This window comes from Phyllobates terribilis, unplaced genomic scaffold (assembly GCF_046119375.1).
Source record: "Phyllobates terribilis strain yellow unplaced genomic scaffold, ASM4611937v1 Scaffold_2__4_contigs__length_985480577, whole genome shotgun sequence".
In the NCBI taxonomy this organism is placed as follows: domain Eukaryota; kingdom Metazoa; phylum Chordata; class Amphibia; order Anura; family Dendrobatidae; genus Phyllobates; species Phyllobates terribilis.
In genome coordinates this window covers 217984892-218056980 of record NW_027362762.1, presented here as the reverse complement: position 1 = coordinate 218056980, position 72089 = coordinate 217984892, and the positions used below count along the sequence as shown (strand labels likewise).

The window sequence follows — 72089 nt, the reverse complement described above, 5'->3', positions numbered from 1 at the left end:
TGATTGCTCATATCTTGCCTGGACCCACTCTGACAAACCCAGGGGACAATCAACAGTATCCACTGAGGGATTATATCAACTGTAGAACATCGAATGTAATTTATGCTTTGAGATGTTCCTGTCCCAAGATATATGTGGAGCAAACTTCCCAACAGCTACGGAAAAGGGTACAACAACATATTGATAATATTAATCTGGTGGAGCAGGATCTAAGAAAAGGTCGGGTAATCACGTCTGTAGCATAACATTTTTTGCACTTTCATTCGGCTAATCCTAAACATCTTCATGTAATAGGTCTGCAGAAAATCCAGCCCAACTTCCGTAAAATGGATTATACTAATGATCTGTTGAGATTTGAGTCCAGGTGGATTTTCTCGCTTGATTCCGTTGCCCCTAAGGGAATCAATGAGGACCTGTCATTCACTGGGTATCTCAATTAGATGTTCTCTGGTTTCCTTCTTGGGCTACTTGACCATTTATCCTTTTTTCATGTATTCTATATACATTACTTGTTTGCTAAATGGTAACTTTTCAAAAGGAAAGGAAAGGGGAGGGAGAGGGGAAAGAAGGAGCAAAGAAAAAGAGAAAAAAGGGAAAGGAAAAGAAAGAGAAAAAAAAAAAGGGAAAAGAGGGGAATTTTTTTCAAAAACTTTTTTAAAAAAATTTTTTCCAGAGTTTTTTTTTTGCTTAATATATATATTTTTCTTGACAGTTTAACCCCCTACTGTTGCATCTGATTTATCAAATCAGTTGATTTTTATTCCTTATTTTTGCAAGGAAGTTTTTTTTTTTTTTTTTTTCTACTTTATAAATGCCGTGTATACACATTCCTTGCTTATCTGGCGGACGCGCCATCCCCCTCTCTTTTCCTTTTCTTTTTCTTCTCCATTATACTGAACCGCGGTGCTACTTATCATGCCGCTTGGCTTGCATTCTGCTGTGGCTAGCATGTGGAATGCAGCCACTCCAGACACAAGGAGACTAGAAGTGACGTTAGCGCACCACTTCCGTTTGCGTTCCACCACGATACACGGCGGAACGCATGGCACTTCCGGCTGCTATTTCTATGGCGGTTGATTCACACCGCTGCTGCCTCTATGGCGGTTTATCTATACTGCGCGGTTTGTGTCCTGGTACGTATACCTGTACCAGGAGTGCAAATGCCTGCCTTTTCCCTTTCATTCATTACACCTGACAATGGTCACATGACAATGGTCACTACCTCATTACCCCTGACGAAGCTACTGGTGAGCAGCGATATGCGTTGGGTTCACTCACTTTGTAGGTAACTATATGCATTGATCCTATATATAATGCTTTCATCTGCCAAGGTCACGTTTTTTACCGCAAATATTGATTGTTTATTAATATATTGATAAACCTACAAAGTTTAGAGGTTTTTTGCATTGCTGGGTTATTTTCCCATACCTCTTGTATCTGAATATTTTCTACACAGGTTGTGTTTTAAGTGTTCTTAAAAAAACTTGGTTGTTTGTGTGTTGTTGATGTATTATTAATAAAAACTTTTTGATATTTTGCATTACATTTGGGAGTGCATGGTCTTTGTTTGCCCTATGCCCTTTTCTCTTCTGTATACCGAGGATTCTGCTCTTGTAACACGTAGGAGATCTGTAGATGGAGTTCGCAAACTAATCTAGGAAAATCTGCGCTCCAGGAGGCAAAAAGCGCCGTATGGCTAAGCAGTACTGTACAGCCACATATGGGGTATTTCTACATTCAGCAGAAAATGTGGGACAAATTTTGGTGCCATTTTCACCCATTTCCCAATGTGAAAAGGTAAAATCTGGGGCTAAAACAAAATTTTGGTGGTAAAAATTATAATTATTTTTTCTTCACTGCCCAATGTTATAAAATGTTGTGAGCACCTGTGGTGTCAATATGATCACTGCACCCCCAATTCATTGAGAGGTGTAGTTTGTAAAATGGGGTCACAGATTCGGCTGATCTGGCACCTCAGGGTCTCTACCAATGTGACATGGCACTCTCAAACCAGTCCAGCAAAATCTGAACTCCAATATAGTGCTTCTTCCCTTCTGAGCTTTGCACTATGCCTCAAAAGTAGTTTTTGACCACATATGGGGTATCCGCGTACTCAGGAGAAATTGCACATCAAATTTTGGGGTCAATTTTCACCTGTTACCCATGTGAAAATGCAAAGAAAGGCTTTTTGTGGGAAACATTATTTTTTTGGGATTTTCACGGCTCAATGTTATAAACTTCTGTGAAGCACCTGGAGGTTCAAGGTGCTCACCACACATCTAGATAAGTTCCCTAGGGGGTCTAGTTTCCAAAATGGTGTCACTTGTGAGAGATTTCCACTGTTGAGGCACATCAGGCGCTCTCCAAATGTGACATGTTGTCCACTAATTATTCCAGCAAATTTTGCATTCAAAAAGTCAAATGGCGCTCATTCCCTTCCGAGACCTGCCGTGCGCCCAAACAGTGGTTTTCCCCAACATATTGGGTATCAGTGTGCTCAGGAGAATTTGCACAATAAATATTGGGGTCCATTTTCTCCTGTTACCCTTGTGAAAGTAAAAAAAAATTTAGTCTAAAGTACATTTCTTGTGAAAAACGTTAAATGTTTATTTTTTCCTACCATATTCCAATAATCCCTGTGAAGCACCTGAAGGGTTAATAAACTAATTGAATGTGGTTTTGAGTACCTTGAGGGGTGCAGTTTTTAGAATGGTGTCACTTTGGGGTATTTTCTGTCATATAGACTCCTCGAAGTCACTTCAAATGTGATGTGGTCCCTAAAAATTGTAAAATTGTAAATTTTGTTGCAAAAATTAGAAATCGCTGGTCAACTTTTAACCTTTTAACTTCCTACCCAAAAAAATATGTTTCCAAAATTGTGCTGATGTAATGTAGACATGTGGGAAATGCTATTTATTAACTATTCTGTGTGACATGACTCTCTGATTAAAGGGCATAAAAATTAAAATTTTGAAAATTGCAAAATTTTCATAATTATCGCCCAATTTCCGATTTTTTTCACAAATAAACATAAGTCATATCAAAGAAATTTTATGGCTATCATGAAGTACAATATGTCACAAAAAACAATCACAGAATCACCCGGATCCGTTGAAGTGTTCCAGAGTTATTACCTCATAAATTGACACTGGTCAGAATTCAAAAACTTGGTCTGGTCAGGAAGGTGAAAACAGGCTTTGGGTGAAGGAGTTAAAGCACCACTCCAACATTTTTTGTTTTTTTTCAGTGCTGTAGTGGTGCTACTAATCTAGGGACCTTGCACCTAGTCTTAGCCTTACCTGCTACTGTCTTCACCTTTTTTCTTCAGGAAGTCAGAATTATAGGTCACTAGCTCTCAGTTTAAGGCTATGAGAGCCGCAACGAGGTTCTTTTAGACTTGCACTGAAAAGTGACCTTCAGCAAACACTGGAGCGACCCAGCAAGTCACAAACTGCAGGAGACTGTGTGAAGCAGAGCTGATAGAAGATGAAGACGGCAGCGGTTAAGTATAAAACTATGGGCAGAGACCTTACATTAGTAGCTCCACTCCAGCTCTGCAATAAAAAATAATGTTGGAGTCAGGCCAGGCGTCAGCACCTTGCGCACCCGGGCAAGTGCTGGGGCCCTGAGCGGGCGGGGGGCCCACTCGTCGTCGGGCACCCCGGCGTGCTATGGGGCCTATGAGCGGAGGAGTCCAATGCCAGCGCCCATGAGTGGGCCCCCTCCCTCGCTTGCTCAGGGCCCCGGCTGGCACATTACTTACCTCTCCCCGTGCCTCCGCAGTTCCAGTGTCTTCCGTGTCTCCTGACTATGACGTCTCAGGTCAGAGAGTGCGATGATGTCTTTCCACTGTGCCCTCTGCTGAGCAGTCACAGTGCAGCAGAGAGTGGGAAGACAGCAACGCTGAGGAGTCCGGAGCAGAGAAGAGTAGCGATAAGAGCAGCGGCAGCAGGTGAGTTGAGCATTTTATTTTTTTTTTTAATGTATGGATCCATGGGGCCCAGGAGGCATGGGGCATTATATGGGGCCCAGCCTGTATGGGGCATTATATGGGGCCCAACCTGTATGGGGGATTATATGGGGCCCAGCCTGTATGGGGCATTATATGGGGCCCAGCCTGTATGGGGGATTATATGGGGCCCAGCCTGTATGGGGCATTATATGGGGCCCAGCCTGCATGGGGCATTATATGGGGCCAAGCCTGAATGGGTATTATATGGGGCCCAGCCTACATGGGGCATTATATGGGGCCCAGCCTACATGGGGCATAATATGGGTCCAGCCTACATGGAGCATTATATGGGGCCCAGCCTGTATGGACAATATATGGCTGCCAGTATTATGTATGGAGCATTATATGGGGGCGAGTATTATGTATGGAGCATTATATGGGGGCCAGTATTATGTATGGAGCATTATATGGGGGCCAGTATTATGTATGGAGCATTATATGGAGTCCATTACTCTGTATGGAGAATTATATGGGGTCCATTATTTTGTATGGAACATTATATGGGGCTCATAATACTGTATGGAGGACTTAGTGGTGCCATAATACTTTATGGAGGACTATACTGTCCGGTCTGCACTGTGCGCTGCAAGGATTTGCTGGTTTCTGAGCTATTGTAGAATTTACAATAGATATCACTCATGTAATATAAGAAGTGAAATCTTTGGCCTTGTACTATATCTATATTTCTCTGCCTTATCCTTGCATCATGAATCGTGGTATGTGTTAAAGGGGCCCACTGAGACTCTTTCGCCCGGGGCCTACGAAAACCTGGAGCCAGACCTCGCTGGAGTGGTGCTTTAAATTTCTTATGACCATCAAACAAGTATATTTAATGCTTATATTGATTTAGCCTATGATTACCTCACCCAAAAGAAAATAGATTTAGTACCAAAGAAACAATATCCATAAATATATCCAAATTGTATTAGTTGAGAATTAATTTTAATGTCTGGTGGCATCAGTTTTGACAAGGCATCTTCCTTAGCTGGGCACAGAAAGTTTGAATACCACGTTTCTCAGTCTAGTTTTTAATCATAAGTTCAGTTGCCCCCCCCAAAAAACTGGCAAAACAGAACTGTTATTTTAGAACCAGCTTTTCAGAAAAGGATCTTTATTGAGTGACTGCTTTATCAACCAATCTAAAGTTATTTCTATATAGCATAGTCTTTGTCAGCTTTTTAAGCTCTTGAAAAAGTAACACTGAAGATAAAGATGATGGATCGGCTCTCGGGAGAGGAACCCAGCAAAGGCATGTGTGGTTATCATTACAGTACATGTATCATAGGCCATAATGAACTGAGAAGGCATATCAGTATAGCCACATTCTGCATTTGGGTTACACATATATTATAAGATTATGTAGTAAATCAGAACTAGAATAAAGTCTAAAGCCAGGTTTTCAGTGCAGATAGGGAACTTCTCAGCTTCATTTCTATTTGATCTCAATCTCACATTTTCTGAATGTCTAAGATCCAGCCGAGACCCAAATGTAACTGCCTACTCTCCATTATTTAATCCGCACCCTCTCTATATTTAATATCAGACAAATTATATTATTTACATTTGTAAAAACTTTAATATAATTTTATCACATAATTAAAAAAATGTATCCTAGATACTTCATTAACACATTATGGAAGCCATACAAGGAAATAAAGGCACCAGCCTAGTGGATGGCATCGTTTTTATATCTGGCTTTCTTGGGAATTGAACATAAGTTTCATTAGATTTTCAGAAAAAAAAATGTAATTAGGTTGGGATATTAGGGATGTTAACATGTGTCTGGGGACTGCTAGTACAGTTTCAAGCAAACAGCGGCATACTACTCATGCAAACTGTATTTCGTGATCCTGCTCTCGCTTAGGTTTAGTGTGTCTTCTGCACGCTTCACATTAAAACGTAACTCAGCTTAAAGGAAGAGTAGTGCAGATTTAATAATATTTGCCCCTAGACCTAACCCTAACCCTAAATGCCCCAAAATTTGGCACATAGTGGGCTAAAATGGATCAACAATAAGACCTATTCATTATTTGTTGTAAATACTTATTGATGCTCATTCTGAGTGTGGGTGAGTGAAAGTAGTTGTGGATTGGTGGAGAAAGACAATGGCTTAATAAGCAATAAGTGCCAAATTGCATCAAAATTTAAGTGCCGAAAATAGCCTCAAAGCCAGCCATTCCTGTTACACGCTGGAGGAAAAAATGAAGCCAGAACTAATCCCATGGTTTCTATGGTATCATTTGTCCATATCATTTGTCCAGTGCATCAGTTGTTGCAATGGATTACCTTTAGAGCTGGTACAGATTCAGGATTTTCTGACATGGTTATGGATACCAGACCCAACTTTGCATTAGTTGTGTCTGGTTCAGGCATAAAGAAAAACTTACTGACCCATCTGATCATGGCTACCATCAGCAGTTTCAGGGCCCCATACTGGCAAAATTTTCGGGCCCTCTTGAGACTCCACCCAGGCTCCACCCCAGGTCCGCCTCCACCCCTCAAACCTTTCACAGTTCCACCGTCCACTCTTGGAAAAACTCCACTTCTGCACCATATCCTCACCAATCACACATTAACAATTCCCATCAAACCATATCACATACATACTGTAGCCATCAGGTTTTGTTTTGGCCAAAAGATTTTTTAAGCCGCCACCACAACAAGGTAGACTCTTCTGGTAGGACTCTACTCTACTCTAACCTATTAGACATTTCTTAAAATATCCAGTACTCTTTTTAGGTATATTTTTATTTATTTGTCTTTAAGGGAATGTGTCATACAGTAATTTTTTTAAAACGACCAATAATATCACATACAAGGGACAAATACCGTCACACCATGGCAGGACCACATATTACCACCACATAGTGACCGAATAATACCACATACAAGGAACAAATACTGCCACACCATGAATGGAGTACATACTACCACCACATAGTGACCGAATAATACCACATACAAGGAACAAATACCTCCACATTGTGACCATACCATATATTGCCACCACATAGTGACCGAATACTACAATACTGATCATTAATAAAAAAACACAATACTAATATTACCGTAAGTGCCTTTATACATAGGAGCTCTGTACATAGTATACAGTGTATAGTGTACAGGTAATACAGTGATCACCAGTGACATTATAAACAGGAAAGTAATACAGAGATCACCAGTTACAGTATGCACAGGAGCTTTGCGCATAGTGTCAGTGTACAGGTAATACAGTGATCACCAGTGACTTTATACACAGGAGCTCTCTATATAGTATCAGTGAACAGGTAATAGAGGGATCATCAGTGACATTATACACAGGAGTTCTGTATGTTATGCACAGGTAATATAGGGATCACCAGTAACATTATACACAGGAGCTCTGTATATAGTGTCAGCATACAGGTAATACAGTGATCACCAGTGACATTATACACAGGAGCTCTGCATATAGTGTACAGGTAATACAGTGATCGCCAGTAACATTATACACAGTAGCTCTGTACATAGTATATAGTGTATAGTGTCAGTGTACCGATAACACACTGACTCACCAGTGACGTTTCTAGTTGAAGTCCTTCATCTTTGCTTTTCTCCTTCATCCAGTGCAGACCGCCATCACTTCTTCCAGCCAGGACTCTCTCTGCATAAAATAACACAGTTATCTAGAGCATATTCACCAGCTTCTACACTACGCAGCTGAATACAGACGTGCACCCACCATTAATATATAATTAGTTACTATGCAACCCACCATTCCAAATATAAAATGTAATCCAATCATTACATCTCCACTAACTGTAAATAGCTATTTTCCCCACCTAATAAATATATAAATTAATTAGCACCTGTACTCTTTCCCCAATTCATTACCAGGCACTCTCTGTCATCCTCAATGCCCCCCTCTCCCAATTCATTATATTTACATGCCCCCTCTGCCCGATTAATTTTGTCATGTCCTTTCTCTCTCCCATCCCCACTTCATCATTTACTTTCCCCCACCCCCAATTCATCATCATTTCCTGTCCCCCACCCTCAGTTCATTATCATTTGCTCTCCCCACCCCTAATTCATCATTAATTGCGCTATCCCACCCTCAATTCATTATTTGCTCTCCTCATCCCCCACTCCCAATTCATTTGCTCTCCCTACCCCCCATTCCCAATTCATCATTTGCTCTCCCCCTCCACTCCTAATTCATCATTAGCTCTCTCCACCCCCACTCCCAGTTCATTATTTGCTCTCCCCATCCACCACTCCCAAGTTCATCATATGCTCTCCCCACTCACATTTCATGTACTCTCCCCACTCCCAGTTCATCATATGCTCTCCCCACCCCCACTTCATCATGTGCTCTCCCAGTTCATCATATGCTCTCTCCACCCCCCACTCCCAGTTCATCATGTGCTTTCCCCCACCCCCAGTTCATCATGTGCTCTCCCCACCCCCCACTCCATGTTCATCATGAGCTCTCCCCACTCCCAGTTCATCATATGCTCTCCCCACCTCCCACTCCCAGTTTATCATGTGCTCTCCCCACCCCCCAATCCCAGTTCATCATATGCTCTCCCCACTTCCCAATCCCAGTTCATCTTGTGCTCTCTCCACCCCCCAATCCCAGTTCATCATCATATGCTCTCCCCACCCCCCACTCCCAGTTCATCATGTGCTCTCCCAGTTCATCATATGCTCTCCCCACCCCACACTACCAGTTCATCATGTGCTCTCCCCACTCCCAGTGCATCATGTGCTCTCCCCACCCCCCAGTTCATCATGTGCTCTCCACCCCCCTCCCCCACTCAAGAACATTTAGTTAATTCTATTAAAAAAAAAGAAGTTTTTCATACTTCAGACTTGCATCGTCGCACTCGATGCCGGCGATAACGTCATCGTGTATGCTCCATCTCCAGCGCGTCACAGAAGAGACGGAGGGACTCCCTTGGAGCTGCACAGCCATTCTGCCTTGAGAGCTCCAAGGCTGAGCTCCCTACGCTGAGAAATACGCCGCCGGTGGTGGTGGCACGCCAGCATGCGATACTCCGGGGGCCCTTGAGCAGAAGCACAAGAGGGAGGGCCCTGGACCGGGCCCCCGCTCTTTACTGCTGTTCACCAGGCCCCATACAGCAGTAAGGGCAGTAATGCCCTGATGGCGGACCTACATGTGAAGTATGGAAACAAGGCTTTAAACAAACTGTCTAAACATGCACTAAATGTATCATCCATGGCGAGTCATGGTTTACTAATCCTCTAGTGATAATCTCCTGCTAATAAAACAGATTTTTATCAAAACTACAGCAAGCAGCCCAGTAAGTAACATATTGCTGTAATCAGGATCTCTGCCCTTAAATTACACTGCTTTCAGATTAGGTGGCAAAAGCCTGGTGACAGATGTCCTTTACGAGATCCTGCAACATTGGTTTTAAAAGCAGTGATTGAATTAAGGGAAAATAAGGTAACATAAAAAAATCACTATCACATTGATGGCACAGTAAGGTGTGTGTGTGGGGTGGGTGAATAAGGCTTGAACCCTCCAGGTCAGGGATGGCAATACTGCACCCTGAAAGAGCATGAGAAGGTGGACATTGACTGCACGCTTGTAATAGTACCCACTTTCTTATTTTCACAGCCTACATGGGTAATTTTAAAGGAAAATAAAGTATTTTTTCTGAATGCAGAGACATCTCCACTGTCATAGAGGTACTGTCTAATGCAGAAGCATCAACTAGACTCAGGATAGTCATATGGGCAGCAGTGAGTTAATGCATTTCAGAAATTTTTGATCAAATGTCTGTCTGGTAAGTCAGTTTTCAGATTTTTTTTTTCTGAACTTGTAATATGAAAATTCTCAAAAAATAAAGAGATAAAAGACCAGACAAAAATCAGTGATGTTATCCTGGTCCGCAACCATATTAAATAATGTACGACAGTCTATCTTAATTCAATGTGCTGTTTAGGACTAGAGACAATAGGGAATGGGATTCTCTCAGATCCTCCAGGGGTTTCTGCTTTACATTGCAGTCATGTAAACCATGAGATGAGACTAGAGACAAGAGGTATCAGCTGCTCCATGACATCCTGGGGAAAATTCTACATTTTTTTTACTGCGACTACATTTTTCTATGCAATTGGTAAGAATACATTTAGGAGACATTTATCTTTATCAGCATGTAACCACAATGGTTATTCCGGCGAATGTAAATTTCTTCTGTCATGCATAACTGACAGTTATCCAGTCTTCTTAAAACTGTGGCCTATCAATACAAGATCAGTGGGGGTCTGACACTTGGTGGCCCTGCTGATCATATATTTAAAAGAGACCAGGGGCCCAATTCATTATTTTTTTGGTCACTTTTCTTTAGTGACTTGTGCTTTTCGCTGATGTTTTTTGCACCAAATTCATCTAAATGGCATAAGCGATTCATACATTTTGCACAAAGATAAAAATTTTCTTTTTTTCTGTCTTTGTTTTTGTGACTTTTCAGTGTGAAAAGTCGCATGTTTTGCAAAATGTAAAAAAAAAATGCAGCAAAGTGACTAACATACAAAAAAATCTTTCCAAAGGGGAGTACTGGGGGTAGAATTGCTCAAAATTTTCATGAAACTGTTTTTAACATCTGTAAAAACCACATTAACGTAAAAATCAGAAAACTAACTAAACCAAAGACATTTATTTATTATCATATTCCACAGCACTTTACATACATTATCAACGCTGTCCCCAAAGGGGCTCACAATCTAGATTCCCTATTAGTCTGTCTTTGGAGTGTGGGAGGAAACCAGAGAACCCGGAGGAAACCCACGCAAACACGGGGAGAACATACAAACTCCTTGCAGATGTTGTCCTTGATGGAATTTGAACTCAAGGGCTCCAGTGCTGCAAGGCTGCAGTGCTAACAACTGAGCCACCGTGTTTGAAAAAAAGTATTGTGACGAATGACACTAGAGAGATCATGCAGAATCCCACCGCTGCCACCACATGTGACGATCCCCACCGCGTCCCCGCCTGATGTCGTTATTACGTCAGATGGATTGCGTGATACGGATCCGCACTTTGCACCAATGTGACATTCCGCATACACATAAGGTCAGATTGGTACAGTTCTACACAGACACCCCCTTCACTCACGGATTCAGGAAGGCACTGGCAGTGAGAAGAGGTGGCCCACTCAGTCACTGATGTGGCACCATACTTGCTCACACCCCTGACAGGCTGAGAGGCCCCTCTCACTGACCCCAGTGAAACAGAACCTTATCAGCCCGGTAGCGCTGCCACCAGTTCCTATTAGACATAAGTCTCAGTCCGTAACGGGAATTATATCTAGCCAGAAACCAGCCCCGATAGCATGTGAGTTGAAACTAACAACGGACGGGTGGATTTGTGGATCGAGATAAAAGAACAGCCCAAGGTTAAAATTATGTATTTAATTGCCTTAAGGGCACACTAAACAATACACTATATACATAAGGGTTATACATACATAATGGTCAGAGATGCAAACACAATAGTAGTGGTACTAAAGATATAAGCAGATATTAAGAGTCAATTACCAGTCAGATGAAAGGCCTGGCTTGTGGAGGAGGGGCTGCCACATGGGAGGCTTGTGGTTCCCTCTGTTGGGTAACTTCTCTCACACGAGGTGTTGTCGCAACCTCCCAGAGAAAAAGCAAAAGGGCCAAGAGCTGCAAGAGCTTTTTAACCCTTCTGTCCCCTGGGCTGGACCCAAATCTCCACCCCTGGCCTCTATCAGCTATAAACTCCAGAAACTAAGATAGGTAATAACTCCTGAATGGACAGTCCTAGGGAACCGGTTTTGGTGTCATCGGATCCAGCGGGGCACCTGCTACGAGTGGAGACTAAACACAGTGGCTTTAGGGGTTTATGAACGTCTGTGCCGTGTATCTCCCTATGTGCTAAAACTTGCTTTTGCCACGATTTTGATGGGTTTTTTTGGAAGCGTTTTGGACATCAATGAATGCTTTTTGGAGCTAAATAAAGATATTTGAAAAAAGAAACATGGGACATTGCTTCAACCCTTGGATTACTGTGAGCACATAGCCTAAAAAAAAAATTGACATGGGTTCCCGCGTCATTTTTATAACCAACAGAGGGAAAGCCGACCGCTGGGAGCTGATATTAGTAACCGGGGAAGGGGCCATTAGCCAAAAAATGTTCCCTGTCTTTTAATAACAGCCCACAGATGTTTGCTTAGACTTTACTGCCTAGATTACAGGGGGACACCAGAAAAAATTAACGTATGGTCCCCCTATAAAATCTAACCAGAAAAGGCTAAACAGACAGCTGGGGGCTGATATTAATAGCCAAGGAAGGGGCCATGGATACTAGCCCCCCCCGCGGCTTATAATATCACCCCTCAGCAGTCCCAGAATTGGCGCATCCATAAGATGCGCCAAATCTCGCGCTTAGCCTCCGCTCTTCCCACTGATGTGTAGCGGTGGCGAGTGGGGTAATGGGGTTGGGGTTCATGTCAGCCTCGTATTGGCGGCTGACATGAAGCCCAGGTCAGTAATGGAGAGGCGTCTATAAGACACCCCCATTACTAACCCGTTAGTAAAGTTTTCGATGCTTTTTCAATAAAGACACGGCAAGAATAAAGTGTTTTTATTGAAATAAAATGACACGGTTTTAATAATTTTTTTATTGTGCTCTCAATCCCTGATGCCCTCGTCTCCTGAAAAAAAAAATAAAAACAACCATATCCCTCACATGTCCGCCGTCATGACGTAATCCAGATTGTCCCATGGCGATCCGTCTACAGCAGCCACATCAATCACTGATGTGACTGCTGTAGAAGACAGCACTGTACACTGGAAGGAGAGTAAAATCACTACTGTCAGTGTACATGGCTGTGCTGCAGGCTGAAGATCAGCTGATCAGCTCTGGTGACCTCATACTGCATCAGTGGTACGTGGGAACATTCTTGAGAAAGTTCCCACGCAGCACCGGAGCCGCAAACTATGGTCCCGGAGCTCTCAGCTGATCTTCAGCTGATGAACTCGTGTGACCTCAGCTGACATTGCAGTGATGTACACTGCAGGGAGCGAGAGCGTTCCCGTCAATGTACCGCCAGCAGTCAAGATGATTGCGTCGCCGGGGGACATTAGGAGGATGGCGGGACACCAGGTGAGGATAGAAGGTGTTTTTTATTTTAATAGTAATTTTTACTTTTTTTTTATTTTTTACACCGCGCACAGCCCCGGCTCGGCTGAGGAGACTACTTCTACCCTCAGCCGCGCTGCTCTTGCTGTTATCAGCGGGAGCGGCGGTCGGATGATGGGAAAAGTAGTCTTCTTCCCCGGCCTGGGTAACATTCTTTGAGCACTTTTGTGCTGCAGAAACGCTACAAAGAAAGGACATGCTGCGTATTTTAACGCAATGACAACCCTGAGCGGAAAATTCCACATCATGTGCACAGCACAGCAGGATGTTCATTGCATTAGCTGGCAGACGGATTACCTAGCATTTTTGGAGCATTTCCGTGTGGAAAAAACGCTGTGAAAACGCATCAAAAACGCTCAGTGTGCACTTAACCTTATAATCCTCTGCCAAATAGGATACAATGATTGACCTGTAATTATATCTCCAATATTCTTCACAGGCATAAATAATTTCATTAATTTGCCGCAATTCAAAAAGCCACTAATTGAGAGGTAATCACGCCAAAAAATCTGGGGGGGAAATGCAATGATGCATAGGGCCTATAGTGTTCATGTCATCGCTGCAGCCTCTTCAATGTTTGCATCAGAATGTAAGCTGTTTGTACTAGTGAACACTGTGGGCTGATTCATCAAAGCTTTGACGGCAGAATTCTGGCATAAAAGGTTTGAAAAATTGCAAAATTTAAGAGCAACTCAGAGTTGCCCCAAAGTTTTGAGACTTTTGCCATTTCCATGCCAGTTGCTTCCAGCTCCGCTGAAATGGGTGGAGCTGGAGCAGGTCGGGGGCATGACGCCACGCTCATCTAATTTATGACCAGTAACTGACTGGAGTAAGATTTCTCTCATGGTGCATGGAGGCACAAGCGGCTTGTCAGATGCTCCAGATTCATGATGAGCAGTTCATTTTTTCATGAATCAGTAGCGTCTACGTCTCGTATCTCCAGCATGCCCCTCATCAAGACAGGCATGAACAACGCTGTTCTTGATTAATCGTGCAGTGCATGTATTGCTGCAGTGTCTCTTTCACTGAAGTGTACCTGGGACAATTCACCCACACATGGCCATCCAGGCACTTTTAGGTACAATTACACCAAAGTGATGATGCAGTGTCAACTGCGCCAAGATCACTGTATTGTATGCATCTCCCTAAACGATTACAAAAAGTATATTTGCCATCTCATGAAGCCTGTCCAGGAAAAATTAAAAGGGAGAATTTTTGAAACATGTTAGATACTGTTGATGGGGATGCAAACTACGGCTGACACTGTTAATAAGGAAATTGTCTGGCAAGCTGTATTAGCCCTACTTGTACTGCAAAGTAATTGTATGGTGCTGGGATCTTGAGCCTAAGGCCTTATTCAGACATACATGTTGCACTGACGTGTTCTATCCAGCAGCATGTACCCATTATAGCCTATGGTGCTATTCACATGCCAATACAAATCAATGGGTCCGTGAAAAACATGTACAGCACACGGATGGTGTCCGTATTTAACACTGCAAAAGATAGAAGCTTTGTAATTTATTTATCCATACGTGAAAAACACTGGTGACACACTGATGGTAAAAACAGACACACGGACCATACACTGGTGACATACTGATGGTAAAAACAGACACACGGACCATACACTGGTGACACACTGATGGTAAAAACAGACACACGGACCATACACTGGTGACACACTGATGGTAAAAACAGACACACGGACCATACACTGGTGACACACTGATGGTAAAAACAGACACACGGACCATACACTGGTGACACACTGATGGTAAAAACAGACACACGGACCATACACTGGTGACACACTGATGGTAAAAACAGACACACGGACCATACACTGGTGACACACTGATGGTAAAAGACACACGGATCATACACTGATGACACACTGATGGTAAAATCAGACACGCGGACCATACAATGGTGATACACTGATGGTAAAATCAGACACGCGGACCATACACTGGTGACACACTGATGGTAAAACAGACACACGGACCATACACTGGTGACACACTGATGGTAAAAACAGACACACGGACCATACACTGGTGACACACTGATGGTAAAAACAGACACACGGACCATACACTGGTGACACACTGATGGTAAAAACAGACACACGGACCATACACTGGTGACACACTGATGGTAAAAACAGACACACGGACCATACACTGGTGACACATTGATGGTAAAAACAGACACACGGACCATACACTGGTGACACACTGATGGTAAAAACAGACACACGGACTATACGCTGGTGACACACTGATGGTAAAATCAGACACGCAGACCATACAATGGTGATACACTGATGGTAAAATCAGACACGCGGACCATACACTGGTGACACACTGATGGTAAAACAGACACACGGACCATACAATGGTGACACACTGATGGTAAAAACAGACACACGGACCATACACTGGTGACACACTGATGGTAAAAACAGACACACGGACCATACACTGGTGACACACTGATGGTAAAAACAGACACACGGACCATACACTGGTGACACAATGATGGTAAAAACAGACACACGGACCATACACTGGTGACACACTGATGGTAAAAACAGACACACGGACCATACACTGGTGACACATTGATGGTAAAAACAGACACACGGACCATACACTGGTGACACACTGATGGTAAAAACAGACACACGGACCATACACTGGTGACACACTGATGGTAAAAACAGACACATGGACCATACACTGGTGACACACTGATGGTAAAAACAGACACATGGACCATACACTGGTGACACACTGATCCAAAACAGACACTGGACCATACCCTGGTGACACACTAGTGGTAAAAACAGACACATGGACCATACACTGATGACAAAAACAGACACACGGACCATACACTGGTGACACTGATGGTAAAAAAAGACACACAAACCATACACTGGCGACACTGATGGTAAAAACGGACACACGAACCATACACTGGAGACACCGGTACCATTTTTTCATATGTGTTCAAACACGGACGTGTGAATGAGGCCCAAATGAGTTTTCCACTTTAGGAAAGTGGACTGCAAATGCTCATAGATGCCTAAAAAACAAACACAGTAGGTAGTCACCCTCCCCGGCTCCTGCTCGGGTCTCGGCAGCAGTGGTGACGTCATGTTGACAGGGCACATCTCTGCTAGCTCGTCACTGAGCTTGGCACATTCTATCATCTATCTTGGGACAACCATTGAGCTCAGTGATTAAGCTACAGCGGTGATGTGCGCCGTCCCAAGACTCATGGTTGGGGAGCCGGCGCTGGACCTGGAGAGGGCAAATACCTGTTCTGTTTGTTATTTTAGGTATTTCACAGTTTTGGGGACCACGTTCCTAAAAGTAGAAAACTAATTTAACAACTTCATGCTCTATGACTTATATACCCTTCTTGTGCGGGGTTAATTACAGCTCCATCACAAATGACTAAGTCATGGAAGATTAGCAGCCTGTCTGATACTCAAGGCCCTGCTCCTGTAGAGACTGCAGGTATTTGAGAAACTGCCAATCCAGTTTAACCCTTGCTGCTGTCAATAGTGACCTTGGCATCTAAGTGGTAAAATAGACTCCTTTTTCATCTCATCGCCCCACACATTGCGATTGTGGGGTGCCGATGCGGTGTCTTGGCAGCCAGTAACCTAACAACGGCCTCCATGGCTGCCATCTTAACTCTCCTGCTTGACCCTACAAATCTTAGTACATTTCCCTATATCCTTCTATTGTTTATGGCTGTTTCTGATGTCCGTGATAATCGGTCCAATGTCGGCTCCTGCATTGCAATCCATCATCGGACCGCTTATCTCAGACATCTGAAACAGCCCTTACTAAAATATTTTGCTTGAAAAACATAACAAATTTACCTATCAGTGATAAACACTATAGAAAATGCACGGCAATCATCGATATCCGGAATTATATGTGTCTGGAGAACTACATAGAAGAAATCTGTGTTGACATTGAAGGTTTCATTTTTTAATGTCTAACAATGTAAAATGATATCAGAAATACAAAACCTAAAAAGCGCTCAGGCACCTATAATGAAGGCACTCTGGCCCTGCAATCAGCTGGCACATGTTACAAGCTTTCAGGAACTCATTTTTTGGAAATGGTAAAAAAAAAAGAAAACTTGGTAACTAATTCCAGCAGACTCCCCTCTGCAGCTGCCCCCGCAGTTACAGAACCGCCACTTCCGGATGTTTTGCAATGTTCTTGTTTTGACCTCTGTGGCCACCGTCCTCCTGAGTCTGTCATGGCGACCTCCAGCAGCGGCATGGTTTTCTCCGATGCTCTGCGATATGCAGAATATAGGACCAAGAGCCCTGCAACCCCGGGCGCGGAGTTGGACCGGAGGCTGGTGAGAATCCGCAATGTTGTGATCAGTGGGGGTTGGGGAAGTGAAGCCGGCTCCGTGCCCTGGTTATGACCTACAGTCACAGTGATAAGCGGCGGTGACAGGTGGCAGCTGCTGATCTCTCATCGTGTAGTGATGTATGTGCTTATTATATTCTTCTATGTCTGGTGCGTCCCCAGTCGCCAGGATCTGACATTGCGCTGCTCTTGCATCAGCTGTGCCGGGCTGTGTGCATAATGGTGTGCTGTATGTGCCCGGGGCTCTGTGTGCCATGATGCCGACACTATATGCCAGGCTGTGTGGCATGATGCCAGGCTCTATGTGGCATGATGCCAGACACTACATGCCACGCTCTGTGTGCCATGATGCCAGACACTACATGCCAGACACTATATTCCAGGGTTTGTGTGCCATTATGCCCGACACTATATGCCAGGGTTTGTGTGCCAGTATGCCAGGCTCTGTGTGCCCAGCTGTTTTCCAGTATGCCAGGCTGCATGTGCCAGGGGCTCTCTGTGCCAGTATGCCAGGCTCTGTGTGCCACTATGCCAGACACTATATGCCAGGCTCTGTGTGCCATGATGCCAGACACTATATGCCAGGCTCTGTGTGCCATGATGCCAGACTCAATATGCCAGGCTCTGTGTGCCACGATGCCAGGCTCTGTGTGCCACAATGCCAAACGCTCTATGCCAGGCTCTGTGTGCCACGACGCCAAACACTCTATGCCAGGCTCTGTGTGCCACAACGCCAGACACTCTATGCCAGGCTCTGTGTGCCACAATGCCCGACACTATATGCCAAGCTCTGTGTGCCACGACGCCAGACACTATATGCCAGGCTCTGTGTGCCACGACGCCAGACACTATATGCCAGGCTCTGTGTGCCACGACGCCAGACACTATATGCCAGGCTCTGTGTGCCACGATTCCAGACATTATATGCCAGGCTCTGTGTGGCATGATGCCAGACACTATATGCCTGGCTCTGTGTGCCATCATGCCAGGCTCTGTGTGCCATTATACCAGACACTACATGCCAGGCTCTGTGTGCCATTATGCCAGACTCTATATGCCAGGCTCTGTGCCATTATGCCAGACACTATATGCCAGGCTCTGTGCCATTATGCCAGACACTATATGCCAGGATTTTTGTGCCAGTATGCCAGGCTCTGTGTGCCCAGCTGTTTTCCAGTATGCCAGGCTGCATGTGCCAGGGGCTCTCTGAGCCAGTATGCCAGGCTCTGTGTGCCACTATGCCAGACACTATATGCCAGGCTTTGTGTGCCACGATGCCAGACGCTATATGCCAGGCTCTGTGTGCCACGATGCCAGAGTCTGTGTGCCATTATACCAGACACTACATGCCAGGCTCTGTGCCATTATGCCAGACACTATATGCCAGGGTTTGTGTGCCAGTATGGCAGGCTCTGTGTGCCAGAGGCTCTCTGTGCCAGTATGCCAGGCTCTTTGTGCCCAACTTTGACAGTATGCCAGCCTGCATATGCCTGAGGCTGTGTGCCAGTATGCCAGGCTATTTGTGCCAGGGGCTTGCTGTGCCAGTATGTCAGACTGTGTTAGTATGCCAGGCTCTGTATGCCAGAGCCCAGCTAAATTTTCCAGTATGCCAGGCTCTGTGTGCCCGGATGCATGTGCCAGTATGTCAGGCTCTGTGTGCCCAGCTCTATTTTCCAGTATTCCAGGCTGCATGTGCCAGTATGCCAGGCTGTGTGCCCAGGTGCATGTGCCAGGGGCTCTTTGTGCTAATATGCCAGAATCTCTGTGCCCAGCTGTTTTCCAGTATGCCAGGCTCTGTGTGCCACGATGCCAGACACTATATGCCAGGCTCTGTGTGCCACGATGCCAGACACTATATGCCAGGCTCTGTGTGCCATTATGCCAGACGCTATATGCCAGGGTTTGTGTGCCAGAGGCTTTCTGTGCCAGTATGCCAGGCTCTGTGTGCCCAGCTCTGTTTTACAGTATGCCAGCCTGCATGTGCCTGAGGCTCTGTGTGCCATTATGCCAGGCTATTTGTGCAAGGGGCTCGCTGTGCCAGTATGCCAGACTGTGTGTTATTATGCCAGTCTCTGTATGCCAGGGGCTCTGTGAGCCCAGCTAAATTTTCCGGTATGCCAGGCTCTATGTGCCAGTATGCCAGGCTCTGTGTGCCCAGCTCTGTTTTCCAGTATGCCAGGCTGCATGTGCCAGGAGCTGTGTGTGCCAGTATGCCAGGCTGTGTGCCTAGGTGCATGTGCCAGGGGCTCTTTGTGCTAATATGCCAGAATCTCTGTGCTCAGCTCTGTTTTCCAGTATGCCAGGCTGCATGTGCCTGGGGCTCTCTGTACCAGTATGCCAGGCTCTGCCTGCCTGGCTTTGCCTTCCAGTATGGCAGGCTCTGTGTGCCCAGCTGCATGTGCCACAGGAGCTGCATGTGCCAGGGGGCCGGTCTGTGTGCCTGGCTGCGTGTGCCAGGGGTTCTGAGGTGTTCATCCTTATGAGATTCATGACCTACCCATAGGACAGGTGATGAATATCACCCTTGCGGGGGGACTTCTGTGTATTGTGCCACTTTTTGGGGGGAAAATTATAATGTATTTAAATGTCTTTAAATACTATATCATTCTGTTTGCCATATCATTTGTATTTTTGTTGATGCAGCTGTCTAAGGATTTATTTTTGGGGGGGATAGGGTGAATTATAGCTTTCGTTAGAACCGTTTGGGGTACATCAGACTTTAGGCTCTCATACATATCAGATTTTGTCTGAAAGATCATTCAGACAGCAGTGAGCTCGCCGAATCCCCGTATAAAGGCTCATCTGGACATAAGCCATGTACTAGAGGAAACACAGCCGCCCCGTACATTTCTTGGTGCTGGGGTTTTCCGGGACAAGTAGTAGTTTTGAATGACGCCATTCATTTTGCAATATAAAGTGCTGAAAAGCAGGAAATAAATGCGAGTAGGGTGAAATAAAAAAACAAATTAAAATCATCAATTCCACCTTTTTTTTGTCTTGCCTTTACAACGTTCCTTCTCTTTATAGTAAGAATTAAATGGCAACTTGATCCTCTGGATCAGTATGAGGATGGTGATACCGAATATGGAGTTTTTGTTTCACTGTCTAATTATTTGACCTCATTTGCCATTTATGAGAGCCATAACTTTTTATATATTTTTTGGTCAATAGAGTTGTAGAGGGGTTTGTCTTTTGGGGACTAGATGTAATTTTTATTTTGACTTTTTGATCTCATTATATTCCATTTTTGGTGTAAAAATGAAATGCTAAATCACCCCTCTTGTAGCACATCGCTCACAGAATGGGATTTTTTTTTCCCTGCAGGAAGGATTTTTGTATATAACTTTATATTTAGATATATTCTTGCAGTTTTTCTTCAACATGATTAATTTGACTTTTACAGCCGTAGTAAACTTTCTTTATACATTTTCCTATTTTTAATACTTTCTAGAAAAGCCTCAACTGTGAATAAACTCCGAAGAAGAGACACGAACTAAAAGAAGGTTTTTCTTCTATTTTTGTTGTTGACGGTTTTACCGGAGCTGTCAAAATCTTTGGTTCCATATGAATGAGGAGTCTCATCTGTGGGTGACATTTTAATGGGATTTTTCTAAAGGTCAAGTCTGTCAATAAAACTTGCCATGCTAAGTGCGGGGTAAGCTTTCTCCTTAGAATTGTGAATGGATGAAGATGATGTAGAAGTTACTTAAACAGCAGTACTTCACTCTTTGTAAAATCAGGAAATCTCAGTGAAATAAAGGCTTTTTGCTGTTTCTTAGGCATCTTCCAGATGTTCACTTTTCACATACATTTTCTATTTGTGTTTTTCTCCAATAGAACATGCACCCATTATAGTCTATAGGGCTTTTCACATGTTCATGTTTTATTGCCCGACCGAATGGTCCTCAAACTGAGACATGTCCATTTTTCTCCAAGTCACGGAACAAATTCGCCAATGCAAGTTTATGGGATCACTTTTATTTTTGCATACGAGAAAATCACTGATGAAACACTTACGGTGGAAGCTGACGCGCGGACCGCGCGCTGACGGTGGAAGCTGACGCGCGGACCGCGCGCTGACGGTGGAAGCTGACGCGCGGACCGCGCGCTGACGGTGGAAGCTGACGCGCGGACCGCGCGCTGACGGTCTTAGGCTTCGTGCACACTGTGTCCGTGGGTATACTTTTAAAGGATTTTCCACTACTATTATATCGATGACCGATCAGTGGGATTTCAGCTCCCCCACCCATCAACGGTTATCAGTTCTAGAAGTGGCTGGATGTGAAAAGTGTACAGAACGTAACACCATTGCTCCGTCACATTGTTTTGTGATCGATATCAAGATTAGCATTTTTTTGTGGCCTTTTTCTGTCCATTAAAAATTCCCAAACCTAATAGAGTCGGATCAGTCATGGGAACCAATGGCCTGACACTAGTGTGAACAGAGCTGTATGTATAAAATATACTAATGTCTACTAAAGGCAAACAAAATGATGCCATTTGCCACCAAAAAATACTCAATGAGATAAAATACTTCTGTAAAAGTGAACAAGGAGAATAAGGCCAAATACTGGTGTAAAGTCTTGTATTTACTGGTACTATACCATAATTGTTAATATTGGCAAATATTTAGGAACGCTACAGATAAAATTCACTCCAGTCTTTAGAAAATTCCCACTTTCTTTTATCAGACTTGGATTTTTTTTGTGCCATAGCGGTATTGTGAGAAGTGTGACTTACCTTGTGTAATGTTTTATTTATGGGGTTGTCTTCTACTGGTATTCCCGTTCCATTTTTTTAGGCAATGTCTGCTATGAGTCAGCATCTTATGGTTTCAGTACATAGAAATAAAGTCAAAGCGCTTTGCTCACAGAATTTGAAATAAACTATAGAAGCATAAAATACAAGGATGGCACATAAAATACAGAACAAACACCTCAGCAGAATGGAAAATGTCACTGCCTGGGATTGGGACGTGAATCATTTCTGTTCGCTGGAGAAATTCAAGTCTTCATAACTATTTCAGCTGGGGTGGAGGCAGATGGATCGTGTCCTCACTCGCTGCTAATCAGTAGTACTTGGAAATTATACCCAGAGATGTCCGGACGCAGAAGTAATATGACGGCTCGCGCTTATTCAGACGTAACTTTTCAGACTTTATAGATAGGATCTCCAATTACCATTTAAGTAGATATTACTAATTTTTACTGTTGTGGATTTAGCCCCCAGTGCACAGAACATATGAACATCACATAGCAAAGTTATTAATTAGAGGTAACTCCAAATTAGTGAAGTACTGTATGGCAGATCTGCGGGAAGATGCATCATACAGAAACTAGTTGGTGTTTCCGGCTGCAGACATGGAAGTGTGAAAGAACAGCATCTCTAGCATATCCTTAGGTGGAAAGAAGGGTATCGGTTATATGGTACTTATTTTACACCTTCCAGTTTTCTTTTTTATGATTTTCATTTTTCTTCCCCCTATCATTGCAGGCTGTTAGCTTTCCTGTTAGCTTTCCCAAAGAGATGGGTTTTCAGGTTCTGTTTTTATATTGAATGTTGGAAACAATCGGATGTGTTGGGGCACTGAATTCCAGAGGATGGTGGATGCTTGGGGGAAGTCTTGAAGGCGATTGAGTGAGGAATGTGGAGGAGAGAAGGAGGTCTTGTGAGGACTGGAGAGTACGTGTGGGAAGATAACGGGAGATATATGAAGAAGACAGATTATGGATGGCTTTGTAAGTCAGTGTTAGTTTAAACTGTATCCACTGGAAAATTTGGAGCCAATGAAGAGATTTGCAGAGTGTAGAGGTTGATTATTCTGGCAGCAGAGTTAAGGACAGACTGGAGAGGTTCGAGAGTGTTAGCAGGTAGGCCACAGAAAAGGATATTGCGGTAGTCGAGGAGGGCGATGAGGGCATGCACTAACATTTTAGTAGATTGAGTGTTGAGGATGGCTCAAATTTTGGAAATATTTTTAAGTAGAAGGCAGGAGGTGGTAAGAGCTTGGATTGGTGGTTTGAAGGACAGGATAAAGTCAAGGGTTACTCTGAGCCACCAGACTTCTGGCATCAGGGAAAGTGTGATATCGTTTATAGCGATAGATAGTAGGTAGGGGAGTTAATTGAGATGGAGGTCAGATGATTAGCCTAGTTTTGTCCACATTACATATAAGTAAGCATGACGAGATGAAGGAGGATATGTTTGATGGACACTCTGGGATTCTGGACAGCAGAGAGGTGACGTCTGGGCCAGAGAGGTAGATTTGAATGTCATCAGTGTATATATGATACTGGAAGCCATGAGACTTTATGACTTGTCCAAGGCTAACGGTATAGATGGAGAAGTAACCTAAGACCGAAACAAAATGAACATATACCCTGCTGTGAGTATATAAGTAAAGCAATAGTGCCTATACATAACATAGGGTACTTAGTAAACACAGTTTTTGATCAAAAAAAGTGTAAAAGCCATCCCACCCAGCATCCAGGTGTATTCAAATTCAGGATGGTCTTAACCTCTAGTATGTGTCATCGTGACGTCTGTGTGAATAAGGGCTGAGCTGGATCGGGGTCTCGAACATGGACACACAGCTAATGGGAAGCTATATAAATGTTATGTCCAGCTCAAAGAAAGTGAGGCCACAGCCTTACCTGCACTAAATGCAGACACCAGAAACTAAACCGAACAAAAAATGAACTGGAGTATGAGCTGGTAGGCATGCAAACTAGGTGCATGTGATCGCAATCATGGGTAAGATGGCTGGTTCTTTGCAAGTGATTATACTTATGTGATACTCATTTACTGACCATTGTGTCAATTACTTTAGAACCGCTGTTATACCCATCAACATGGCACTATATAATTGAGGTATTGAATTCACCAATGTTTGGTACCTGTCTGCTCGTCTTTTGTACACACTTTTTTCTAATTTTAATGGAATTTTTATTTATTACAAAAAATCCAACTTTTGTACCTCTAAACTCCCATTTGTCCTCCTTGTTATATAATATTCTTGTTTGGAGTGGTGCATTGTGGAATAATTTTCTGACCACTGTATGTGGCAGTATCCACATTTAATACAGTTTTAGGTATTGGTATATATCTAACTAGGTGTGATTATTGCATGTTTGACAGCAGAAGGGAAGACACCAGAGGTTAGTGATGGCGTAGGGCTGGGATAAGCAGGATGGTGAGGTTGGGGAGGAGATGGGATGGGATAAGGGCAAGAGAACAAGTAATGAGATATGATTTTGAGAGAAGTTGGGTAAGCTTTCCTTTAGAATGGTGCAAATGATGGTTATGGGAGAAGGACATGGGGTTGTGGTGGTTGAACAGTAAAGGCTTGTCTGACTTTCTTGATCTTATTTTATATCTATTTTAGTAGTTAAAAAAATTCTGACTTTTGTAAATAAAATAAAATATAGTATCGCCATTTTCGGAGATCTGTAACTTTTACTTCTGTCAGTGGAGCTGTGTGATGACTTTTATTTTCTTGGTAAGCTGTAGTTTTTATTGCTATCATCTTGGGGTGAATACAATGTTTTGATTGCTTTTTATTGTATTTTTTTATACTTGCCTAGTGGATTTGATCCTGCAATTATTTGATGCACTTACTATGTACTGCAATAATACAGTATTGCAATATTTAGTGCATTTAGTGTCTCCTACGCCCACATGTTTGGCTTCATAGAAGCACAAAGATGGCAGTGATTGGGTCCTACAGAAAGCCACCGGCTTCCATGGCAATCGATCAGCAACACGTTGCCACATCATAGTGGGGTAATGAGCACTCGGAGCTGAGCTGCAACCGGATTGCACCACTTACATAACTGTTACAGTCGGTGCTCTTAGCGGCCGATGCTGGCTGTATAATCCAGCCGAAACCTGCTGTGTGTGGAGCAGGCTCCACTCATGAGCCTGCTCTATATACCCGCATCCAACATGTGCTGTACTTGTACAGTGATTGTCAGGATGGGATTAGCAAAACTACAACTATCATCATTCTCAGACAGCCCCGGACTGTGGCGAAATGTTGGGATTTGTAATTTTCCAACCCCTAATCTGATCTCTGTCGGCGATCAGGTTGGAGACCGCAGATCTGTAGTATTAGCATATTTTATGCCTAGTACACTAATAGAATAGCTGGAGGAATCTTGCCAACTGTTTATTTGGATCTGTAAATTACCAGAAGTGTTATGTTCCATCAGCATACTTGTATGTGTGTATATATTATTTATTCTTTTATTCTTTTTGTGTAGGGGGGCACTATGATTGCAGTGGGACTTGGAGTTGCAGCAGCAGCTTTTGCAGGTATGTACATTATTTTATTTTTTTTAGCCTGGCAGTGGTTTTCAGCAATTTATGTGAATTGGGGAAAGCTCTTGGCTCATTGATCAGGGAACTCTTGGAGCTTTGTTACTAATGATTGGTGTAAAAATAAGAGGGGCCCTTTTATTCAGGATGTTTTTTTTTTTTAGTCCATAATCTCTGATGTATTGTATAGAAAAATATACATTGCCTATAAAAACTATTCACCCCTAAGACTTTTTGTTAATATATTTTTAATGTTCAATGCCAGGAAATCACAGCAGATTCTTTAAGCTGTTTTCAAACCGATCAACAATATAATTATTTTGTTATAAAGATGCAATCTGTAGCCCTCTGTGAATATTCACCTTCCAATGTCCACAATTCTGTTTGTCGCTATCTAAATAAATAGTTTTAAAATACTGACAACCCAGAATGACGTGTCTGCCTCTTCAGTGTTATAATACTGCATGTCAAGTAAAACAGCCGATCTTTATATTTGCACATCTGTTACTTCCTCCCCTTTTTCAAAGAGCCCAAACTTTTTTTATATATATATATTTGTGTCGACTGCATTGGATCCTCTTTTTTTTTTTTTTTTTTTTTGTTGCAGGATGAGTTGTAGATTTGATTGACACCATTCATTTAACCATAAAATTTACTGAGAAATGAGAAATAAATCAAACTGTGATAAAAGAAAAACATTTCTGCTATTGTTTTTGGGTTGTATTTTTATAGTGTTTATTGTGTGGTAAAAATATTTCACAATATCAGTATGATTATGGGGATATCAAACGGTTATTGTTTACTTGTTAAAATAAAAAATAAAAAAAACTTTTTAAATTTTTATTAAAGGGAATCTGTCGCCCCTGGGAGATACCAGACCTCTACTATGGGCATACAGGTTATAGAAAAGTAAATCTATACTTACCTGTATTTCCCATAATAGAGGTCTGATTGCAGAGAAATCTGTTTTTTATAAACTCCTTTTTCACAGGCTTGGCGTCCCCCGGACGCCAAGCAATCCCCGCCTATGTGCTTATTATTTCCCCAAATCCCCGCCTATATGCTTAATTATCATATTCCGCCCTCTCCTGCACGTCACAGGGCCATGTGACGTGCACTGTGCTCCCTGACCTCCCGGGCATGCGCAAAGCACCGCTCACATAGAGCTCACATAGAGCACACTTTGCTTCCTCCCGGCCCTGTCTACCTGTGCACGACACTGCTGGGTTCTATTGCGCAGGCGCCGGGAAGTGACTGTGACTTCCCGGCGCCTGCGCAATAGAAACCTGCGGTGCAGTGCACAGGTAGACGGGGCCGGGAGAAAGCAAAGTGTGCTCTATGTGAGCTCTATGTGAGCTGTTCTTTGCGCATGCCCGGGACATGCAGGGGAGGGGGGGAATATGATAATTAAGCATATAGGCGGGGATTTCAGGGAATAATAATCACATAGGCGGGGATTTCTTCAAGCCTGTGAATAACAGAGTTTATAAAAACACATTTCTCTGCAATCAAACCTCTACTATGAGCCATACAAGTATGTATAGATTTACTTTTCTATAACCTGTATGCCCATAGTAGAGGTCTGATATCTCCAAAGTGGTGACAGATTCCCTTTAATTTTTACATCACATTTTTTTTTTATTTACCTAAGGGGATTTTAATTTGCATTTGTTTGATTGCTTTGCACTTTTAGCTTGCTTTAATATTACAGTATATATTGATATTATATTAATAATGATATTATGTTAATATTACATTAAATTGTGATATTAACAATCTCTTTTGAAGCTCAACTCATTGTGGGGCTTCATACTAGTACCAAGTTGGTTGTGATGGCTGCCTTGATAACCTGTATCTCATGAAAAAACATTTACCATCTACAGGATAGGTGATAATTGTATTACTTTGGGTCTAACCTCTGGAACTGCTTTTGATCATTAAAGGAGTATTCCCATCTCCAAGATCCTATCCCAATATGTAGCAGGTATAATAATAATAATAATAATATTATTCTCATATTCCTCCAATTAGAAATGTAGTATAGTTCTTCTGATTCGCTATGTCTCTTTTTCTTCATATGCAGACATTGCAGGACCTTGGGTATCCATGGTCAGGACCACTGATATAGTAACAGCTAGTTGCTACTTGTCGTAACCATGGATACCTAAGGTCCTGCAATGCCTGCACATGAGGAAAGAGACATAGCAAATCAGAAAAACTATACTACATTTCTAATTGGAGATATTTGAAAATATTATTATTATTACACCTACTACATATTGGGATAGGATCTTTGAGATGGGAATACCCCTTTAAAGGGGTTGTCCACTACTAGGACAACCCCATCTGACTCTGAATGTTTGCCCCGTTTCTGGGGCTCACTTATGGTTGTTATGCCACATAAGCCCTGCGCCCAATCAGCGTTGGTGTCACTGTCCCCACCTTCAGACGTACACGTAATCAAGAGGAGGTGAGGGCTGCGGCTGGCCACTCACTACCTCTTGATTACTAATACGTCTGAAGGTGGGGACAGTGACACCAACGCTGATTGGGCGCAGGGCTCATGTGACATAACCGCACGTGTGCTCCGGAACACGAGTGCTGACACCGCAGGAACAGCGCTGGCACGGGAGGTGAGTATAAGTGTTTTTATTTTCAAAGGGGAAAACATTCAGATCGATAAGGGGTTGTCTTAGTAGTGCACAACAAATCAAAATGGGTCAGTTATGCACTATGTGGATAAAAGTATAGGAATGCACCTGTCAATCATTGAATTCAGGATTTTCATTCAGTCGCATTGTCACAGGTGTATAACATCCAGCGCCTGGCCATGCAGTCTGCTTTTACTAACATGTGCGATCAAAGGCTGATTCTAAAGAGCTCACTGAATTTGAGCGCAATAATGAAATAAGATGCCTACATGTGAATCTGCTCAGCTTCTCCTGTACCAAACTTCCGGTGGATCAGAATGCATGTTCAATCCTGACAGATTCCATTAAGGGGGCTGTCCAGGCTTGGGGTTCAAGTCTGCAGTCACTCTACGTGATGGCAGATTCGTGAATTTTCTGGCTCAGGGAGTGGGCGGGACGTGTGACTGCAAGTATTTGACTCCTCGGAGATCTCATTTACATGTATAAATATATATGTGTGGTCAGTACAAAGAACTAGCCCATGACTTATTTCTTCCAAAGAGCATACTAAGGACCAGGGGGCACTCATTACGGGTGGAAGAAAGGTGATTCCGGCACCTAAACAGGAAAGGGTTCTTTGCAGTCAGAGCAATCAGACTGTGGAATGCCGACCACAAGAGGTAGTGATGGCAGACACTAGAACCTCTTGATAGGGCTGGATGATTTCCTCAATGCACATAACATTGTGAGTTAGGCTATGTGCCCACGTTGCGGACCTGAAGCATATTTTTTACGCTTCTCCCTGGCGGGAAAATCGCATGCGGATATTACATGCGGTTTTCCCGCCAGGTAGAAGCGTTTGTGAGGCGTCTTTGCATGCATTTCCACATGCGGGTTATCAAGCACTTCTCCAAGCATCACTTGGAAAAGTGCTTGACAACTTGTTCAGAAAGGTAAAAAATAAAAAAATAAACTTTATACTCACCTTCTGATGCATTCTCTGCCCCGTCCGGAGGCTTGAGCGGCTCACGCTGTTGTGTGCAGGACCTGCGGTGACGTCATTGAGTCATGTGGTGGGTCACATGACTCAATGACGTGGCAGGTCCTTCAGACAACAGCCCGACGGAGGGAAAACATCAGAAGATAAGTATAAACTTTATTTTATTCTTTTTTTTACAGGTTCTTTGGTACCCAGGTCTGGATGAGAGTCTCCTCTCATCCAGACTTGGGTACCATCCGCACATTGATTCCGCTGCGCTTCCGCAAAATTAATGAACATGCTGCGGATTTTTGACCGCAGCATATACGCTGCGGAAAAATCCGCAGCATGGGCATTGACATTGCGGAATGCCATTGGGGACCATGGGGTGCGGATATACATGCGTTTTTCAAGCGTTTACGCTGCGGAAATTCCGCAGCATATACGCTTGAAAAATGCTACGTGGGCACACAGCCTTACAGTTAAATTAAACAAAATGTACAATTGGGGGAGGAAGGTTGAACTTGATGGACCTAGGACTTTATTCAACCTACGTTACTATGTATACATGCAGTCATGTGCCAACTAGATGTGAGCGGCCTCGCTCAATTCACTTGTACACGTCTACTCAGAATGTGGATGGAAGTATGCAAGTGACCTCTCAACGCCGGCAACAGAGATTCCTGATAGCGCGCTGTCAGGATTCACAAGTCTGCAGTCATAGTGACTGCAGAATTGAACACAAAGCCTGGACAACCACTTTAAAGAGTAACTAAACCTCCGGTAATGATTTTTCTTATTTCATAGCTTTTATATTTACTGGCAGATCGGAGGGGTCCAGAGATCCCCAATGATCGCTCAAAAACCACCCTGGAGAGGTGTGCAGCTTAAAGCACACCTGTCAGCAGGATTGTGCTCAGTAAACTACATACACTGTCAGGTGGGCGACCTTACACTGTTTAAAATGATACCTTGGTTGATGAAATCTGTCCTGTGGTTCTTGTGTAATCTTTACTTTCAGTTTGGAGATAATGTCACTGTACTTATTATATATGTGACTGACATGTTTCTATGTATCTAATCTATGTGTGATGCTCTATTCTTTCTGTTATAAATTGTCGGGTACCGGTGTATGCCGCTGCTGAATTGCCGGCTTTTCATGTTTCACTGTGAGCACTGTTCCCATCGATTTGGGCAACCACCTCCCCCAATACATTCTACATTATTGTTAGTTGTTTTCCTTCATGTAGAATTAACCAACAAGGAAAGAAAGGGTTTATTTTCATTCCGATATTTATGTCCCATTGACTTGCATTGGTTTCCGGTATCGGAATCGGCGATATCCGATACTTTTTGGGTATCTGCCCGATCCAATCCGATCTGATATTTCCTGATATCGGAAGGTATCGCTCAACACTAGTAGGAGGAGAGTAGAGATGACTGAACTCCTGGGGCATATATATAAGTTTTCGTTATGTAGTTTTTTTTAATTGTGAGAGAGACTACCTTTCATATCTTTATCAGTCTGCAGCATTTCTGCTTCAGCAAATACTTGTATTTTCCATTAAAAAAAAAACAATGCGGACAAGTCCATTTTTATGAGCAACAAATGCTGTTTGTTTTTTTTTTATGTTTTTTTATTTGACGTTGCCTACAGCACAATGAGCGTAAATGCAGAACTAGATGTTATATGTATCTCTAAAACAGTAAACTAAACGATATACAGCTAGTGTTGGCTTCTTCATATTTCTTAATTTGTTTTTCTCCGTCTTCTCCCATTGATATAGATATATATATATATATTCCCACAAGACTCAATGAAAAGACCCCAAGTGAATGAGCGGGAGAGTGAAATTGCCTGTTGGATGACGGCAAATGGCTTGAATGTAGTTAGCAGAATTGCATGGACTGAACAGCCAAAATAGCTGATCTATCACATCTATTCAGATATTAACTATAGGCTTAAATTATTTTCAGTAAGCAAATTGCTACGGAGTCTGTAAATTGTGTGACTTTTTCTAGGTCGCTTCGCTTTCCAGCTGTGGAAACCTTTGGGTCAAGTTATCATGGAAAACGCCAAAAAAATCTCCACTCCAGTAAGTGTGAATTGACTTATTTTGTAAGTAAGGCTGAGCTGTTTGAGCTGTTTGATTGCTCAGTGTAATTCTCCGCTTCGGCTTCTGGTCACGTCCAGGAGTGTGATATTGCTACATTGCTGTTATTTCTGCAATATGACTTGTTTTCTGTTTCTGCAGAGCCTTTCTTATTACTACAAGGGAGGATTTGAGCAGAAAATGAGTAGGCGAGAAGCAAGCCTTATTTTAGGTGTCAGGTGGGTGTACTGGATTTTATCTTTGTTTTATTATTTTTACATAATAGACATCCAGAAATACAGTGGGGATAATTGCCTATAAAGAAATGCCAAAAAATCATAGAAAAGCAAAATTTTGAAAGAAAAAAAAGAAAGTAGCTTTGGTGTTGCTAGCTAAGATCCAGGTCCGGTGTCCATGGCCCGGACTTCTGGCTGGGTAGTCCAGATATCCAAGCGAGCACCACTGAACTTTTTCAGCGTCGACATAATGGCGGTACAGTTGGATCAAGTGTTGATTCTGAGTGAACCAGTTTGGTTATATGCAGACTAGAGACAAACGCAATTTGTTCCAGCACTTCTATTCAAAACTTTAATAAAGGCATAAAAATGTTAGACGGAAATCCAGGATCCAGCACCAGAAAGTGAAAAGAATTAAAAAAAACAACAACCTTTATTATAACATCATTAAAAGATACAGTACAGACACTTCATACACTTATTCATAGACATGTTTTTGTCTGAGTAAGGGCTAGTTCACATGTTAAGTTTTTGCTGCGAAAAAAATGCAAGTTTTTACTGTAACAGCAAAGTGAATGAGATTTCTGAAGTCTCATGCACACGCTGCTTATTTTTTCTTTGCAGATTCAAATCTGCAGCATGTCAATTCTTTCTGTTTTTGGAGCGTTTTTCACCCATTCTAATGAAAAGGGGGAAAAAAACGTGTAAAAAATGCATGCAAAACGTGTATCTTATGCACCGTTTTTGATGCATAAATGTCTTCTGCAAATACTTAAAGGGGTGGTCTGAAATACAACATAATTTTCATCCTAAATGCCTGTCTATTTAGTGCCATAATCTAAACTATTTTCCAATATACTTGAATTAAAAATTCCCTACCGTTCCCTCACTACATTATCTAACGGATTTTCTTAATTTTTGTTTTTTACCAATTACTTTTGATGATTTCATTTGAGAAACCCAGTGCATGCTGGGGCACTAAAACAAAGCGTTATCAGGGGGCAGAGGCTGCGGTCACTGCTTCAGCCCTTGCTCTCTCCCTGAAATGAAGCGTCATCAGCTACACTCATTTCAGGGGCTGGGCTAGTCCCTGCACAATGTGCACCCTGCGATGTGCTGAAACAGTGCACTCTCGCCAACTCACATCAGTAGTAACGAGCCGGCACCAGAGCGCACTATTGGAGTGTGTTGTAAGACTACCGTGCGCGCAGAGACCAGCACCGCCCATGCAGGTATTCATCTTACAACACACACGAATGGCGCTCTAGTGCCAGCTCGTTACTACAGATCTGAGCCAGTGAGAGTGCACTGTCTTTGTGCACAATTTGCAGGGACTAGCCCAGCCCCTGAAACGAGCATCACTGATGATGCTTCGTTTCAGGGAGGGGGCAGGGTCTATGACAGTGACCGCAGCCTCTGCCCCCTGATGACGCTTTGTTTGAGTATCCCAGCATGCATTGGTAGTGAGGGAATTTTTAATTCAATTATATTAGAAAATAGACTAGATTATGGCACTAAATAGATAGGGATTTAGGATGAAAATGAAGTTGTATTTCGGACCACCTTTTTAACGTGTGCGCATACCCTGAGAGTCTGATTTGAAGCACATCAGAGAAAATAAGTCAGTTCGGTTTACTGGCAATCACAACTCCAGGGGGCTTATTGCGCTTGCAGCACTATAATGTGTTATGGTAAAAAACCTGTTCTCCTCCTTCTTTCCCTCCCGCTTCTTTTTCTTTTCCTTCCTGATCCTCCTTCTCTCTTCTCCAGACTGTGGCTGCAGGGGAGCAGAGGGAGGCTTTGTTCACACATTGCTTTTTTGCTGCATTTTGTTCCACAACTAAAACTTGATCTCTTGGTAGTAAAAAAACTGCAGCCAAAACGCATTTTTTTTTTTTTTACGTTTGTGCTGCGTTTTTCAGGATTTCAAGGTTCAGCTTTGCTTCCACCTAGCAAGCATATACTATACAAGACCACCAATTACAAGATGTATGTGAAAACACAAAACAGCTTTGCTAAAAAGGGCAATTTGATCAAATTATTTAGGGGACATTTTTTTTTTGTTTATTAGATAGGGCATTGTTTACTATTAACACATATCCTTAATTTAATTATCACTAATTCAATTAAACTGTGCATGGAGTCAGGAGAAACAAAAGGACTGTTTTAAAGAAAATTAGGGAAAATTCCCATATTTTGTGGACTATAAGACACGCCGGACCATACCATAAGACGCACCCCAAATTTTGGGATGGAAAATAGGAAAACATTTTTTAAATTATAATGGTGGTGCGTCTTGTCCGTTTTAACGGTAGCTTGCCAGGTGGGGAGGCAACAGCGGCGCAGCGTGGTCATGTGAGGCAGGGTCGCTGCTTCAGGAGGCCGGCAGCAGGAGTGGGGCGATGCTGCGGGCCCTAGGCTGGGAGGACGGGCGTTCAGGTCATGCAAGGCTGTAACCCTGGGCTCTCATAAGATGTTGGCGTCGATGGAAAAGGGGACTCCACTCATTGATTTCTCTGTGGTGGGCTTCGGGAAAATGGGCGCCGGAGGCGGCGCATGCTCAGATTGAGACCTCGTCTGCCAAGATCTCAATCTGCACATGTGCCGCCTCCTGAAGCACCGACACTGCCACCTTTTTGACCCCGCTGCACCACAGCCGCTTCCCCCTGGAAAGCTACCTTCGGATTAGAAGACACACCCCCATTTTCCTTCCTGTGTCTTATAATCCGAAAAATACGGTACATTACAATAAAAACCAGTGCTAACATCCATGCTCATGGGACGATACCAAGACATTATGGTTTATACCTGGGAAAACCACAAAAATTAATGTTTTACATCCTCCTGTTCCTGCGTTTTTTCACCAAACCTCTGGCAATGTTTCTGCTGCATTTTTGCACTTACTCATTGCTTTCTATGGGAGAAAGAACTGACATGCTGCAGATTTAAAAAACGTTGCAGTTCTCAAATTCAGTCAGAAAACAAGTGTGTGCATGACATGTCTGAAATCTCATCGCTTTTGCTGGTACTGTAAAAAGCAGCTTTTAATTTAAAAAAAAAAACGCAACATGTGAACATAGCCTTACTGTCACAGGCCAGCGTGAAGGTGCTGCGGTCTTCTACCTATGGTGAGATGTTGACTGCGGAGGTGCCCGGGCTTCTACCACCAGTGAGCAGGATGTTTGTTTTTCTTGCTCAGCTGACATACCTGGCCCCCGCATTCGTTTTCTTAGGTAGAGAGACGTGGTGCTCCGACATTCAGAAGACTGGGCCGTGCCTCTCCTGTTAGTGTCCGCACAGTGTCCTGTAGGGGCGGTTAGTATTGCAGAGTAGCCACATCTATGGCCCACCTGCCGTCCCCACCACCATACTAGCTTCTACAGCTTCTTAGTTACACCCCTGTTTGCAAGTCAACAATAGGGGATCTGTTGTAATAGCGTTTTCATCACCAACACAGTACATTGGGCTATATCTGTTATCTCTACATGCAGACCAGCCCAATGTTTAATGCAGGGGTCTCAAACACGCGGCCCGCATGCGGCCCCTGAGGCTGCTTTATGCGGCCCGCAGGCACAGACCCCTTGACGATCCCGACCTGGTCCAGGAGGAGCCGCCGACAGCAGCGCTGCATTGCCACACAGAGACTTTTTCCCAGCACTGCATTTCCAATGCCAGCCGCTGGCCAGTCAGCTGCTGGCCTCTGATTGGCCGGCGGCTGACATTGAAAATGCTGTGCTGGGAGACAGTCTCTGTGCGGCAATGCAGCGCTGCTGTCGGCGGCTCCTCCTGGACCAGGTCGGGATCGTCAAGGGGTCGGACTCTGTGGTGCCTGCGGGCCACATCTGCAGGAAGGCCGCCGAGGGAACGGAGGACAGGTGAGAATCATCTTTTTTTTTTTCTATTTTATGTGTGTGAAGAACAGGGGGCACATAGCCACAAGATGGGGACCTGGATGGGGCACAGAGCCACAAGATGGGGACCTGGATGGGGCACAGAGCCACAAGAGGGGACCTGGATGGGGCACATAGCCACAGGATGGGGACCTGGATGGGGCACAGAGCCTCAAGATGTGGACCTGGATGGGGCACAGAGCCACAAGATGGGGACCAGAGCCACAAGATGGGGACCTGGATGGGGAACATTGCCACAGGATGGGGACCTGGATGGGGCACACAGCCCCAAGATGGGGACCTGGATGAGGCACATTAGTACAAGATGGGCGCCAGGATGGGGAACGTTGCCACAGGATGGGGACCTGGATGGGGCACATAGCCACAAGATGGGGACCTGGATGGGGCACAGAGCCACAAGATGGGGACCTGGATGGGGCACAGAGCCACAAGATGGGGACCAGAGCCACAAGATGGGGACCAGAGCCACAAGATGGGGACCAGAGCCACAAGATGGGGACCTGGATGGGGAACATTGCCACAGGATGGGGACCTGGATGGGGCACATAGCCCCAAGATGGGGACCTGGATGAGGCACATTAGTACAAGATGGGCGCCAGGATGGGGACCTGGATGGGGCACATAGCCACAGGATGGGGACCTGGATGGGGCACATTAGTACAAGATGGGCGCCAGGATGGGGAACGTTGCCACAGGATGGGGACCTGGATGGGGCACAGAGCCACAAGATGGGGACCTGGATGGGGCACAGAGCCACAAGATGGGGACCTGGATGGGGCACAGAGCCACAAGATGGGGACCAGAGCCACAAGATGGGGACCAGAGCCACAAGATGGGGACCAGAGCCACAAGATGGGGACCTGGATGGGGAACATTGCCACAGGATGGGGACCTGGATGGGGCACATTGCCACAAGATGGGGACCTGGATGGGGCACAGTGCCACAAGATGGGGACCTGGATGGGGCACAGAGCCACAAGATGGGGACCAGAGCCACAAGATGGGGACCAGAGCCACAAGATGGGGACCTGGATGGGGAACATTGCCACAGGATGGGGACCTGGATGGGGCACATTAGTACAAGATGGGCGCCAGGATGGGGAACGTTGCCACAGGATGGGGACCTGGATGGGGCACATAGCCACAGGATCGGGACCTGGATGGGGCACATTAGTACAAGATGGGGACTTGGATGGGGAACATTACTACAAGATGTTTTCCATTATTACTATATGATGCTAATTGTAAGACAATATTACTGTATGTGGCCAATTGGGGGAAATAAAATTGTAAAAAAAATAAAAAATAAAATAAAGCATGAAAAAATATTGGGCACTAAAAATTCTGTTTTATATCTAAACTAAAGTAAACACAAAAAAGTGCACGTTTATTATCGCCACATCCATAACGACCCAAGCCATAAAAAAATAAACACGGCAAAAATGTTCAAAAGGTGTATACAAAAAAAATGGTATCACTAAAAATGTCACATTGAACAAAGAATGCGGCCCCCCAAATTCAAATTTTTTCCATGTGCGGCCCATATACCCAGCCGAGTTTGAGACCCCTGGTTTAATGGCATTGGTCGTTTTCTCCGAAATACGTTAAATAAACCCATCGTGTTGAATTATTAAATAATTATAAGAGTTAGATTCTGCATGATTAACTTTGTCATGCAGTGATATGTTCCAATTAGTCTGAGTGGATAAGCCTGCAATTTGTCCTTCATGCTCAAAGATATATATATCCATTTTCCTTCATCTGTACGGAATTACAGTAAACGAATCGGTAGAAGAACAATTACTGTGTCAGGTAATTAGCAGTACAGAGCGGACACTTTTCTTAATAGATTTATATTGAAATTGCTTGTGCAATACTAGATCTTGTCCACTAGATGGCAAAAGTCCTGCTCCATTTGGACTTCAGGGCTGTAAAATGTAATTTACACTCAGTAGTTGATGCAGTTTATTGTAAAACTTTACTTTTACAGTCCATCTGCTGGCAAATCCAAGATCCGGATGGCACATCGGAAAATCATGATTTTAAATCATCCAGATAAAGGTAAAAATAACTTTTTTTTCAGCAATAAAACTGCTTTGAAAAGCTGACTCTTTAATATAGAGAACATGGTATTAAAATGTATCCTAACCAGATTCTATATATCTGCCCGTGTACCTTACCGTTGGCATTAATGTGTAATGTACTTTTTCATATTAGAGTTTTCTGACCAGATGATTTTTGAGATGTGTCGTAAGACTCTCGGATGATTTTGTAGCACTCATGGATTTCAGGAGACAATGACTGCCTTCTTCAATGAGTGAACACATGAGATCCCCTCTGATTAACATGGCAAGGGTCTATTGTAGGAAAACATATTGCCAAATTTCACAATCCGATCTTTGATCCGATTTACAATCGTTTTGAAACTTTTCCCACTTCATACCAAGATGAGCGTTTCTTGACTCCTAACTCTTTTTTAATATTGTTCAGGAAAACTTTTAAAAGGATGATATACCCTATCTGATATAGTACACAACCCTCATCAGGCCTAAGATCTATTTAATATTGTATACGGTTTGTATTGTGAGATTTATGACATATACTCTTTAAAGGGAATCTGTCAGTAGGATCAACCCTCCTAAGCTGTCTATATGGGCATGTAGGCCATAGAAAGCTGAATAAAGTGATATGATATCTGCGATCTGATGTCTTAACAAGGATATACAAAAAAGAAACTACAGTGGTGGCCAAAAGTATTGGCACCCTTGCAATTCTGTCAGATAATACTCAGTTTCTCCCTGAAAATGATTGCAAACACAAATTCTTTGGTATTATTATCTTCATTTAATTTGTCTTCAATGAAAAAACACAAAAAGAATTGTCCTAAAGCCAAATTGGATACAATTCCACACCAAACCTAAAAAAGGGGGTGGACAAAAGTATTGGCACGGTTTGAAAAATCATGTGATGCTTCTCTAATTCGTGTAATTAACAGCACCTGTAACTTACCTGTGGCACCTAACAGGTGTTGGCAATAACTAAATCACACTTGCAGCCAGTTAACATGGATTAAAGTTGACTCAACCTCTGTCCTGTGTCCTTGTGTATACCACATTGAGCATGGAGAAAAGAAAGAAGACCAAAGAACTGTCTGAGGACTTGAGAAACCAAATTGTGAGGAAGCATGAGAAATCTCAAGGCTACAAGTCCATCTCCAAAGACCTGAATGTTCCTGTGTCTTCCGTGCGCAGTGTCATCAAGAAGTTTAAAGCCCATGGCACTGTGGCTAACCTCCCTAGATGTGAACGGAAAAGAAAAATTGACGAGAGATTTCAACGCAAGATTGTGCGGATGGTGGATGAAGAACCTCGACTAAAATCCAAACAAGTTCAAGCTGCCCTGCAGTCCGAGGGTACAACAGTGTCAACCCGTACTATCCGTCGGCGTCTGAATGAAAAGGGACTGTATGGTAGGATACCCAGGAAGACCCCACTTCTTACCCCGAGACATAAAAAAGCCAGGCTGGAGTTTGCCAAAACTTACCTGAGAAAGCTTAAAACGTTTTGGAAGAATGTTCTCTGGTCAGATGAGACAAAAGTAGAGCTTTTTGGCAAAAAGCATCAACATAGAGTGTACAGGGAAAAAAAAAGAGGCATTCAAGAAAAGAACACGGTCCCTACAGTCAAACATGGCGGAGGTTCCCTGATGTTTTGGGGTTGCTTTGCTGCCTCTGGCACTGGACTGCTTGACCGTGTGCATGGCATTATGAAGTCTAAAGATTACCAACAAATTTTGCAGCATAATGTAGGGCCCAGTGTGAGAAAGCTGGGTCTCCCTCAGAGGTCATGGGTCTTCCAGCAGGACAATGACCCAAAACACACTTCCAAAAGCACTATAAAATGGTTTGAGAGAAAGCACTGGAGACTTCTAAGGTGGCCAGCAATGAGTCCAGACCTGAATCCCATAGAACACCTGTGGTGAGATCTCAAAATGGCAGTTTGGAGAAGGCACCCTTCAAATATCAGGGACCTGGAGCAGTTTGCCAAAGAAGAATGGTCTACAATTCCAGCAGAGCATTGTAAGAAACTCATTGATGGTTACCGGAAGGGGTTGTTCGCAGTTATTTTGGCTAAAGGTTGTGCAACCAAGTATTAGGCTGAGGGTGCCAATACATTTGTCTGGCCCATTTTTGGAGTTTTGTGTGAAATGATAAATGATTTGATTTTTGCTTCATTCTCTTTTGTGTTTTTTCCTTGCAAGCAAATTAAATGAAGATAATACCAAAGAATTAGTGATTGCAATCATTTTCAGGAAGAAACTGAGTATTATCTGACAGAATTGCAGGGGTGCCAATACTTTTGGCCACCACTGTATTAAACATCTTGAGTAATAGTAAAAATACAAAACATTATTCAAAAGATCAGATAAAAGGAGGGGAAAGGAAATTATAAATGCACCCATGCAATCAATAGGCGCGTGTCAAACACAGGTGCTAGTCAAAAGGCTCAATGTATCTAGGTATAAACACTATAACTCAAAACAAATTATATAATTGCACAACCCCATACGGCTTATATAATATAGCATAATCAAGGTATAATAGTGAGTATAAGTATGTGTTCCTAAATAAGGTATTTATAGTTACCTCAAGTAATAAGGCCAAGTGGCAAAGCAATTCCTGGATGGACGTATTCCTTCCCTGACGCGCGTTTCGGCAAAGCCTTTGTTAGGGGGCGGCACATATAGAGGAGGGTATAAAAAGAGGCCTCCAACCGATGACATTACGGTGCAGACTGGAAGTGATGCGTGTGTCACTTTGGTAATCAGACTATCCGGCGATGTCAGCATCATGTGATGAGTGAAGTCAGGATCACGAGTTGTGTCACATGATCTGACGTCAGTCAGCACATGAAGATACTGAGAGCCGGCAGGGACCATGATGGTGCGCATGTGTACAGGTCCTGAAACCGTGTAATACAGAAACACATATATATCTATTATATACAGTTGCACATAGAAGATCAGTCGCAAATCATGTTCACAGAGCGACGAAAACTTAACACCCGAGCACGATGAAGATAATAGGTGCTCGCCCGAGCATGCTCGTAAATCTCGAGCAACGAGCATGCTTGCTCATCACTAAGTCTCACCCTTCCGCTGGCCCGCCGGGAATAGATCAGCTGCGACTTTGGGACTTCCAGGGCCAACTACCTCAACGAGTGGCACCACACTTTGGTTGGACACCTACAGAGAGGAAGTAGCAGCAAGCTTAGGAAGCGGACAGTCCATCGGGTACAAAGCCTGGAGACCAGAGGGTCCCACCCTGGCTTCTCTGAGAGTTTCCATGGGGCCAGATGACCGGCTGGTCCCAAACTGGCTTCTCCGAACGTTTCCATGGGTTCCAGGCGACCGGAGGGTCCCACCTGGCAACCTCAAACAACATATCCATGGGACCAGCTGACCTCATTGTCCCAACCTGGTTTCTCCAAATGTATCCATGATTTCTCTGATGGTTAACCCCTTTACGACTTTGGGATTTTCCATTTTTGCATTTTCGTTTTTTGCTCCCCTTGTTCCCAGAGCCATAGCGTTTTTATTTTTTGGGCAATATGGCCATGTGGGGGCTTATTTTTTCGGGACGAGTTGTACATTTAAACGCCATTACTAGTTTTACCATATCGTGTACTGGAAAACGGGAAAAAAATTCCAAGTGCGGTGAAATTGCAAAAGCAATGCAATTCCACAGTTGTTTTTTTTATTTCCACGTTCACTGGATGCTAAAACTGACCTGCCATTATTATTCTCCAGGTCATTACGAGTTTGTAGACACCAAGCATGTATAGGTTCTTTTTTATTTAAGTGGTGAAAAAAAAATCCAAAGTTTGCTTAAAAAAACAAACAAAAAAAAATGGCGCTACTTTCCAAGACCCTTAACGTCTCAATTTTTCGGGATCTGGGGTCAGGTGAGGGCTTATCTTTTGCTTGCTGGGCTGATGTTTTTATTGATACTATTTTGGGGTAGATACAATGTTTTGATCTCCCGTTATTGCATTTTATTGCAATGTTGCGTCAACCAAAAAAAAAACGTAATTCTGGCATTTGGAATTTTTTTCTCGTTATGCCGTTTACTGATCGGATTAATTCTTTTTTTATATTGATTGGGCGATTCTGAACGCGGCGATACCAAATATGTGTATGTGGGGTTTATTTTTTATTATTTTATTTTGAATGGGGCAAAAGGGGGGTGATTTAAACTTTTATATTTTTTTAATATTTTTAGAAACATTTTTTTTTACACTTTTTGCATGCTTCTATAGTCTCCATAGGAGACTAGAAGCAGCTACTGTCTGATTGCCTCTGCTACATAGAGGTGATGAACAGATCACCTATATGTAGCAGAAATGCTCCTGTTCTATGAGCGCCGACCACTAGGTGGCGCTCGTAGCGATCTTTACATGACAACCACTGGGGTCTGCTGCAGACCCAGGGTTGTCATGCCCACCCATCAGTGACCTGCGATCATGTGATGGGGTCACCGATGGGCGGAGTAAGTGACGCTCTTCCAGGGCTGTTAAATGCCGCTGTCAGAGATTGACAGCGGCATTTAACTGCTTAACAGCCGTGGGTGGATCGTGATTCAACCTGCAGCTGTTGCGGGCACATGTCAGCTTTAATAATCAGCTGACATGTGCCCGGTTCAGTGCGGGCTCGCCCCTGGAGCCCTCACTGAACCGGGGGTGATGGCCTGGGGCGTACTAATAGGCCCCAGGCCAGTAAGGGGTTAATGGAGTAGATCTGTATCCTTCCTGTCAGGACTGTGTATCCTTTGGCTGGAATCCTTTAGAATCCAAATCTGTGTTTCTCTGGATAGAGCAATTCTACCAAAATACCATTCTGAAGAGTCTCTCTGATCTTTGATTCTCTTTGCAGCAGGATAGAAAACCCTTTTTATATTTACATATGTGGCTAAGGTCATCAGTCACAGGTCAGGAGAAAAGGTGCAGGGCTCAGGTCTCATTGTTTGAGCATTTCATCAATTTACATAGTTGTTATCCTCCTGCTCTGTAAATGAACAACTAGCTGGCTTAGTACAATAGGTAATTAGCATATTAACAAACATTATTGTTTCCAGACCAAGAGAAGTCAACATTCAGGGTTATACAAATACTATTATGTCCTTCTTGACTAGCCAAAGAAAAACACATACATTCAAAAGTCAACACAAACAAAATAGCGTATTTCTCTTGGCCTAACAAATCTAGACGTCTGGCTAATTAAGATTAGAAGTTGTGTTGTCAGTGTCTCTAAATATAACACAGGTGTGGTACAAGATACCAGCCCTATTTTGGATATCTCCATTGTTTATTGATATCCTTAACACCAGTACATGGACAATCCTTGTTCAATCCTTTCCTCTCCAGTGCTTAGAAGTAAACTATATTCTATGTGCTGCCTCTGTTTGCAGGAACCTGCGCTCTTTTCTTTTCCATCATCTACAATGCTAGTTGTCCAGGTCTGCTCATGTCTACATTATTGTAAAGCAGGCTGTGCTTAATCATTTATAACCGGTGTTGCTAAAAGTGGGAAAAAAGTCTGCTCAATCACTTTCATTTTGGTAATACACAAGAAATAAAAGCTCTTCTGAGTGAGATTGCCTTCTGTAAACTTGCCATAAAATATTAATGCCATTCAGAGTTTGGAAATTACAGGCTGCAGAGCCGGAGCACAAATGCTGTAACTAGCCAGGTTTTGAATGTAAATGATTTATTTTACAGAAAGACTATTATTATAACTTCTAAGTAGACCGCATCTGCTGGAGAAAAGCTCGCCCATATGCTCATGCCTGCATCAGCTTAAAAATAGCAGATGGTAAAACATTACGCTGTATTTCAAAAGTCAAAGAGGAGACTATTTTTTGCTTTCCTTTATAGTAAGATTTACTACGTGCTTCACGTTTTATAACACTGCGCTTCTACTTTACCCGCACCATAAAATATAACCCCTGAACCTAGGAGTATTTGTAGAAATGGGCATATCCAGGGCATGATGTTATAGTCATCTGAATATATTCTAATGCCACATATAGTAAAACCTGTTTCATATAGACTTATTGTAAAGCCATGTACACGCCTTCATATTGAAATTGCAGCACCAGGAAGGAAAAGTCGTGAAGTTATGGAAATCACTGGATCTATAGACATTTTATTAATATGCAAATGATGGAAAAATAGAAACACAAATCAGTATCAAGGGTAAGCATGATGAGCACAAATCCCCGCACTTACATCCTTGGCTGGTATCAATGACCTTATTAATGGTTGTCTGAGGAATGCTCTGCAATGCTGAATGCATCTGGGCACAGAAACTGTCATGGTCTTTTGTTGGCTGCTTGCTTTACTATTGCCAATTAGTGACATCCCAGAGAGACCAGTCCAGAAACGCTGCAGGCCACAGTAATACGTTTCGGCCCTGTAGGGTGCTCCCATGTATCCTGGCGTTGTCGTGTTTAAAAATTACTTGTGTGACATTTTGGAGAAATGGCTGTACTGCTGAGTCCACAACCAAATCAATGTAATGCCGAGCTGTTAGTGTACCTGGAATGAAGACTAGACTGGTCCAATTACTGTATGCAACCCTACATTATCCCAGCAGTAGGACTGGTATGGCGTTCCCTCATGATTTTTAAATCTCTAAGTATCATTGCGTCCAAGGCAAAAGCAGTGCTCATCGTTAGAGCATAGACCTCCATTGCTGTCTTGCTCTGTACCATGAAAGCCTCTAAAAGCCATGGTGTGAGGTCTATGGATCACCTGTAGCTGAACATTTGTCTCATAGCCCAATGTTGCACAAACACCTTCTTATGTTTTGTGTAGACACTGTTTGCCTTAAGCTTGGTATGTGACATCCAATTTCACTTCCAGTACAGAATGGATCAGTGGTGGAATAGCTGATGGAGCAATTTCTCCAAAGTGTCCCAGGAGCCCTTTTTTGTTAAAATGACAACTCCAGGCCACATGTTTCTCGTGGTAGTGTGATAAGCAGCCTAAGTAGCCTAAACGTGCTATCGTGACCTGCAGTGTCTTTGGCTTGTCTCCAATTGGGCACTGGGATTACATTGTTTGGCAGTTGCAAAAGGAGATGCCAGCAGCTGATCTTGATGATTGTGTGCCCAAGTGCATTCAGTGTGGCAGAACATTCCTCAGGCAATCTTTAATAACATACCGTATTTTGCAGATTATAAGATGCACTGGATTATAAAATGCTCCCCAAATTTTGGGGAGAAAATTGGGGAAAAAATGTTTTAATAAAATGAAGATGCGTCTTATAGTCCGCTGGTACAGTAGCTTACCTGGGGGATGGCGGTGGCGACGGCGGTGGAGTGCGGTCCTAGGAGGCAGGGTTGCTGCAGGAACCTCGCAGCGGAGGTAGTGGGGCAATGCTGCGGGCCATAGGCTGGTAGAAGGGGGTGGTCGGCGGTGCAGGGGTTCCAATGACATTTTGTGAAAGCCCGCATTTCCTATGGATTTCAATACTGTAGACTTCAGAACAAATGGCCGCCGGAGTCTGCGCATGCGCCTCCTCCGGCGGCCATTTTCCCGAAGTCCACCGCATTGAAATCCATGGAAAGTGCAGCGGCTCTGGCCTTTCACAAAATGTTGGCGGAGCCCCTGCACCGCCAAACACCCACTCCTACCAGGTTGGGACCCGCAGCATTGCCTCACTCCTGCCTCCAGAAGCTTCCTGCAGAAGCGACCCTGGGACCCCGCTCCACCGCAGCCGGTGAACTACATTTGGATTATAAAACTCACCCCCATTTTCCCCACAAATATGGGGGGTGGAGTGCGTCTTTATAATCTAATAATTAATAACATGTAATGGCATACAAGTGTGTATACTGTGTGTGGCGCTCATACTCAATACTGAATAAATCAAGGTGTTATGCAAATGATGAAAAAATGGAAACATTTTCAAATTATTATCATAGCCATCGATCATGTGATTTCCATAATTCCACAACTCTTCCTTCATGGTGTTGCAATTTCAATATTGAAGACTGTATATTATAACTAACAACAAGTGCAACATCTGCAAGGGTTGTATGTTCTCCCCGTGTATGTGTGGGTTTCCTCCCACACTCCAAAGACATATTGATAGGGAATTGACCTTGTGAGCCCCAATGGGGACAGTGATGATAATTTCTGTAAACTGCAGTGGAATATGATGAAGCTATATAAATGAGTAAAAATAAATAACTAGACAAGTAGCTGTGGGGTTTGTTGCTCTTTAACCTAATATATAGCATCAGGGTCCTGACTTACTTTACTATACCTAAGCATACACCCTCCACCTAAGCTGCAAATATATAGCATGCCATCATCGTATGTCATTCTTTGGTAAGGGGTTTATTCATGCGCTAAAAATGCAGAATTTATTTGTATATAGTAAAAGTTTAGTCCTCACTGCGCAGTTTTGGTTACTTATGACTTTACTTCTGCCTTTTCTTTTTAGACTTCAGCAAATGTAAATAGTAAAATTAGCAGTGGTTAGTAAAATGTGACCTTTGTTACATTATAAAACTACTGCGGCCACACGGGGTCTTTTACAAGCCATTTGAAACATTCTCATGATATATGGGGCTAGGCTTTCCTGCATTGTCTAATAAAAAGGGGAGAACATATTTTAGGGTTATTTGCAAGTCCCCGGTGCCTAAGGTTTTATTTATGGCTTCTTATTATTCATCTTATACTCTAAATAAAGAAACATAGTAACACAGTGAAGAGACATGTGAAAACAAAAAGGCATCATAGTTGTGTACGTGGACAAGATAGAAAGAGCTTAGTTTTTATAAACTTATTGTCTTAAATAGTAATTAGTGAAGATAAGAAACTGTAATGTATTTTATTAAGGCAATATGGTTCTTTCCCCACTTATCAATCTTTTTTTAATCTCTTGCACTTTTCAGTCACTCTCAAAAACTGCTTAAAACTGTCTACAAATCTGTCTGCAGTGCATATGAAATCATATAAAAAGAGGGGATGGGGAGAAGTTGGAGAGAAAAAAAGACAAACTACACAAACTGAAAATGTGGAGACTTCGAATGCAGAAAAACTGCTAAAAAACAGGATACAAGTCCTATAATGGCCAGAAATAATAGTATTCTCCATGTACACACAGATATGACAGCTTATTCTGAAGAGTCACTTGAAGGCACAGTTACACTTTAATGGTAGGCATGCTGAAGTTACATCTACACAGACAAGAATAGTTATTGTACATTTGCTCTTTCTCTTCAACGTATACAATGGGGAAAATAAGCATTTGATACACTGCCGATTTTGCAAGTTTTCCCCCATACAGAGAAGTGAGAGGTAAGTGATGTTTATTGTAGGTACACGTCAACTGTGAGAGACAGAATCTTTAATAAAATGTGATTTTTTTTGGATTTTTTTTTTTTAATTTTTATAATTAATTTGCATTTTATTGCATGAATTAAAGGGAACTTGTCATGGCTTATCTACTATGTAAACTGCCACCATAGCGTTGTTAGTGATGCAATGTGCATCACTAACATGCTTTTTTCATTAAAATTGGTGCAAATATAATGAGTATATAACATTTTATATACTTATAATCCTACCTGCTCGTTCAGTCATTGGGTGTGATCCTCGTAGTCAGTCAGGGGCGGGCGCCACATTCAGTCAGAGCTGGCGCCGCCCACGTATTTGAATTTTGCTCCTGACAAGCTGTGAAGTTATGTGGCGCTTGCGCAGTATGACACGGCCAGGCAGTAAAGCTTCGAGCGCTGGGAGCCGCGCAGCCCCTTCTCTGACTCTGGTGTCTTTTTATTTTCTTTCTGTTTTAAATTTCGCACTAGTGCCGTCCTTATTGATCTCTTAGTGGGCTTCAGTAAAATGGCACTCGTGACATTGAGCAATCTGCCAGGAGATCAATCTGCGCAAGTACCTCCCGCAGCTAGGACTGCGCCGTCGCAAAATTTTAAACAGGAAGGTAAAGACCCCAGGGGAGGGTCTGGATCAGAGCTGAAGACCCTACCCACAGTCCCGCCTTGATGCACAAGTCTATGATTACAAAGAAACTTCCAACGCAGATTAAACAAAATCCACAAAATGGATTTCTATAACAGCGCCAATATAGTCATGTCTGTCCTCTCCTTGGCAAAATCCCGTTGGTATGAAGTGGCCAAAAATGTGCAAACGAATTTTGGTTGAAAAGGCCAATATTAAACATTTGCGAGGGTTGATGCCGATTAGTGGCATTTTTTACGCTAAGTTTAATTGCCTACCCCTTTACCTGGTCATAGCTAAATGGGATTTGTAGCCGTTTGATGGAATCGTGAGCCACATTTGTTGCCTCTGCAATATATTGGTTTGATCACTATTGCGTTAGACACAGTGGATGATCCCATGCTATCATTGTACAGTACAGACCAAAAGTTTGGACACACCTTCTCATTTAAAGATTTTTCTGTATTTTCATGACTTTGAAAATTGAACATTCACACTAAAGGCATCAAAACTATGAATGGAATTATATACTTAACAAAAAAGTGTGAAACAACTCAAAATATGTCTTATATTCTTGGTTCTTCAAAGTAGCCACCTTTGGCGACTGCTTTGCACACTCTTGGCATTCTTTTGCTGAGCTTCGAAAGGTAGTCACCGGAAATGGTTTTCACTTCACAGGTGTGCCCTGTCAGGTTTAATAAGTGGGATTTCTTGCCTTATAAATGGGGTTGGGACCATCAGTTGTGTTGTGCAGAAGTCTGGTGGATACACAGCTGATGGTCCTACTGAATAGACCATTAGAATTTGTATTATGGCAAGAAAAAAGCAGCTAAGTAAAGAAAAACGAGTGGCCATCATTACTTTAAGAAATGAAGGTCAGTCAGTCCGAAAAATTGGGAAAACTTTGTGTCCCCAAGTGCAGTTTCAAAAACCATCAAGCGCTACAAAGAAACTGGCTCACATGAGGACCGCCCCAGGAAAGGAAGACCAAGAGTCACCTCTGCTTCGGAGGATAAGTTTATCCGAGTCACCAGCCTCAGAAATCGCAGGTTAACAGCAGCTCAGGTTAGAGACCAGGTCAATGCCACACAGAGTTCTAGCAGCAGACACATCTCTACAACAACTGTTAAGAGGAGACTTTGTTAAGAGGCCTTCATGGTTAAATAGCTGCTAGGAAACCACTGCTAAGGACAGGCAACAAGCAGAAGAGACTTGTTTGGGCTAAAGAACACAAGGAATGGACATTAGACCAGTGGAAATCTGTGCTTTGGTCTTATGAGTCCAAATTTGAGATCTTTGGTTCCAACCACCGTGTCTTTGTGCGACGCAGAAAAGGTGAACGGATGGACTCTACATGCCTGGTTCCCACCGTGAAGCATGGAGGATGAGGTGTGATGGTGTGGGGGTGTTTGCTGGTGACACTGTTGGGGATTTATTCAAAATTGAAGGCATACTGAACCAGCATGGCTACCACAGCATCTTGCAGCGGCATGCTATTCCATCCGGTTTGCGTTTTAGTTGGACCATCATTTATTTTTCAACAGGACAATGACCCCAAACACACCTCCAGGCTGTGTAAGGGCTATTTGATCAAGAAGGAGAGTGATGGGGTGCTACGCCAGATGACCTGGCCTCCACAGTCACCAGACCTGAACCCAATCGAGATGGTTTGGGGTGAGCTGGACCGCAGAGTGAAGGCAAAAGGGCCAACAAGTGCTAAGCTTCTCTGGGAACTCCTTCAAGATTGTTGGAAGACCATTTCCGGTGACTACCTCTTGAAGCTCATGAAGAGAATGCCAAGAGTGTGCAAAGTAGTCATCAAAGCAAAAGGTGGCTACTTTGAAGAACCTAGAATATAAGACATATTTTCAGTTGTTTCACACTTTTTTGTTAAGTATATAATTCCACATGTGTTAATTCATAGTTTTGATGCCTTCAGTGTGAATGTACAATTTTCATTGTCATGAAAATACAGAAAAAACTTTAAATGAGAAGGTGTGTCCAAACTTTTGGTCTGTACTGTACGTCCCCTTGAAATGGTATGGAAACTTTAACATGGGGCCTGATTCATCAGAGATTTTCAGCTAATATTCTGGCATAACTTGAGTTTGCACTAAAATTTTGGGACTTTTGGCATTCTCTGCCATTTTCACACAGCTCCATCAAAGTGGGTGGAGCTGGAGCCAGACGGGGGCATAGTGACTGTGTCAATTTTATGATGAGCGATGACGTTCGCTTCACCACAAATCTTACTACAGCAGAGACTGGAGTAGGATTTGTTGCGAGGCGCACAGAGAAGTGTGCGCCACTCGTCCGACCCTCCTAATTTATGAAGAGGCATACACATCTTTATGAACAACGCAGGTCTTGATGAATCGGGCCCATTGTATTTTCCTAATTTCAGTGGTTAAGTCTAGAGATGAGCGGTGTTCGACTAGAACTGTTCGCCAATCTCAAATTCGAGCTGTTTTGGGTGGTGTTCGTGTTGTTCGAGGAACCCGAACGATTTGCAAAAAATTCGGCTGTTCGAGGTTATGTTCGATAACTGTTCGTGCACCAAAAGCGTGTCCTGCATGTCTGGTGCTATTTAGAGCACCAATCATGCAGGGATTGTCTGCCACTCACTGTAATGCCACAGCCATGGTGGTTGTGGCATTACAGTGATTGCCCAAATCGATGGGAACAGTGCTCACAGTGAAACATGAAAAGCCGGCAATTCAGCAGCGGCATACACCGGTACCCGACAATTTAGAACCGAAAGAATAGAGCTTCACACATAGATTAGATAGATAGAAACATGTCAGTCACACATATAAGAAGCACAGTGACAGTGTTGCTTACTGTACTTGTCATTTAGTGTAAAGGATTTATCAAAAAAAATAATAGTGTTTTCGTGCACCGTCTCTTTAAAAAAGCCGGCCGGCAATTCAGCATCTGTACCCGACAATTTATAACAGAAAGAATAGAGAATCACACATAGATTAGGTAGATAGAAACATGTCAGTCACATATATATGAAGTACTGTGACAGTGTTGCTTACTGTACTTGTCATTTACTGCAAAGGATTTATTAAAAAAAATAATAGTGTTTTCATGCACCGTCTCTTTAAAAAAGCCGGCTGGCAATTCAGCATCTGTACCCGACAATTTATAACACACAGAATAGAGCTTCACACATAGATTAGGTAGATAGAAACATGTCAGTCACATATATAATAAGTACAGTGACAGTGTTGGTTACTGTACTTGTCATTTAGTATTAAAATAAAGGATTTATTATTAAAAAAAATTGGCGTGGGGTTCCCCGTAATTTTAGTCTCTAGCGGAGGGTAAGCAGACAGCTGGGGCAGATGTTTGAAGCCTGGGAAGGGGGTAATACCCACGGAGCTTCCCAGGCTACTAATATCAGCCCCCAGCTGAATACCTAGCCTTTAGTAGCTATTAAAATGGAGGACCCCCCCAAAAAAATGACGTGGGGTCCCCCCTAATTTAATAGCTAGCAAAGGCTAGGCAGACAGCTGGGGGCTGATATTAATAGCCCAGGAAGGGAGCCATGAATATTGGCCCCCTCCCAGGCTAGAAACACCAGCCGTCAGCTGCCCCAGAAATGGCGCATCCATAGGATGCGACAATTCTGGCACTTAGCCTCGCTCTTCCACGCTGCCCTGGTGCGGTGGCAGGGGGTAATAGGGTTGGGGTTGATGTCAGCTTATAATGCCAGCTGACATCAAGCCCAGGTTAGTAATGGAGAGGCGTCTATAAGACACCCCCATTACTAACCCCATAGTCAAAGTTAAAAGAAAACACAAACACCCAGAATAAAGTCCTTTAATTGAAATAAAGACACATTCCTTTATTGTTCTAAATTAAACCATACTTACCGTCACGCCCATTCCAGCTGAAGCCAACGATCTCCTGCAATAAAAGAAAAATAATAAAGCAACCTAATCCTTACCTTTCCATGGTTCCCACGACAGCTTCAGCTCTGCTACATCGAGATAACAGGCTGGACCGCAGCAGAACGCTGCCATCCAGCCTGTCATCCCGCAGACACTGAGAAGCGCAGGCATGCTTGCGCTCTGCAGTGTCTGGCTGTGACGGCATAAAGATGAGACGAGTTCATGTCCAATGAACTCGGCGCACCTCATGCACGTCACTGACAGCGTGGGAGAATTCTCCTGCACTCAGCACTTCAGCGTGAGAATTCTCCCACGCTGTCAGTGACGTGCATGAGGTCAGCTGAGTTCATTGGACATGAATGAGGTCACCTCATGCACGTCACTGACAGCGTGGGAAAATTCTCCTGCACTCAGCACTTCAGCATGAGAATTTTCCCACGCTGTCAGTGACGTGCATGAGGTGAGCTCATTCATGTCCAATGAACTCAGCTGACCTCATGTACGTCACTGACAGCGTGGGAGAATTTTCACGCTGAAGTGCTGAGTGCAGGAGAATTCTCCCACGCTGTCAGTGACGTGCATGAAGTGCGCCGAGTTCATTGGACATGAGCTTGTCTCATATTTATGCCGTCACAGCGAGACACTGAGGAGCGCAAGCATGCCTGCGCTTCTGAGTGTCCGCGGGATGACAGGCTGGATGGCAGCTTTCTGCTGCGGTCCAGCCTGTCATCTCGATGTAGCAGAGCTGAAGCTGTCATGGGAACCATGGAAAGGTAAGGATGAGGTTGCTTAATTATTTTACTTTTATTGCAGAAGACATTGGCTTCAGCTGGAATGGGCGTGACGGTAAGTATGGTTTAATTTAGAACAATAAAGAATTGTGTGTTTATTTCAATTAAAGGACTTTATTCTGGGTGTTGTGTTTTTTTAAATACTTTACTAGAAATTCATGGTGGTCATGTCTAATATTGGCGTGACCCCATGAATTTCGGGCTTAGGGCCAGCTGATAATGCCAAGCTGGCCTTAACCCCTTTATTACCCAGTGAGCCACCGCACCAGGGCCCTGGATGAGTTGGGTACAGCGCCAGAAGATGGCGCTTCTATGAACGCGCCATTTTCTGGGACGGCTGCGGACTGCAATTTGCAGCTGGTAGGGCCCAGAAAGCTTGGGCCTCCCTGCGCTGCGGATTCCAGCTCCCAGCTGCCTAGTTGTACCTGGCTGGGCACAAAAATAGGGCGAAGCCCCACGCATTTTTTTTTTAAATTATTTCATGAAATTCGTGGAATAATTAAGAAAAAAACGGCTTCCCTATATTGTTGTGTCCAACCAGGTACAAATAGGCAGCTGGTGGTTGGGGGCAGCCCGTCCCTGCCTGCTGTACCTGACTGGACACAAATATAGGGCGAAGCCCCACGTCAATTTTTTTTAAATTATTTCAGGAAATTCATGAAATAATGAAAAAAAAATTGATGTGGGGCTTCGCCCTATATTTGTGTCCAGTCAGGTACAGCAGGCAGGAACGGGCTGCTCCCAACCACCAGCTGCCTATTTGTACCTAGCCGGACACAACAATATAGGGAAGCCCTTTTTTTCTTAATTATTCCATGAATTTCATGAATTTAAAAAAAAAAATACGTGGAGCTTCGCCCTATTTTTGTGTCCAGCCAGGTACAACTAGGCAGCTGGGGGCTGGAATCTGCAGCGCAGGGAGGCCCAAGCTTTCTGGGCCCCACCCGCTGCAAATTGCAGTCCGCAGCCGCCCCGGAAAATGGCGCGTTCATAGAAGCGCCATCTTCTGGCGCTGTACCCAACTCATCCAGGGCCCTGGTGCGGTGGCTCACTGGGTAATAAAGGGGTTAAGGCCAGCTTGGCATTATCAGCTGGCCCTAAGCCCGAAATTCATGGGGTCACGCCAATATTAGACATGACCACCATGAATTTCTAGTAAAGTATTTAAAAAAAAACACAAACACGCAGAAAAAAGTCCTTTAATTGAAATAAACACACAATTCTTTATTGTTCTAAATTAAACCATACTTACCGCCACGCCCATTCCAGCTGAAGCCAATGATCTCCTGCAATAAAAGTAAAATAATAAAGCAACATCATCCTTACCTTTCCATGGCTCCCACGACAGCTTCAGCTCTGCTACATCGAGATGACAGGCTGGACCGCAGCAGAACGCTGCCATCCAGCCTGTCATTCCGCAGACACTGAGAAGCGCAGGCTTGCTTGCGCTACTCAGTGTCTGGCTGTGACGGCATCCAGATGAGCCGAGGTCATGTCCAATGAACTCGGCTCACCTCATGCACGTCACTGACAGCGTGGGAAAATTTTCACGCTGAAGCGCTGAGTGCAGGAGAATTTTCCCACGCTGTCAGTGACGTACATGAGGTGAGCCGAGTTCATTGTCTGCTCATCTGGATGCCGTCACAGTCAGACACTGAGGAGCGCAAGCATGCCTGCGCTTCTCAGTGTCCGCGGGATGACAGGCTGGATGGCAGCGTTCTGCTGCGGTCCAGCCTGTCATCTCGATGTAGCAGAGCTAAAGCTGTCCTGGGAACCATGGAAAGGTAAGGATGAGGTTGCTTTATTATTTTTCTTTTATTGCAGGAGATCGTTGGCTTCAGCTGGAATGGGCGTGATGGTAAGTATGGTTTAATTTAGAACAATAAAGAATTGTGTCTTTATTTCAATTAAAGGACTTTATTCTGGGTGTTTGTGTTTTTTTTTTAACTTTGACTATGGGGTTAGTAATGGGGGTGTCTTATAGACGCCTCTCCATTACTAACCTGGGCTTGATGTCAGCTGGCATTATAAGCTGACATCAACCCCAACCCTATTACCCCCTGCCACCGCACCAGGGCAGCGTGGAAGAGCGAGGCTAAGTGCCAGAATTGGCGCATCCTATGGATGCGCCATTTCTGGGGCGGCTGACGGCTGGTGTTTCTAGCCTGGGAGGGGGCCAATATTCATGGCTCCCTTCCTGGGCTATTAATATCAGCCCCCAGCTGTCTGCCTAGCCTTTGCTAGCTATTAAATTAGGGGGGACCCCACGTCATTTTTTTGGGAGGGGTCCTCCATTTTAATAGCTAGTAAAGGCTAGTTATTCAGCTGGGGGCTGATATTAGTAGCCTGGGAAGCTCCGTGGGTATTACCCCCTTCCCAGGCTTCAAACATCTGCCCCAGCTGTCTGCTTAACCTCCGCTAGAGACTAAAATTACGGGGAACCCCACGCCAATTTTTTTTAATAATAAATCCTTTATTTTAATACTAAATGACAAGTACAGTAACCAACACTGTCACTGTACTTATTATATATGTGACTGACATGTTTCTATCTATCTAATCTATATGCGAAGCTCTATTCTGTCTGTTATAAATTGTCGGGTACCGCTGCTGAATTGCCGGCCGGCTTTTTTAAAGAGACGGTGCACGAAAACACTATTATATTTTTTAATAAATCCTTTACACTAAATGACAAGTACAGTAAGCAACACTGTCACTGTACTTCATATATATGTGACTGACATGTTTCTATCTATCTAATCTATGTGTGATGCTCTATTCCTTCATGTCTAAATTGTCGGGTACCGGTGTATGCCGCTGCTGAATTGCCGGCCGGCTTTTTTAAAGAAAGCGTCTTCTGAGCAGTTTGTCAGCTTTTGGACACCTTTGAAGGTGTTTTCTATGTGTTCCTATGTGTTTTTGTTTGCCTGCCATTGGTTTTAACGGTGTTCGACGGTGTTCTAAGGTGTTCGACGAACAGTTCCACGAACAGTTCCTCGAACATCCCGGTGTTCGACGAACCGAACCGAACCCGAACACTACGGGGGTGGCTCAACACTAGTTAAGTCCTTCACCGTTGCCCCAATATGTGTATTATAAAGGAGATGGACACTACCGGGTTACTTCGTAACAAAGCAGTTGCAGTCATATAATGCAATATGTCAGGGAAAAAAGATAGTTATTTTAGTCAGACACCAGTTATTTCTTTTTACTGCCCCCATTTATTAAAGGGCAGTAAAAATGTACTATCAAATTCTTACAGCTTTATTAACTTAGTTTTAATCAGTGTTTTATTGGTGAATGGAAAAACAATAAAGGTGGCGACCAAGTGTAATTGATTATGTCTCTTGAGGAAGTAGATTGTTTCTGCCAAGACATTTTGTGTGCTTTCTTCATGTTAATAAACAACTATATTAAACGTTGGGTTCCTTTTATACTTTATGACCTGTTTCTATCGTGAATATTCTTTCCTGCCTGAAATGAGCAAGAAAAGATATCGCTTTTCCTGGGCAGGTGACTGCTCTGCTGCAAAGTCATGGAGCAAAATGAGTTTCTAGAATTAAGTATTAGTGTCATAGGCACTTATCAGAATGTCCTGAACCTGAGGAAGATCCCAAGACGGTCCCTAATACAGTTATAATTAATGCCTTCCTTATTTCTTCATTGGAAGTTGTAGTCTACTAGAAAATCTGGATTCCCCAGGCATAATGGTCAACATACAGAGTATAGGAAAGGATGCTTCCTACGGGGCATGAGGTCAAATCCTATAACCACATTGTTGAATTACAACAATCAAAGAGCCACCTATGAACATGTTTCTCTTTTACTGTGATATCTAGTGGATACAAAGGCATTAGTGCAAAGGTCATCAGCTTTGTCTTTGTCATATTACATCGCCAACAATATAGGTTTGAGATCATGTAAAACCTTTATTTTGCCCTGTTTATTTTTAAAGCTTTAAATATGGCATGGAACTGATAGCATAGTGCGTATACTAGACTGAAAGGTGTGTAAGAAAAATAAATAAATTCTGACTCTAATAGTTGCTATTAGTTTATGCCAGTTCTCCAGTAGGGTTCATGGGTTATCATGTACATTCACAGTCGCTGGTGGAGTTGCCACTAAAATTTATGGGGTAGGCTCTACCCAAAAAAAGGTACACTGAATTGGTTTTATTTGATGGGTCAAATAAAATGCATTGATAATGTAAACAAATGTAGTTGCTTATTTCAAATATGGCCCCTTGTTGGTACTGTACTGTGAAGGTTGGGTGTTGGCTTACCACTGTCTGTTATACTGGAATCAATACACGAAAATACCCCTGAGTGGGCAGAACTTTCGGAGCCAAAACAAAACTACTTTATAGATAGAGGACAGCTCCCGCTTTCGTCTCCCACCTATTACAGTGATATAACTTATTAGCCTAACAGCTGGGCAACCAAGTAAGTGGATAATCACAATGCCCAACCAATAAAAGCCAGAGCTCGGTGTGATGACAGTATATATTACCAGCCAATGAAAAGTTGGATGTTTTTTGTTAGGTTCCCACCCACATGGAATAGCTGAGCATGATACTTATTAGCCTTAGTAATTTTACAATTTGTTAGCACCACGCCGGATCCCCACTCTGACTGGCAGGTACTCAGGCATGTCACTTCACTCACCCGCGCTGCGGCCGGCGCTTCCCTCCCCCATTTTCTACCTGCTTCCAGCAGGGCTTCTGGTCGTGTCTTTAGGGCTCGCACTCCCACCCTCTTAATGGGCCAGCAGGTGCACTTGTTATTACATCCCCAGCCAATGGCTGTGGGACATTACATATATATTGCTTCCTCCCAGCAGGAAAGGTGCCTGAGCAACCTTCCTGTTCTAAAGTCTATGTTGTTAAGGTTGCGTACTAGTCCATGCTACCAAGCCAGCTGCACCCCGGTGCAAACCAAGCCAGCTGCACTCCGGTGCAAGCCAAGCCAGCTGCACTCCGGTGCAAGCCAAGCCTGCTGCACTCCGGTGCAAGCCAGTCTACCTGTCCTACTGGGTCCAGCTGCCGTTCGTCCGTTGGTCTGTTTTGGAGTAGCACCTGGGCGTCCCTCCCTGGATCACGGAGTCGTAAAGCTGCCGTGCGTCTGGGGTCGGATTGGGCGAGTCCCCTAGTTACGCCCCTCCAGGTACTCCTCGGTCCGGGGCACAGTGGTTCCACATACCACGTACGTGACACAATTCTCGAACCTTGAGGAGTGCAAATACAAGAGCCGTTTGGAACCTCTATACCAGTGTTCCCCCCCAACTCAAGTCCTCAAGTGCCATCAGCAGATTATGTTTTCAGGATTTCCTTAGCATTTCACAGGTGATGGAATTACCACCTGGACAATACTAAGGAAATCCCAAAAAATGATCTGTTGGTGACTTTTGAAGACTGGAGTTGACGAACACTGCTCTATACAAAGGGAGAAATTATTATTATTTATTATTATAGCGCCATTTATTCCATGGCGCTTTCCATGTGAATAAGGTGGTATTCATACAAGAGCAATTACAATAATCTTGAACAAAACATGACGGCGACTGGTACTGGAGAATCGAGGGCTCACAGTCTACAAGGCATGGGTGAGGATACAGTAGGTGAGGGCAGAGCTGGTCGTATGATGGAGCGAGGGTTACTGCAGGTTGTACGCTTGTCTGAAGAGGTGGGTCTTCAGATTCCTTTTGAAGGTTTCCACGGTAGGCGAGAGCCTGATATGTTGGGGTAGAGAGTTCCAGAGTAGGGGGGATGGGAAGAGGAGATAAGAGGGGAGTAGAGAAGGACATCTAGTGAGGATCGGAGGTTGCGTGTAGGTATGTATTTGGAGACTAGGTCACAGATATATGGAGGAGACAGGTTGTGGATGGCTTTGTATGCCAAGGTTATGGTTTTGAACTGTAGTCTGTCTATCCCTTCACTGGCTCCCCATTGCCCAGAGAGGAGAGGCCGGGGAATAACTGGGTACAGGTGGATTAGTCGGGCAGCAGAGTTTAGGATAGATTGGAGGGGTGCAAGAGTGTTGGAAGGAAGGCCACAGAGCAGGAGGTTGCAGTAGTCGAGGCGGGAAATGATGAGGTTGTGCACTAGTGTTTTTGCAGATTTGTGGTTGAGGAATGTATTTACTGCATGTTTTATTGTATTTCAGAAGTATTCACACCTAAAAACATTACTTCTAGGATACCTCAGACAAATATATTCACAGTCTAGAGGGGTCATCCTTATTCTCATTTGCAAATGGACACACGAGAAGCAATGGAATAAAACTGAAAGGGAGAAGATACAGATTAGATATTAGAGAAAAAAAATTGACAATGAGGGTGATGGATGAGTGGAACAGGCTGCCACGAGAGGGCAGTCTTCAAACAGAGGCTAGACAGACTTCTGTCTGAGATGGTTTAGTGAGTCCTGCATTGAGCAGGGGGTTGGACAAGATCACCCTGGAGGTCCCCTCCAACTAACATTCTATGATTATATCGTCAGTCCATATGTTTGTATGTGTAACAAACTGCACCCAGGCCTTTTGTAGCTCTATGTGCTCATGCACGTGGACTATTTTCCACGCTGACTTGAAAATCCACAGCATATGCTAGTCTGGTCTGATTTTCAGACCAGTGTATGTAGATAGCATGGAGCTCCTATACCCGAACACAGTACACCTTGCAGATGTGACTGGTCCTTAAACTTTGGAGTTTGTCTGAACTCTAATACATTTTACCTCTGTAATAACTTGTGAGTGGATGTGTGAAAACTAAGCCTCTGTGTGAACTAGAAACTATATGGAGGTTCATGAGCCTAAATATTTATTTATTTAGGTACAACATGGCAGGGAACAATTTAGAATATACATTTGTATGCATAATTAAAGGGGTTGGCCAAATTATTTAGAAATCGGCACACAGGCTGAACTATAGAAAAAGGAATCTTATACTTAACCATATCATCCCCTGTGCTCCAGCACTGCCTCCCCAATTCTCCCCATTGACCCTCTCTTTTCCTTAGTAACAGTGATAACTTGTACCCCCCCCCCCACACCTGACCGCTGCAGCCATTCAATAGCTTCAAAGGGTAAAATTGGGTTTGTATATATTACCTAGCTGTGTTGCTGCCTGTGTGTAGCTTTTTGATTAAATTGGACAACCCCTTTAAATTTATTGCACTAATAAAAGCCGTATTTCTAGACATTGCTCACAAAGACGTTAACACAAACAGGCACACACAAACATACACAGATATGTTCACAGTTTTTTGCTGCTCTTTTCCTCTGTCTTTTCTTTGATTTAGCACTGCTTGTGGATACTGCGATTTGCATGGATGCTCGGCTTAATTTATTAACAGCAGTCATCTATGCTGTCACTCCTTCAAAGAAAGAAGATTTTAAAGCGCTAGAACTCCGCTGGCAGCATATCATGTTTGTGGAAAGTGAAATAAACAACTACATGCATTTGATCTATTTAATTTGCGTTTTACTGATTAAATCTTTTGTTTTTCGTTTTAGGCGGATCCCCTTATATAGCAATGAAAATAAATGAAGCAAAGGACTTACTGGAGTCTAGTACAAAACAATGACAGAAGAGAAACAAATAATTAATGTGTATTAAGTTATTTGCTGGCAGGAAAGATAGCGCACTGCCTGCGCTTGTCTACCGGTTACCAAGATTTTATTTTTATTTTTTTTTTTATTTTTAAATGTTATTTATACACTTTATAAACCTATATACTTGATGAGAGAAACTGTCTCCTTTCTCTTGTATTTTCATACAACTGCAAGGAAATTGTGCAATGGTAAAACTACAACCGAACACCGGATACCAGTGCCATGCATGATCTCAATTACATGGATGTACATTACATTTCTAAGTTTGGACTAAATCAGCCATCTCTCCAGAATCTGAATATTTTTCAGCCTATTTTGTGTACATGCCCGGGCAAATAGACATTGCTGTAACCTTGGCATGCTCACAAGAGCAGGAGCTGTAGAAACTTCATCACATTCTGTGCCTGGATCCCAGCTGTTCTTATAAGGGGCCATCCGCCAGCTTCACAATCATCTCTCTCTTTGGACCATCGTCTTTATACATTAGATGCAGAGCACGTCCATGTAATGTGGAGAAAAAAATAAATATGTAATAAAATGTTTTAGTCGCTGCCAGCTTCTCCCAGCAATCAACGACTACTGGCTGAATAGAGCGGAAAACTCACAAACAACTTCAACAAGAGGGGAGGGAAAGCTATCCGTTTTATTTAAAGGGAAATGTCAGAGCTGGCAATTATATAAAATGTAAATTGTATGCGTAGCACATTAGAAATGACATTTTATAGGACTCATCAAGGACCCCCTGAGCTTTAATAAGCTGTAAGTTCAAAAGATCAGTCTATGCGAGTGGGCAGAAAAACAATGCCTGGCATCATTATGAATGTTCAGCCCTGGCTGTGAGCTGGGAGATGCATAATATTTAGGAGGAAATTAAAGTACAGGCCTACTGTGTTAATGGAGTATGCATCGGTGAGCTACACTACCTTTGTTTTGTGAATTGTGTTGTGAGGTCAATGAGCCATGTGATATATTGAGCGTGTAGTGACCTATAAATGTTAGCATGCTGCAATAGAGGTTCCCTATAGAAAGCCTAAATGCTATATTTCCTGCCATTTTATTTCAATCTTCTAATTAACTAATTTGTTTTTAAATGAATGCTTTTTCCTTGTCAAATGACCTTATTCAGTTATGCTTTTTAAAACAAATGTCATTTATATCACAATGTGGAGACACCTACTTTGTGAATTAAAGCGTAGAACGACTGTTCAAACCAAGTACAGGCGCTCGGTGCACCCTTGGTGTGGCCAAACATTTAAGTGCACCTTCCCACCTACTTGCCTTGATGCACCGAGTGCCAGTACTTGGTTTGAACTGTCATTCTTTGCTGACAGAGTCGCTTTAAAGCTGATCTGTCACCGGATTTTACAATATAAACTGAAAACATTATTAAATAGATCCCTTAGACCTAATACAGATTAGACAGGTTAGTGGATTTATTCATGTCTTGGAATGGAAAGTTGCATACTGGAAGGGTTAAGCTACAGGTGCTCTAATGACTCCTAAAACCTTTGTGGTGCAATTTTTATTTTATGCCAAGTCAGAACCCTTCCTACAGCTAGTTCTTTATATGCGCCCATACAGAAATATTCTCCTGGTGAGGCTCATTAGTGTTCGCTGACAGTGGTATCCTTTCATGGTCCCTACAGTGCCCCCTTCTACATAATTGAATGCACACACAGTTCACATCATACGGTATGATGCACCCACAGTATATTCTCCCCCCACAGTCTGATACCCCACACACAACATAAAACCCCCACAGTGCCCTCTACACACAGTATTATGTCCCTGCAGTACATTACCTCCACAAAGTCTGATGCCTGACATAATACCCCACACACACAAATGTTACATTAAAACATAAAGCTCTATATTAACACACAGCTCTGCAACATCAAAACATGCGCACACATCCATTATATAACAAATCACTATAGAAAACCTATGATAGAAACAAAATGAGCAAATATGCTGTAATAAGTAATGTAGTAGTACATGGTTAACACTATTTTGATCAAAAAAGCATAAAAGCCTTCCCACTTCGACAAGGTGTACCCAATTGGGATAGTGCCTAAATCTTGTAGTTCACATCACTGTGTGTCAACAAACCTCTAAATAGACCAGGGCAGATCAGGACCATGTCCTAACTGTGCTGCCACTTCTTCGTGGAAAGCTATATAAACAAAATTGTCTGCCCAAAAAGGGGGCAAGGCTGCACAGTTAGGGTACTATTACTATTCACTTATTACAGAGTATTTGCTCATTTTGTTTTTATGTTAGGTTTTGTCTGTTAAATGGCCACAGTGTGAATGCACACCTATTATGCATTGCACTTATATCAACATATGGTCTGACTCCATTTTTTTTTTGTTTTCTTGTACATCACTATATATACATTTAAAAACAGGGAGAGGTACATGGTATCTTGCATCATGTACACAGTAATTATGCCAATACCCAAACCCCTTAGTGCTCTCACCATATACTTTATCCCTTTCACGGCCCTTATAATATATGACACTCCCACAGTGAATTGTCACCCACGTGCACAGTATGACTCCACAGTGCCTTTAGCAAAGAATGATGCCACCACAGTGCCTCTCAGACATTGATGCCACAGTGGCCTCAACACAGTATAATACCTACCAGTTTGAAGGCCACTACAGCCCCTCACACACAGTATGAGGTTCCTGAGAGCACCCCCCCAAAATAAGTCCCACAGCACCCCACCTCACTATGTTGGGGGCTGAGGGGATATACTATGATGTCCCTACCAGTCCCCTATACACAGTATGATGTCCCCACAGCCCTCTTATACATCGTAAGATGCCCAATCAAACCCCTACCCACAGTATGATTTCCCCGTACACACATTATTATGTCCATAAAGCTCCCTACACAGTATGATGCCCCTATAGCCCTCCACACATTATAAAAGCCCCAAAACAGCATCATGTCCCCCACAAGTACTGACATTTAAAAGATTAAATAAACACTACTCACTTAGCTGCATTTTCCCGATGTGCTGCTTCGGTCTGTGCAATAGGCAGACTGAGGTTCTGCACATAGGCGCAATCTAGTGGCATCATAATGCCTGATGCCGAGTCTTGGATGCGCAGACTGAATAGTGCAGCAGTGAGCATACGGCAGAAGATGCTGATACCCTTCAAATTGTTGTTAATGCTGTTATGAATGATAAACCCCTGTGCACATATATAATATTTATGCGCGCGCGCACATATATATAATATATATGCGCGCGCGCACACAAGCAAGTGCATACGTTATATTTAATCACACAAATCAGTGTATAACACACGTAATTATACACACATACATCAGTATATAATGCAAACCAAAGGCTGGAGAATTTTAGCCTGTGGGGCAATCGCAGAGTTCTGGCCCACAAGTTGCAGCTGTCCATCCTTAACTGCTTATCTACGGTTGCAGAGGTAGCAAGGTTATAAAAAATGGTGATTGGTGTGTATATATTGAGACACAAGTGCAATACTATATACATTTTCAAGCTGTTAGTAACAGCACCATCATTTTAGAAGGAGTAAAAATTAGTATAGTCATTTATTTTGCTTTAGACGTAGTTGGTGCAGCGTAGTTCAGTGATGTTAAACCACAACAGCCTTAGGCTATGTTCACATGTTGCTGTTTTGCTGCTGCAGAAACCTGATCTCTTGGCAGCTGCAGACAAAAAGCCGGTTATGCTCGCTTTTTTTTGCTGCTTTTCTTGCTGTGTTTTTCAGGATCCTAAAGTTCATCTTTCCTTCCACCATACAAGCATAAACAATGCAAAGTGTTGGGCCACCAATGCAAGGTGTATGTGAAAAAAGGGCAATTTGAACAAATTATTTAGTGAAAAAAGATGTTTGTCTGAAAAAAGTGACTGTTCTGAACAAAAAAGTTAATGAAAAAATACACAATTCCAAATGTAAAAACTCCCAGAGTTGACTTGGTCCAGAATAGTTTACCTAAGACATTAGCAGAGCATTTTGTAGGTTTGGCACCGTTTACTTTTACACATTGGTCAGGCAATTTTTAGTTTGGCACATATCACGAATTTAAACTGCACTAACCCTCTCTGCCAGGCTTCGGTGAGGAGACCAACACATTTTGGTTTAAACTTGAGAAAATGACAAAAATAAATGGGTTTCAAATCGTGCTGTACATGCTTTTTTCACAAAAAATGCAACAAAAACCAGTGGCAATGTTTTAGCTGCTTTTTACCCACTGCTTTCTATGGGTGAAAAACGCTGAAACAATTGACATGCTGCAGTTTTAAAAAAAAGCAGCAGTTTTCCGATTCAATGTGTGTGCATGAGATTTCTGAAACTCTCATAGCTTTTGCTGGTACTGTAAAAAGCAGCTTTCAATTTGCATAAAAAAGCAGCAAAAATGTAACGTGTGATCATAGCCTTATAGTTTACCTAGTTGTCTGTCTCAGACATGTCACACCAGCACCCCAGATACAAATCTAGTAGTCCACTACACCTACCATGGAGTGGATCCAAAACATCACTTTCTATATAGAAATATCTTCACCAAAGATTCAACACTTACTACATAGATACGGAAACACAACGCAGCTCAGTACATAGATACGGAAGCAGAACAGAGCTTACTACATAGATACGACAACAGAACTAAGCTTTCTACAGAAATATGGGAACAGAACTGAGCTTACTACATACAGTAAGTACAGGAACACATCCGAGCTAACTTCTCTATGTACGTATGTATGTGTGTATATTTATTTGTATAAATATACACACACAGTGACATGTAAAAGTTTGGGCACCCCTGGTCAAAATTACTGTTATTGTGAACAGTTAAGCAAGTTGAAGATAAAATTATCTCTAAATGGGCTAAAGTTAAAGATGACACATTCCCTTTGTATTTTAGGCAAAAAAAAATATTGTAATTTTTTACATTTTAAAAATTCTAAAAATGAAAATAAGTCGATGCAAAAATTTGGACACCCTTGGAGATTTTTGTGCTCAGATAGCTTTGACCAAGGTTTCCGACCTTAATTAGCCTGTTAGGGTTATGGCTTGTTTACTATCATCCTTAGAAAAGGCCAGGAAATGTAAATTTACCAGCTTTATAAAAACACAGCTTCCTCTAACGTTGTGTCAAAAAACAGCAGCCATGGGTTCTTCTAAGCAGCTGCCAAGCACTCTGAAAATGGTGGAGGCCCACAAAGCAGGGGAAGGCTATAAAAAGATAGCAAAGCGTTTTCAAGCTGCTCTTTGTTCAGTTCAAAATGTAACTAGGAAGTGACAATTAACAGGAACAGTGGAGCGCAAGATAAGGTCTGGAAGACCAAGCAAAATTTCAGTGAGTGCTGCTCATAGGAGTGCTAGAGAGGCAAATAAAAACCCCTGCTTTACTGCAAAAGACCTTTAGAAAGATTTAGTAGACTCTAGAATTGTGTTACATTGTGCTGTTCAGAGACACCTGCACAATATAGCACTCATGGAAGAGTCATCAGAAGAAAACCTCTCCTGTGTCCTCACCATAAAATTCAGCATCTGAAATATGCAAAAGAACATCTGAACTAGCCAGATGCATTTTGAAAACAATTCCTGTGGACTGATGAGGTTAAAATAGAACTCTTTGGTCACAATGATCAAAGATATGTGTGGAGGAAAAAGGGCACAGAATTTTAGGAAAAGAACATCTCACCAGCCATTCGGAATGGGGGTGAATTAATGCTTTAGGGTTGTGTTGCAGCCAATGGCACGGGGAACATTTCACGGGTAGGGGGAAGAATGGATTCAATGATATTTCAACACATTCTTGATGCAAATATAACACCATCTGTAAAAAAGCTGAAGTTGAAAAGAGGATGGCTTCTACGAATGAATAATGATCCTAAACACACGTCAAAATCCACATTAGACTACCTCAAAAGGCGCAAGCTGATGGTTTTACAATGGCCCTCACAGTCCCTTGATCTGAACATCATTGAAAATCTGTGTTTAGACCTCAAAATAGTAGTGAATGCAAGATGACCTAGGAATCTCGCAGACCTAGAAGAAATTTCCAAGGAAGAATAGATGAAAATCCCTCAAACAAGAATTTAAAGGGAATCCGTTACCCCGTTTCATTGTAGAGAAATGTATTTTTATCAACTCGGTTTTGCACAGGCTTGGCGTCCCCTTCGTTTGTCTGTGCACTGCGCCACAGGGATCTATTGTTCAGGTGCCGCGAAGTCAGTAACTCCCCGGCGCCTGCACAATAGAACCCTGTGGCGCAGTTTACAGACAGACAGGGCCGGAAGGGAACAAAGCGCGCTCTATGTGAGTGGTGCTTTGCGCATGCGCGGGAAGTGAGGGAGACCAGTGCACGTCACAGGGCCCTGTGATGTGCAGGGGAGGGGGCAATATGCTAACTAAACACATAGTCGGGGATTACTAAGGAGGTAGCTGGGGATTTCTTGGCGTCCGGGGGACGCGAAGCCTGTGCAAAATCGAGTTGATAAAAACACATTTCTCTACAATGAAACCTCTACTATGGGCCATACAGGTAAGTATAGATTTACTTTTCTATAACCTCTATGCCCATAGTAGAGGTCTGATATCTCCCAGGGGGTGACAGATTCCCTTTAAAGACTCTTGTCTGGCTACAGAAAGCATTTACAAGCTGTGATACTTGCAAAAGGGGGCGCTACTAGGTACTAACCATGCAGGGTGCCCAAACTTTTGCATTGGCCCATTTTCCTTTTTGTAATTTTTAAAATGTAAAAGATAAAAATATGTTTTTTTGCCTAAAATACAAAGGAAATATGTAATCTTTGACTTTTAGAGATCATTTCATCTTCAACTTGCTTAACTGTTCACAATAACAGTAATTTTGACCAGGGGTGCCCAAACTTTTACATGCCACTGTGTGTAATATATATTTATATATATCAAGAAATAGAAAAAATCGCACTCACCATCTCTTTAACCCCTTTCTGACGTGAGACATATCTATACTTCCTTGTGGCCTGGGCCATAACGACCAGGAACGTATAGATACGTCTCCCCTTTAATGCGGCACTGTGACAACATTCGAGGTGATCACATTAAAATTCCGGTGCCTTCTTATCTCAGGGTAGATGGCGTCAACGTTCCGGTGCCCCCACCCCCGGCCAGCAACTACAATTGCTGTCAATCGCAGCATTTCTCAGTGTTTTAGGCAATCAGATTGCCTGAAACACTGATGTTCGGCCTAGGATCGGTGCTGTAAGAGCACCAATCATAGGCTGGTGCCTGGCGACGCCATGCCTCTCCTGAGCCAGCTCTGATTGGTTGGATCGACGATGACCGATTGCACCAATCACAGCGCATAGACACAGTCTGGCCTCAGGGTGACTGCCCTGTACTTCCTCATTGTAGCTTCGAATTTGTACAGGGTGGTCACTCTGTCAGATTGTGCGCCGTTCTGGGCCTTGTGGTGCCACAGAAGCCTGTGACACCACAATCACTGCGTCTTCTGGTGAAGTCAGAAGACAGATTTTTTAATCTCTGATCCACACCCCCTTTCTGCCACTGAGCGCTGATCAGTACTTGCTCACTGATCAGTACTTGCTCATTGATCAGTACTTGATCGCTCGATTTTTGGCAGTTTTTATTTTTTTCATGCTTCCTGCAGTGGCCGAGCGCTGATCAGTGACTCAAATCACTGATAACGTCCGTGCTCGCTGTTTTCCAGGACTTATTTTTTTGTCTCTGTCCATTTTTCTCACCCTCCTTTGCACCACGTCCGTGCACGCATCCAGCAGCCGCCGAGCGTTGATCAGTGATGCAAGTCACTGATCCGCACTTGTGCTCGCTTTTTTCCTCTTTTTTTTTTCACTTACTATTTCCTCCCCCTTTTGCACCACCTCCATGTGCACATCCAGGAGCCGCCAAGCATTGATTAGTGACGCAAATCACTTATTCGCACTCTTGCTCACTGTTTTCCACTTTTTTTTCATTAACTTACTTTTTATCTTCACCCACCCCTTTGCAGCACTACGTGTGTGCGTCCTAAAGCCGTCGAACGCTGATCACTAACACACATTAGTGATCAACCTCTGGTTGTTACTTTTTTTCTTTTACCTTTTTCTTTTGAAAATAAAAAAAAAGTTTACACCAAGCATTCTCACACAAACACAACTGAATAAAGTTTGGTACTCACACAAACACCACATACATAAAAAAATGTCCCGTTCGTCCCAAATCCGGTATTCAGTGGAGGAGGCATACACTTTCCTTGCCTCCGACACTGACAGTGAGGGAGAGGATGCCACCTTCCTTTATTTTAACGACTCTGACCCCTCTTCCTCCTCTTTATGCTCAGGTGATGCTGAACTGCCACGAAGACGCCTCAGGACAGAAGCTGAACCAGCGCCCACCGTTACTGGCCCCTTTATGGACCTTGCTCCCCTAAAATTATGAGCCACTGTTTCCTGATTTTGTGGCGCAATCAGGAATCAAGTTTGACACCACTGGTCTCTCAGAAATAGACTTTTCCAAAGTCTTTTTCTCTGAGAATTTTGTAAACCTCATGGTGGGCCAAAAATTTTTTGTATGCTCAGCATTTTTTGCACAAAACCTATCTCTTCATCATTTTCTAACTGGACTCCTGTAGACACAGTAGAAATGATGCAGTTTTGGGGCCTGGTCTTTCATATGGAGATACTGAAGAAGCCAGAAATTTGGCAACATTGTAGTGTTGATGTTTTGTATGGCACTTCAGTGTTCCGAATGGTCATGCCCTGATACATTTTGAGGCCATCCACAAATTCTTGCATTATGATGATAATGCATGGTGTCCTCGCTGAGAGGACCCCAACTTTGATCGTCTTTTCAAAGTTCGGCCAGTTATTAAGCACTTCAACAACAAGTTTGCTGAGGTGTACGTGTCCCAAAGAGACATCTGCTTGGATGAGTTCCTAATCCCTATTAAGAGGAGACTTAAATTCCGGCAGTACCTGCCCAGTAAGAGGGCCAGGTACGGAATTAAGCTGTACAAACTGTGTGAGAGTACCTCAGGGTGCACCCACAAGTTTAGGGTTTATGAAGGGAAGGACTCCCGGATTGAATGCCCCCCTGTTCTGGGAGTAAGTGGGAAAATTGTGTGAGATTTGGTGCACCCACTGCTGGACCAAAGTTATCACCTCTTACGTGAATAACTTTTACCAGCATCCCACTGTTCACGTCCCTCTGCACGAGGTACAGCAACCTGCGGTACTGTCTTCAAAAATCAGAGAGGCCTCCCTAAGACGCTAATTGGGCAGATGCTCACAAGTGGTGAGCGCAGAGCCCAATGTAGTGTCAACCTGCTGGTGGTCAAGGGCAAGAGGGATGTCCTTTTCTTTACCACCATACATGGCGATGGCACCACCCCCAGCACTGTACGAGGTACCTCAACCCAGGTCACCAAACCAGACTGTGTACTAGTATAAAAACATGGGAGGAGTTGATCTCTCTGATCAAATCCTCCAGCCGTACAGTGCCTTGAGAAAGGCCAAGGTGTGGTACAAGAAGCTAGCCGTGCACATCATACAGATGGCAATGCACAACTCTTTCCTGCTATCATGATGTCCAGGCCAGACCGCTACTGTTAGAACTCTCCTGTTAGGTTTTTTCTAGTTTGCTGGTCACATGACCATTTTTGCCTATTTAATCCGGCTCCGCCCTCCTGGCCTTGCTGGACTTCATTGTATTTACTACTCTTGAGCTAGCTTGGTGCTCTGTTACCGTTCTCTGTTAGTTGTGCTAGGTCTTCGGACCTCTATGTTCTTTGTTGTGTGTTTGTCTTTGACTGCTACAATTTCTGCTAGGAGGTGTCCAACTTTATCCCAGTCCCTAGTTCTTGTAGGGATCCCTGCCTTGCATCTATAGGTCTTCGTACAGACTAGCCGAGGACTTTAGCGGGTCTGATCGCAGGATCAGGCTCCCCGTTACATCGTAGGGATCCAGCTTAGTTCTATTGTAGGGACAGATCTTCTGTCTTTCCTTAGTGCTTGTAGCAGATCATAACTAGAGATGAGCGTTGTTCGACTCGAACTGTTCGCCAATCTCAAATTCGAGCTGTTTTGGGCGGTGTTCGAGCCGTTCGGCGAACACGAACGATTTGAGAAAAATTCGGCTGTTCGAGGTTATGTTCGATAACTGTTCGTGCACCAAAATCATAACTGGATTTTTTCTCAGTAATGATGAAAATTAATGTTAATACGCAGTTTGAGTGTACAGCGGGGTGGGGGGAGGGGCAGGGGATGGATCTCTGCAGGAATAATGAAGATCTCCATTTTTTTTTCTCTTTCCCGCATTTACAGTGGGGAGGTGCAATCTGTCAGCCTATCAGCAGCGCACACACGGAGCGAAGTGCTTTTTTTCACACAAGCAAGGGCATGTGTCATTGGCAGTGTATGTCACATGTCCTTGCCCTATAAGACCAAGCCATTTTCCCCGTCGCCACCATTTTCTCACTGCTGCAGCTGCGTGTTAGACGGCACCGCTGTTGCTGTGTGCGCTATACCTTGTTAATAGAATCCTGCTTTGAGCAGGGGGTTGGACCAGATGACCCAGGAGGTCCCTTCCAACTCTACCATTCTATGATTCTATGATTCTATGATTCTAATTTCAAGCCAATTTTCGCACAAATCTACAGATAGCTTGGGAGTAGGGAATAGTTGTGATTGCAGTCCTTTTAAGGACTAGGTTACAGCATTTCCTACGACTTTTATCAGGCAGGTCTGTGCTCTTAAATAGATAGATTGTGGGAGTAAAGACTAATTGTAATTGGAGTCCTTTTCAGGACTAGGTTACATCAGTTCCTATCAGTTTTTGCCAGGCAGGTCTGTGCCAGTGCTGTGCAAGTTTTTTTCACAGCATTTGGCTGAATCTAGCAAAGCTAATCCTTTTTGGCCTATTGCAGAGTGTGTTAGTCAGTGGAGTAGCCTATCTGTGTTGCAAGATATACCACCTGTGTATAGAATACCAATTTTTTTACTGCACCTAGTGAAGTAAAATCTTTTGGGCATAGCATCATTCTATTAGTCCATCTATACTGACCTCCATCAGGTTGCAAATTGAATATAATTTTTTTCTGCATCTAGCTCTGAAAAAATATTTGGGCTTCTAGCAGTGTGTGGGACTTGTTCTATTAGTCCATCTATACTGACCTCCATCAGGTTGCAAACTGAATATAATTTTTTTCTGCATCTAGCTCTGAAAAAATATTTGGCCTTCTAGCAGTGTGTGGGACTTGTTCTATTAGTCCATCTATACTGACCTCCATCACGCTGCAAATTAAAAATAATTTTTATCTGCATCTACCTCTGAAAAAATATTTGGGCTTCTAGCTGTGTGTGGGACTTGTTCTATTAGTCCATCTATACTGACCTCCATCAGGTTGCAAACTGAATATAATTTTTTTCTGCATCTAGCTCTGAAAAAATATTTGGCCTTCTAGCAGTGTGTGGGACTTTCTCTATTAGTCCATCTATACTGACCTCCATCAGGTTGCAAATTCAAAATAATTTTTATCTGCATCTAGCTCTGAAAAAATATTTGGCCTTCTAGCAGTGTGTGGGACTTTCTCTATTAGTCCATCTATACTGACCTCCATCAGGTTGCAAATTAAAAATAATTTTTTGTCTGCATCTAGCTCTGAAAAAATATTTGGCCTTCTAGCAGTGTGTGGGACTTTCTCTATTAGTCCATCTATACTGACCTCCATCAGGTTGCAAATTAAAAATAATTTTTTTCTGCATCTAGCTCTGAAAAAATATTTGGCCTTCTAGCAGTGTGTGGGACTTTCTCTATTAGTCCATCTATACTGACCTCCATCAGGTTGCAAATTCAAAATAATTTTTATCTGCATCTAGCTCTGAAAAAATATTTGGCCTTCTAGCAGTGTGTGGGACTTTCTCTATTAGTCCATCTATACTGACCTCCATCAGGTTGCAAATTCAAAATAATTTTTTGTCTGCATCTAGCTCTGAAAAAATA

The 72089-nt window shown here is 43.2% G+C and overlaps 1 protein-coding gene across 1 annotated transcript; it reads left to right on the top strand.

Moving 5' to 3' along the window:
- Positions 1 to 17399: 17399 nt before the first annotated feature.
- Positions 17400 to 60227, top strand: DNAJC15 (DnaJ heat shock protein family (Hsp40) member C15). The gene is made up of 6 exons (XM_073670306.1): positions 17400 to 17585; positions 25861 to 25912; positions 31547 to 31620; positions 31780 to 31856; positions 37755 to 37825; positions 59992 to 60227. The coding sequence occupies exons 1-6, from the start codon at positions 17481 to 17483 to the stop codon at positions 60060 to 60062; spliced, it is 450 nt and encodes a 149-aa protein (XP_073526407.1). The 5' UTR covers positions 17400 to 17480; the 3' UTR covers positions 60063 to 60227.
- Positions 60228 to 72089: the final 11862 nt, after the last annotated feature.

Bases quoted from the DNA above. Each gene is read 5' to 3' on its own strand.
- DNAJC15 (XM_073670306.1), top strand. From the start codon at position 17,481: ATGGCGACCTCCAGCAGCGGCATGGTTTTCTCCGATGCTCTGCGATAT. The intron at 25,913-31,546 runs GTATGTACATTA...GACTTTTTCTAG, and splicing joins TGCAGCAGCAGCTTTTGCAG to GTCGCTTCGCTTTCCAGCTG. The intron at 31,857-37,754 runs GTGGGTGTACTG...TTACTTTTACAG, and splicing joins AGCCTTATTTTAGGTGTCAG to TCCATCTGCTGGCAAATCCA.